Consider the following 72,089-nt stretch of genomic DNA (forward strand, 5'->3'; position numbering starts at 1 on the left):
AAAAGTCAAATGATGCATTCAGATAGAATTTTTTCTCTAACGCTTCAAGGATATTGAACGCAGTTAAGTGAGCTGGTACCAGCTGTCCGAACTAAACTGGACACTAGATGACCTGCGGACAATTTTAGCTACAGAGTATTCTGTGCTCTCTTGTGTTCCACTGATGTGATATTCTTCAAGGCTGAGTATCTTGAAGAGCAGCTACTAACACTTCCAGTTATTTAGTCAGTTTTTTTTTGGATGTCTAGAATTGAACAGCAGGTGTAATTGGCTTGGATAAGGGACTAATGAGCTGAAAGTTATATATGAAAGTGGTGATGAGATGAGATAGTAATAGGGAAATATTGATTTGCATATACATTAAAAGCTGCCATAAATAATACAATTCAGCAAATGGATCACTATCATTTGATATCTGAAAATGTTTTTCACTCTGCATAAGTGAAGAAAGCAGCTGAAAAGAAAGTGTTAGAACAGTGTTTGATACTTGTAACAGTGATTGAACTCCAGCTGCTTTGTGAAAGCAGATAGTGATAGGTGTATCCATTTCTGTTTTGAAATCCTCTTATTTTTCTCCCACTCATTAACCACATGTATCCATGTTATCCTGTTCAGGTATTTGCAATGCCTTTGCTTGAAGGGATCGTCAGTCAGCAAATTTCTCTTCTTCCCTCATTTGAGAACATAAGGGCCGTTCAGCCTCTTGAGCATATTCTGCATTTTTTAGCATTCGGAAATGCAAGAGTGTGAACTGTCAAAGCAGGAATTTGAACACTCATCTCCTTCTCAACTTGCACTGCTACCACTGGGACATTTTGATTGCCAGTGCTGGAAATGGATGCCACTGTTAGAGATGCTGTGCCACAACTGATCTCCATTCAGGTATTTGTTCTCAATTACAGTTGAACTAATCAAAGCCTATTTTAACCAACTGTGAGTTGTTAAATTGCTTACAGTCAATAGCAAAAGTAAGTACCTGACGCTAATGAAATCATTTTCAGTTTTTGATATGTTTTCCAGTTCCTGTGCACAGTCAGTTGCAATGGTTTTTAGCAGTCAGGAAGCAAAATATGCAGGTCTTAAAGAAGGCAGTGTTCAAAGATATGGGATGTGCACATCCTTCCTCATGCAAGTGAGCTTCAGTACAATACAGATGCAAAGTCTGATGGCAAATCTGTTATCTATGTGTTGTACCTGTAAATGGGGAGTGGGGGGTGGAGAGTGGAGCGCAGAGATAGAACCTATTGGTTAGAACCTATTTTGGGGTGCATAATGGACAATGCAAATAAAGCTTGTGCCTCAACCAAGAGGTCGGAGCATCACCCAAATTTGAGACTCGGGCCTCAGTTGAATAACTTGGGCAAGCTACCAGTGTCTGGCATACCTCTAGAGGCAGCTTGGCCATTAGTGGTGTTCTAAGTTGGGCCACCTTCCTTGTTGGGAGAGACTCTAAGTTAAGTTAATGGACAAGGGGTAACGAGAACTGGTGACCACCAATCATGCATTGGCAGCGGCCCTCAAGCTGGCTGTAAAGCTGGGTCAATTATTTCAACTCATTAGAACTTTAAACAAGAAATTATTGGAGTCTGCAACAAAGAAAATGTAATAATTGTGGGAACTTTAATCTTCGTATAGGCTGGGACAATCAAATTGCCAAGAATGGTCTAACAGATGAATTTGTAGAATGCTTTTGTGGCAGTTCTTGGAGCAGTACATAGTGGAAGTGACTAGGAATAAAACTATCTTAGATCTAGTATTGCGTAATGAAGCAGGGTTAATAAGCAACGTCATAGTAAAAGATCCACGGAAATAGTGATCATAATAACACTGAATTCCATGTTACATTTGAAAGTGACTTATTCCAATTGCAAACAAAAATCTTAAACTTAAAGTAAATTACATAAGTATGAGGGGAGAACTGGCTAAGGTTAATTGGGTAAAAAGATTCAAAGATATGAAGGTAAATGAACAGTGGGAAATATTTAAAGAAACAATTCAAAATGTTCAACAAAAATACATTGCACTGAAGAACAAAACCAAAATCTCAGCAAGAAGGACACATTCATGGCTCATGGAAGGTGAGGGTAGTATTAGATTAAAAGAGGAGGTTTACAATGTTGCAAACAACAGTAGCAAGTCTGAGTGTATTAGAAACCAGCAAAGGGACACCAAAAAGTTGATCAAAAGGGAAAAATAGCCAGAAATATAAGAACAGATTGTACGAGCTTTTATAAGTATATAAAAATGAAGAGAATAGCTAAAGTAAACATTGGTCCCTTAGAAGCAGAGACATGAGAAATTATCATGGGGAATGAGGAACTGGCAGAGGCACTAAAAAATATTTTCTGTCTTCACAGTAGAAGGCACAAGTTTCATAACAGAAATAGACAATGACACTGGGGCTAAAAAGTGAGGATATTAGGGAAATTAATATCAGCAGAAATAAAGTATTGGAGAAACTTAAGGGACTAAAACCCCCAGGACTTGAATGTCTACACCATAGGGTTCTAAAAGAGATTGCTGCAGAGATAGTGGATGTGCTAGCTATGATTTTCCAAAATTCCTTAGATTCAGGAACAGTCCCAGTAGATTGGAAGTTGGCAAATGTTACACCGCTTTTCAAGGATGGAGGACGAGAGAAAGCAGTGAACTACAGGCCAGTTAGCCTAACATCAGTTGTTGGGAAAATGCTGGACTCTATTGTTAAGGAAATATTAACAATGCACTTAGAAAAGCATAGTATGATTAAAACAAGTCAACATGGTTTTACTAAAGGGAAATCCTGTTTGTCAAATTTATTAGAGCTTTTTGTGGATGTGATTAGTAGGATAGATAAAGAGGAACCAGTAGATGTAGTATACCTGGATTTCCAAAACGCATTCGATAAGGTGCCGCGTAAAAGATTAATAGGCAAAATAAGGGCTCATGGAGTTGGGGACAATATATAAGCTTGGATAGAGGATTGTTAACAGATAGAAAACAGGTGGGCATAAATGCCACTTTTTCAAGTTGGTAGACAGTGAATAGTGGAGTTTTGCAAGCATCAGTGTTGGGATCTCAGCTTTTTACAATCTATATTAATTACTTAGATGAAGAGACAGGGAGTAATGTATCTGACTTGGCTGATGATATCAAACTAGGTTGAAAGGTAAGCTGTGGGGAGGACACAGAGAGGCTGCAAAGAGATAGACAAGTTAGGTGAGTGGACAACAAGGTAGCCGATGGAATATAATATAGGGAAATGTGAGGCTATTCACTTTGGTTGTAAGAATAAAAAAAAGAATATTTTTTAAAAGGTGAGAAACTTATAAGAATTGATGTTCAAAGAGATTTGGGTGTGCTGGTACAAGGAATGCAGAAAGTTAGCATGCAGGTATAGCAAGCAATTAGGAAGGCAAATGGCATTTTGGCCTTTATTGCAAAGGGTTTGGAGTACAAAAATAAAGAAGTCTTGCCACAGAGGGAACTGAGAATTTAACTATCAATGGTGAATGTTTGCTAACATTGGACACCTTGACCTTTAACCATCCCAATAAAATGCCACATAATCTCATCTCTATTTCCCTGGTGGCTTTCCTGACCCCAGGAAGCTGTAGCTACTCAAATTAATTTCAATTCAGGCTCCCAATTGCATTATAGGAGCTTGAATTAATTACCATAATAAGTGTCCTGCCTTTCCATAGCGGGACACTTTGACACCTGACTATCGGTTACCATAACGATAGGTAAAGGGTCAGGTTCCCTGAATTTCACATTTTAAGCGTCCCCACCCAATCATGAGGCAAAGGGAGGGAAGCTAATATCAATTCCATTAACTCTCTTCCTTTCTCAATAGATGCTGACTGACTCTACTGATACCTTCCAGTTTTCTATTTTTAATTTCAGATTTCCAGTATCTGCAGTATTTTGCTTTTGTTTCAATTATTCAATATTTCTGCAAATTTACTATCAGTAGTTGTTCATCCCTTCTTGGCTCTATTTTTTTCCTTTATTGATTTTCCTTTTTTATTTATGCATTTGTTTAACAACTCTATTTCTCTTTATGTTGCTTGATAACTTGATTTTGTAGTTTCTTTTTGCCTTCCTAATTTTGACTTCTTTCTCAAACTTTCCCTTTTGTTATCCTCCCCTTTATTGACTATATACTTATTGTATGCATTTTTGTTTCGTTTTAATTTTATCTCTTATCTTTATCTCTTTATTCATCCATGATGCTTTATATTGGCCAGTCTGTTCTTTTTTTTAACCAGAATTTATTTCTCCTGAACTCTTGGTCTTCTTGTAAAATGTTGAACTGACATTCTATCGCGTTATGTGTCATTTTTTTCTAGTTTATCTTTCTTAGTTCAATTCTCATCCCCTCAAAATTAGATTTTTCCTATCTATTACTTTTGTCTGTCTTACTTATGTCTTGCACAACCAATCTTGAACCTTATTATCTTGTGCTCATGACTACCCGGATATTCCCCAAGGCTCAATTTTTTTTTATCACCAGCGATGATCACTCTCTTGTTGGTTTGCTTGCATGCTGGGAAGCTGTTGATTGGTGACCAATGACCTTAGTTATATTTTTAGGGCCCCACTGAACACCAGCAATGGATTTCAAAGAATGTGCAGGAAGATATGTGAGGAGGCAGTGGCATAGTGGTATTGTCAATGGACTAGTATTCCAGATAGCTGGGGTAATTCTCTGGGGACCTGGGTTTGAATCTCACCATGGTAGATGGTGAAATTTGAATTTGATAAAAATTTGGAATTAAAAGTCTAATGATGACCACAAAACCATTGTTGATTGTTGTAAAAACCCATCTGCTTCACTAATGTCCTTACCTGGTCTGGTCTACATGTGACTCCAGACCCACAGCAATGTGGTTGACTCTTAACTGCCCTCTGAACAAGGGCAGTTAGGCAATAAATGCTGGCTTAGCTAGTGATGCTCACATCCCATGAACAAATAATAAAAAAAGTCTCTTCACACCATACCTACACTACATGGACTGCAGTGGTTCAAGAAGGCAGCTCACCACCACCTTCTCAAGGGCAATTAGGGCTGGGCATTAAATGCTGGCCCGCCAGTGAAGCCCACACCCCATGAATGAATAAAAAAAGCAGTGATTGAAAAGTTTTTGCAACTCTAGTGCAAAATGGAGTGGTGGGGGTTGAAATAAACCACCTGGGTGTGGCTCAAAGCAAGGAATGAAACTGATGTATTTGGGACAACATTCCCCAATGAAACCTTCCCCTCCCCAACATGAACTAGCATTAGTTTCATTCTACACTTCATATTGTCCCTTTGACAATATCCTTAACGGCAAACAACCTATCTATCATTTGACTACCCAAAATAACATCATGGCCTGAATTTTTCCCGTGTTGGGCAGGCTTGGTGGGAGAGGGCGGGCGTGGTTGGGAACCCGACCGCCGCCCGTGATCGGGTCTGCACCGCCATTTTATGCGGGCAGGCCAATTAAGGCCCGCCCAGCATAATGTGAGTCTCCGGCATCAGTGTGAAGGGGTGGGCAGGGGCAGGAGCTCAATGTCCGCCAGGTCCAATGGCGACCCGGTGGCCAATTCAAAAACGGTGCAGGCAGCCATGCGAAGGCTGCCATTGGCTTGGAGTACTGTTGCCATGCAGAACAGGGCAGGCGGGAGGGCAGTTCAGCGGGGCAGTCGGCCCCGAGGTTCTCTGATGAGTGCCTCGCTGCTCTCCTGGAAGAGGTGGCAGCACACTGGGAAATCCTTGTCCCCAGGGACAGGAGGAGGAGGCCCCCCCCCACTACCTCACCAAAAATGCCTGGGAGGAGGTGGCATCCAGGTCAGTTCCCATGATGTGGTGAGGCGCACATGGGTGCAGTGCCGCAAGCGCTTCAATTAACTCCTGCGATCGGGAAGGGTGAGTACCGTGTTGGATTGGGTCACTTGGCACAGTAGTTAGGTGCAGCCCCCACCCCCCCCAGACCTCAGAGTTCTTAGAGTGTGAGTGGCAAATGTCAGTGAGGCAGCATCTGGGCAAGGGGGTGAGCCCTGGCTGCTTGGAATGAGTGTCTTGTGACTCCAGGGTCATGAATCGGATGAGCCCTGTGAAGTGTTCCTCAGGCGGGGTTGGCCAGGCTGCAATGGCAATGCAGGTACAGGGTGGACTAATCAATGCTTCTCACTCCTTTCAGGAGAAGACATCCCACAATAATGCTGAATGGTTGCAGACTGATAGGGGACTGCCCCACCTTCTAATCCTGTCCAAATACGAGCAGGAGGCCCTGGAGCTGGAGAGGCGCCATGCGCCCAGGTCAACTGGCCGCGGTGAGGCTGGGGTGCCACAGGGAGGTAAGACTGCAGTGCACTGAGGTCAGAATGTCTGTTGTAGCAACCATTCCACTTTTGTCCCTATATGGATGTGAGCCTCCAACATGGAATCCCCATTGATAATGGAAAGATGAGGGCACCCTGATCCGGGTGTCAGGCATGCACAGTAATAACTTCAACTAATGACATATCCTTGTTCTTCCTTTCAGGCTCACCAGGAGACCCTCGGGGTCAGGAACCTGAAGGCCCGCCACTCATCCCAGAGGACACAGATGATAGAAACGCACCAGCATCACACCCTCACCGCCAGGCAGGCACCAGCGCAGATACCAGCACCTCGGTGGGCATTAGATAGTATCTCGATACACAGTGGTGAGGCCACTTTACACTCGCTTGAAATGCAGGCGGAAGCAGAGAGTGCCCAGGGCGCCGGCAGTCGGAGGAATGCTGGGGACCAGGAACATGCTCAGTCGGTGGCTGATGATGGGTCTCTGGAGTTGTCCCTGAGGCAGCAGATGCTGGAGGATCTGGCGGAGATACATGAGGGAATGCGTGCCATGATCTCCGTTGTGGAGGAGTCCATGTGGAGCATGAGCAATGCAATAACCCTCATTGCCGAGCGCACCGCCTCCTCCATGGAGAGAGTGGCGATTCCCATGGAGAGGCTGCTCCGGTAGCTGAATCAGGGGTTCCTGGGGATGTGCTTGGACCTGCAAGCCCTCACAGCGGCAATTACCTCAGGTGGTCAGGGTCAGTGTGGGAGATGGATTGGGCATCCAGTATTCCAGCTAGGTGCCCATCCATCAATGGCGAGCAGGGAGGTCCAAAGTGACCTGGCATTGGCGCACGAGCTGCTTGATGTCTCTGCGGGCTCTTCTTAGGGCGCTCCGGATGAGGGCAGCAGCTCCTCTGCCCCTCTGCCTGTGACCATGGCATCTGATGAGGTTGCGGTGATTGGGGAGATGTCAGCCGTGCCACTGGCAAGCACTCCCAGGTGGGGCCAGAACAGGCTCCATGGGCCAGAGGACACCCGCCAAGGTCATCAAGGCCAATAGGACAGCAGAGTGAGCAGGCTGTCTCCAATGCCGGTGCCAGGGAGGGGGGAGCATCTAGACGTAGCACCCACAAACGCAAACTTAAAACACCTTAGGCACACCATGGGCTTACCACTGGTGTTTTTTTTGCCCTACTTTTATGTTATTTATAAGTAGGTGTGATGGAGAAAACCTTTCCATTTAATTTGCTTTATGTATGCCAGACACCACACCAGTAAATGTGTTTGTGTTCAACAAGCCTCTGGGCGTTTCATTAGTTCTGCAGGTGCAGGGTAACCCATGATGTTATGAGTGACTTGTTTATCATTGAGCTTTATTGAAATGGAACAAAGTGCATGTTGTTCACCAAGCAAATGTTCCTGTCAGGTATTGAGTGTGGAGCCTGCAGCCCTGGCATTTGGTGGTGGTTCATCTTTGGTAAGCTAGCTGAGGAACATTGGATCAAAGCCTCCCTATGTCCCTGCCTCCCTGGAGGTTGTGCAGGTTGGCGTCTATCCCTTCAGCGTTCTCCTGTGCATGCTCGTCCTCGGACTCACTACCGGACTCACCGTCTGCTGCCACAGCAGCTGATTCAACATTTTCTTCCTCCATTGCGTCCCCATTTCCAGCGCCAGATTGTGGAGAGCGCAGCATGCAATCACCATCAGTGACACACGATCTGGGGGGATTAGAGCGCCCCCTGAACGGTCCAGGGAGAGGAAGCGCATCTTGAGAAGACCGATGGTTCTCTTTACCACCGCCCTTGTGGAGGCATGGCTCCTATTGTACTGCCGCTCAGCCTCTGTTCTTGGATGACGGAGAGATGTCATGAGCCACCTCCTGAGGGGATAGCCCTTGTCACCCAGCAGCCATCCATCAAGCTGGGCTGGAGCACTGAAGAGACCCGGCACCTGGGAATGTTTCAGGATGTAGGCGTCATGGGAGCTGCCTAGGTACCTTGCACAGACTTGTAGAATCAGCATCCTATGGTCACACACTATCTGCACCTTCATGGAGTGGAAGCCCTTCCTGTTGACGAAGGCACTGGGCTCACCTGCTGGTGCCTTGATGGCCACATGTGTGCAGTCTATTGCACCCTGGATGCGGGGGAAGCCAGCAGTCGCTGCAAAGCCTCTGGCTCGCTCTGCCTGGTTGGCCTTGTCCTTGCGGTAGTGAATGAAAGTCAATGCACGCCTGACTAGAGCATCTGTCACCTGTGGACGGCTGACTGGGAGACTCCACAAAGATCACCCACCGACCCCTGGAAAGAGCCGGAAGCATAGAAGTTGAGGGCCACTGTGACCTTCAGCACCACTGGCATGGGGTGTCCACCCACACAGTTGGAGCTGATCTCAGGGCCGATCATCTGACAGATGGAGGTCACTGTCTCCCTTGAGAGACGGAGCCTCCTTTGGCACTGCACCTCAGACATATTGAGGTAGCTGCATCGCTGCCTGTAAACCCTGGCAGCAGGATAGTGACATCTTCTGTGGCCCCTTCCACCTTGGACTTCCTGTTGGCCCTGCGCCCCTTGTGCCTGCGCCTGTCCTCCCACAGGTCCCTCCCCTGGAAGCTGCATAGGGACACCTGGCCCCCTCTCCCTTCTGCCCCTCTCTTCCTCCTCAGAGGAGGTCCCTCCAGTGGAGACCACAATCCCCATTCCCAGGGTAAGGGAAGGCTGTCTGATACCTGGAAGGCTCCAAGTGTTATGGCTCCTCCGGAGTCCTGAACTGAAGACTATTATTTCTGTCAAAGCAGCTCTGAAGTGAAATGAAATTGTCCTGTTCACACAAGCAAGCAGCAGCAACTTATAAACTAAAGTTCTAACAACTCACATTAGCAAGCCCACTCATTCTTATCCTGCCCGTGGTTGAGGTTTTTGAAAATGTGACCTACCCACCTGCCCGTTGCACTGGTGTGATGGCCTGAAAATCGCACGGGCTGCGCAAAATCAAATTCAATTGGTACCTCAAGGGCCTTAACAGGCCCGTTAATTAATGGTGGGCACGCCTCCGTCCTCATAGCGCCCACCTACTGAAATATTGCAGTGGTGTGCGGTGACTTTGGGACGCACGTTCAACGTCATCGCGCGTCATTTTATGTTCCGGCGTGTCGGGCCCGCCCCCACATGCCGAATGTAAAATTCTGCCCCATCTTACAGGCAAGCACACAATTGCTCTTTTCTCCATATCAGATTTAAAGGTTGTCAGGAATATGCAAAAGACTAAAGATAGATTAATGGATACTTCAGAATGGGATATGAAAAGCACTTTATGCCTGAGTAACCTGGCTAACTCATAAGATTTTGTCGCTAATGAATTATAAATAAAGCATTTTCTGCACCCAGTCCTCAAGTATGTACAACCTCTTATTATGCAGTGCTGTAACTGTTGAGAACATCTGTAGTCTTATGAGTGTTCAGTAAGTCAGATGGTGCCATTTATCTCTGCAGATCACTTTTTTGACCTCTGTGGATGACCAATTCATTATAGAGACATTTAATTCTTCTAACTTAGCATCTCATTCTACATTCTGCTAGGAAGCTAGATAAACACAGAAGGGAAAAAGGAAGAGAAGGATATGGAGTGAGATAAAGAAGGGTGGGCAGAAGTTGGTGTAGGCCATAAGAACTGGCATGGAGCTAACAGTTGGAATGGAAGCAGAAGAGTACACTAAATAGCAATAATAGTTAGGAATGACATTGCTTCTCATATAGGTGAGTAAATTAACTGCTTGTTGTTGGTTGAAAGCCAGAAAATGAATTGGATGACCAAATGTCATTCCTTTGAATAAGATAATATGAAATAAGATGGTTTTGTGCTAAACCTTGAGCAAACTCCAGTTTACTTCAATACAATAGCTTACCGCCACATCCATCATACACCTGGTCAATATTATCAGCTTTCAGAAATAAAACTCTCTGAATGGAGTCATGAGGCCTAAATTGCCTAAACCCTGAAAAAAGGCGTTGGGAATGTGGAACATAATTAACCCATGCCAGCTCATTACGATGCACAATTCCTTTCTCTTGCAGCATAAGGTGATGAATAAAATGAAGTAGCAGGAACTAACTGAAGGAGGACAAATGCACTTTCATGTTTTACCCTCATGAAGGAGACAGTGCTGGCCAAGATGGGAATGGACATAGTTGAGATCATGGCCACTGACAGAGCTTTAGGGATTGATACTGCGAGCATCTACAAACTTCATCCTCCTTCTCTCATTCCTCTTCTTCCTTATCCCACAATTGCTTCTGAATGACAAACTGGAGATGGCAGAAGTATACACTTCTCTCCCGCAATCACAACCCAACCATTGTCTCTTTGTCGTTTTAGATAATCAAGAATTGAACCTTCCCTGTCACTGGGGGAAAAGGATGACAGTGAAGATGAACACAGTCATTTGATCTTAACACTCAAAGCTTCAGCCTAAGAGACTGAAGCTGTTCCCAATTCAGAGGCTGTGATCAAGGATGAAACTTCAGGTGGTGAGACATTGGGTAAAGTGCAAAGGAACTAGGGTGGGGAAAAAGGAATCTGTATCTGTCAGCTCACCAGGAGGCAAGATTAGGCACTACTGCTGCTATCAAAATGAGAAGAAGGTTGATAGGTGTAATTAATCAAATGCTTGGTGCATTGAGAAGCCTGCGGGAAAACCTACATGCACTGTCAAGGTGCACGGAGGAATCTAGCATCAACTTGAGACAGGGCTTTGTGCAAACCTTGGAGCTCATATTTTCTACCTCCATTAGCACATCCTTGAAAATCACCATGGTGCAGCATCTGATGGTTGATACCACAGTTAGCATTATAATACAAACAGGAGATACCTGGCATCTGAGTGCTGCATTGGAAGCAGAGTCTGCACCCATCATGCTTCTGATATCACTCTTGAAGGAGCTTCCAGAGTGTCACAGCAGTCAACCAATCACCTCATCAAGATTGCTGAGGTGTCTGTCAGACAGCCAGCCATTCCCAGACTGCTGCAGCCCAGACTGAGATGGAACAGCCTGAAGCCAGGCCTTCTAGGTCCACAGCTGCTTGAGGCTGCCATCCAAATGAAATGAATTGAAGGTCATCAGCCTTCCACCAGCCATGCTGCAGACATAAGGGAAGCATCTTATAGAAAGGCTAGGACAGTGTTATGGACAGGAGGGGGTTAAATTTAAAATACTACCATCCGTAAACAGAAAGGTGTTTTTGATTTTTAATTTCCCCCTTTTCCCCAACCCTTCAGATTTGGAGAGGTCCAATCCTCTATTTATAACCCTACAGCAATGGGGAACCTCAACGTCCCTCCAAGTGCTCCTTCCCCTCAAGGAGTCAGGCCGGGGCCCTCGGTCATCTGAGGGAGGAGGAGAGACACAGGACACCTCTGGGTCATCCAATCAGTAATCTCAGAGGCTGTCCTCTCCCTCCAAGTCCCCATTGCCTGTGACCCCCTCAATCTCATCCTCTGTCACTGCAGAGGGAGCAGCAACCCACGGGTGATTCTGGGGGGAAAAGTGTGTGTGTGTGGCAGGGCCTTTTGGAGCCTCGTGCGATCACTCTCCCATGCATGCAAATCCTTCATGTTTCACGCTCATCTCAATGTCCTGAGCAGATTCAATGCTGCCTGCTGGGGTTCACTTTCAGTTGTGCATCTGACCCTTCTCCCTTTGCACCCCTTCCTCCCCTAGAATCCCTTCTCCCGGCAACTTCTTTCCCCCCAGAACCCCACCGCCACCCCGTCCTTCCACCCACCCCCAGACTCCCCCTTGCCCCACTTAGTCCCTCCCCCTTCCTACAGCCTTATCTCTTCTATCACCCCTCCCCCCTCCCAGCTACTTCCTCCAGCCTTACCTCTTCCTCCAGTTTCACTTCCTTCCTCCAGCTTTACTCCTCCCCCCCCTTCCTGACTCCTTTCTCCACTCTTACTTCTTCCTCCACCCTTACTCCCTCCCCTCTCTGCGTCCCTTCCTCCCCCAGACACCCTCCACTCTCTGCACTCCCTCCCTTCTCCGCACTTCTTCCCTTACACCTACCTCCCCAGTTGCCATCTTCACAGAATCACAGTGCAGATGAGGCCCTTCAGCTCATCGAGTCTGCACCGACATGTGAGAAACACCTGACCTACCTACCTAATCCCATTTACCAGCGCTTGGCCCACCACCTTCCCAGGCAGTGCATTCCAGGCCGTCACCACCCTCTGGGTAAAAAGGTTTTTCCTCACATCCCCCCTTAACCTCCTGCCCCTCACCTTGAACTTGTATCCCCTCGTGAATGACCCTTCAACTAAGGGGAACAGCTGCTCCCTATCCACCCTGTCCAAGCCCCTCATAATCTTGTACACCTCGATCGGGTCACCCCTCAGTCTTCTCTGCTCCAACGAAAACAACCCAAGAAAAATAATTTTATAAAGTAGCCAGGGTGACGTAGATTTATATGTATGTTTTCTTTCATGTCTTCTGATCATGACAATAGGCACATGGAAGACAAGAACTAAGGAAATATACATTCAAAATACTGCAGGTGATGGAAATTTGAAAGAAAAACAGAAATGCTGGAAAAACTCAGTCTGGCAGTGTGGAGCGAGAAACAGGGCTAACATTTCACTTCATTTGATGTAAGGTCATAGATCTGAAACTTATGTTTGTGTTTGTTATGTAATGAGTGAATATATAAAATTGGATTGGAATGTGGTGGTTTTTATTTTTGTACAATCAGAAAATGGACAATGTGTTCAGTGATTGAGGAAAGATAAGGAGTATGGAATTGTTGGTGAATGGGGAGATGTGGTTGAGTTTACTGTGATTACTCATGAATAATGTGATCACACAGAGTCTGGGTAGAAAGGGCTGTCCTTTCTCTTCCTCCAGTTCCTTTTGCACTTACTCCTCCTCCTCAGCTTCTTGCCTGATTGGTGGCGGCAAGGATTGTTCACTCATAATGGCCAGTTTGTGCAACATGCTGCATTCTACCACAAATCTTTATTTAATTCCTTCATGGGATATGGGCATTGCTAGCAAGGCCAGTATTTTTGGCCCACCCCTAATTGCCCTTTTACTGAGTGGCTTTCTAGACCATAAAACACAGTTAAGAGTCAACCGCATTACTGTGAATCTGGAGTCATATGTAAGCCAGACCAGGTAAAGATTCCCTAAAGGGATTAATGAACCATGTGGGGTTTTTTTTTACAGCAATTGATAGTTTCATGGTCACCATTATTGAGCCTAGTTTTCAATTCCAGATTTTATTGATTGAATTTAAATTCCACCAGATGCCATGATGGGATTTGAACCCATATGCCACCTGGGCCTCTATTTCACTAGTCCAGTGACATTGTATGTCTGCTGTATACAAGTGCATGAATTGGTCCAGAGTCATCAGGCATGTCATGAGTGAATAATCCTTGTCACCTAGTGACCAGCCTTTGACTCGCCATGGTGGGCCAAATACTGTAGCATAGATGACTGCTGCAGAATGACGAAATTGTGACTGCTGCCAGTATAACGAGAATTTGTCTGCATGACATGCCGCCTGTGCTCACACACCTGTGGCATACTGATGGAGTGAAATCCCTTTTGATTCATGAAAATATCTGAGTTCACATGAGACACAACCAAGGCAATAGCACACTGCAACATGGGGAAGTCTGCAATCGGCACAAACTCTTGGGCTTGTTTCACCTGCTTATTACTGGAAAGTGAGAATGAGATTAAACTGATTCTCTGGGCTGGATTTAAAACTCCCCCACTCACAGGTTTGAAGGCTTGAGGGACACATTAAATGCAGAGGGTGGTTTGCCTGCCCCCAATCCACCCACCCCAGCCCCCCACTGCAATTATACCAGCATCAGGGTTGGTCTCGGTGGTCTGCCAGTGGGCCAATTAAGGCAATTGATGCCCACTTAAGGACTTCATCCTGTCACTGCTGGCATTTAACCAGTTGCAGTGGTGGGAGAGGGCCACGCCAGGCAGTTAGCCTGGCATGTTTTCATGTGTGGGTTGAAGGTGGGCGGTGGATCTCTCCCTAATTGGTCCCATGGGCCCATTGGAGGCCCCCTCCAAGTGAAACCACCCTCCCCTCTGCCCAGGTTGCCCTTCCCCATGGTCTTTCAAGCTCTGGCCCCCCCTTCCTTGCTGATCCCTAGCCCACTTCCGAATATTTACAAAGTGCCGATCCATCGCAGCTCACCTCCTCATCACCCGAGTGCAGTACTGGCAGTGGCCACAACTCCCACACTTCCATTGGTGCTACTGGTACATCATGAACTGCTGGCCTTTGATTGGCTGGCAGCTCTTTGATGCTGGACTTTCTAGCCCTGAGGGGTAGAAATCCCACCTCCAGATTTTTTACAGCCAACTGGCTGCTAAATGACTGTGGGACAGCTGTTCTTCCGCTGGCAGGCTCCCCATATAATTCAGCCCTCAGTGTATGGAGAAATTCAATTGCCTCCTTTATACAGCACTGCACTCCAAACTGCCTTAAACTTCAGCAGCAGCATGAATGGAGCCATGCAAATGAAAGCCATGGTCACCTTGTCAGCCACAGGCTTTGAACTCTGAGTTGTGGCTGCAGCATCTGGTAGATTTCAGTCAAGACCTCTTTCCTGAAGATGTCTCATACATTAATCCTCACTGAAGTTGAGATAAGAGAATTAAAGGGTGAGATGTGATTGCTTAATACCATTTCTAGTGGCTCTATGTGGAATACGTTGATTCCCTAAGGACAGGCCGTGGTGACGGTCACTACCTGCAGGTCCTGTTTGGTTACATGAATGGATTTCTACCTTTTGCTCCCTAAAGACCCTCGACGGATATAACCTTCTGTTGACAGCCCTTCTGCCTCTCTGCTTCCTCCCTCTTCTAGTAGTTTGTCCTGCACTGTGTGGACTCTTTTCATTCTGCCAATCACGCTCAATTCCAATAGGAGTGTCTAATAGACCATTCCTGTCTGGAAGCAGCCTGTTTCAACACAAGCTGTTAAATGAACAACAACTTACTCCAACAGCAGGCAAACCACTCCCTGTAGGTTATTGGAACTTTAGGCAATACAGAAAAATCCATAAGCACATAAAATTGCTCCAAAAGCCAAAATAAATAATCCAGCAACTAACTTGCAAGCAGTTCATGATCCCTTTAAACAACGCTGCTGAGGGTTACATTATTTCATTGAATGTCGTGTTCTGCTATTTGAGGATAAGACAAAGCATTGGCTAGAGTATAGAGATGGAAATGGCAGAACTGGCATCAAATCAGCATTGCACACTGTTTCACGTCATGATCCACCTGCTCCCAGAGGTGTTAAGTGCGCACAGGCAAGCTCCTTTAATAAAGATAAAAACAAAAAGCTAAAAGCTACTGCGGATGCTGGAAATCCAAAACAAAAACAGAATTACCTGGAAAAACTCAGCAGGTCTGGCAGCATCGGCGGAGAAGAAATCAGTTAACGTTTCGAGCCTTCATGGCCCTTCGGCAGAACTGAAGCATAGTTAGAAGGGAGAAATATAAATTGGTTTAAGGTGGGTGGGGGGGGAGAGACACATTGAGGGTGTGGTGATTGTGGAGATGAGCAGATAATCAAAAGATGTCACAGACAAAAGGGTCAAAGAGGTGTTGAAGGTGGTGATATTTGTCTGAGAAAAGTGCTAATTAAGAATGGAAGACAGGATATTCAAAGTACAGCTCTAGTGGGGGTGGGGTGGAAAGACTAACAAGGTTTTAGTTTAGATTTAAAAATAATGGGTGGGGAAAGAAGAATCTATATAAATTATTGAAGAAAAAGCGGGGGGGGGGGGTGAAGAAACGGGGTGGGGATGGGGAGTTTAAGATCTAAAGTTGTTGAATTCAATATTCAGCCCGGAAGGCTGTAAAGTGCCTAGTTGGAAGATGAGGTGCTGTTCCTCCAGTTTGCGTTGGGCTTCACTGGAACAATGCAGCAAGCCAAGGACAGACATGTGGGCAAGAGAACAGGGTGGAGTGTTAAAATGGCAAGCGACAGGGAGGTTTGGGTCTTTCTTGCAGACAGACCGCAGGTGTTCCGCAAAATGGTCGCCCAGTTTGCGTTTGGTCTCTCCAATGTAGAGAAGACCGCATTGGGAGCAACGAATGCAGTAGACTAAGTTAGGGGAAATGCAAGTGAAATGCTGCTTCACTTGAAAGGAGTGTTTGGGCCCTTGGACGGTGAGGAGAGAGGAAGTGAAGGGGCAGGTGTTGCATCTTCTGCGTGGGCATGGGGAGGTGCCATAAGTGGGGGTTGAGGAGTAGGGGGTGATGGAGGAGTGGACCAGGGTGTCCCGGAGGGAACGATCCCTACGGAATGCCGCCAGGGGGGGTGAAGGGAAGATGTGTTTGGTGGTGGCATCATGCTGGAGTTGGCGGAAATGGCGGAGGATGATCCTTTGAATGCGGAGGCTGGTGGGGTGATAAGTGAGGACAAGGGGGACCCTATCATGTTTCTGGGAAGGAGGAGAAGGCGTGAGGGAGGATGCGCGGGATATGGGCTGGACACGGTTGAGGGCCCTGTCAACGACCGTGGATGGAAAAGCTCGGTTAAGGAAGAAGGAGGACATGTCAGAGGAACCGTTTTTGAAGGTAGCATCATCAGAACGGAGGCGAAGGAACTGAGAGAATGGGATGGAGTCTTTACAAGAAGCGGGGTGTGAGGAGCTGTAGTCGAGGTAGCTGTGGGAGTCGGTAGGCTTGTAATTATATTGGTGGACAGTCTATCATCAGAAATTGAGACAGAGAGGTCAAGGAAGGGAAGAGAAGTGTCAGAGATGGACCATGTGAAGATGATGGAGGGGTGGAGATTGGAAGCAAAATTAATAAATTTTTCGTCGGGACCTGGAAAAATTTATTAATTTTGCTTCCAATCTCCACCCCTCCATCATCTTCAATTTATATTTCTCCCTTCTTCTAACTATGCTTCAGTTCTGCCGAAGGGCCATGAAGGCTCGAAACGTTAACTGATTTCTTCTCCGCCGATGCTGCCAGACCTGCTGAGTTTTTCCAGGTAATTCTGTTTTTGTTCTCCTTTAATAAAGCAGCATCCTGTGCACTTCCTGTTGGAAGCATGCAAGCATTGTGGGCCTTATGTTTGAGGGCTAGGTGGCTGTGTAGCATCTAATTAATGGGCACATGTCCTCCAAGTTAATATATGTTTTAGTACTTTAGTAGAATTGTTATTTCGATATCATTCAACCTTTCATTTTTCATTACCATTTAAACAAAGACATAAAGTATGTCTGGGCTTATTCCTAATGGCAGAAAAGACTTTGCAACTGCCCCAGATCAAGGTCTTTGCCCCCTTTTCCAATGACTGGCATGACTCCAATATGTTGCAGTGATAGTTTATTAAATTTTACATAAAGGTCAGTACCAGTATGTGCCTCAGCAGTAGATTACTGCACGGGATGAGAATTGTATCATCTATGCTGTGCTGTGTAGTTTCCATGCCCACCTCTTGGTATGGGTCTTAAAGAAGGCTCCCACCCTGCCTGGAGAGTCTTCTGTTTGTTGACAACCCCACCTGGGACATCTTCTATCCATTGTTCCTTGACCACCCTACCCTGACTGATGTTGCCTCTACTTGGATTGGATCCTCTTCTTGTGTGATCACTGCTACCTGGTTGCTGGTGCTTTACAGCCTAACTCTGCAACTGGTCTCTCTTTTTTGCTACTTTTGAGGGCAGCTATAGAGGGTGATATTGACATAGCTGTTTCCCTTTTCAAATGATGGAATGGTCAATGAGGCATTGATTGTTTTCTAGATAAAGGAAGAAAATTTAGCCCACCTCATATCTTCAACCTTTCAGGGCAAAGTAGGTGTGGAGTAGGTGGTGTGACAGTGTTTGAGTGGTCTTTGAGATGTCATAACCCTTTGGTTAAGTAATCATCAGCCTACAGCACTGAGAAAGGATTATTCCCCATCTTGTCATTGTTTCTTCCAAGGCTGAAGGCAGCAGTTATAGGCCTGCTATCTTACATTCCTTGTCTGCTTTCAGGCCCATTATCTCCTACTTTGGTCCAATCTCAGACTAAAGGTTCTGAGGAACCTGCTGTGAGTAGAAACAGTTCCTTATATCTTGACCACAGCCTGGCTGACTTGTTAGTGTGGCTGTACTTCTGTGTCAGCAATTACACATTTTTAAAAACTATATTGCAGGCAGAATACTTCTTTTACCAAACAGTTTTAAAGTTATATCCTGCCAAACACCCTTGTGTGGTTTAATTACTGTATACTTTTTTGGTTAATACAGAAAGTTAATAGTAAAAGAAACATCTTCATAATGCATCAAGATACATATGCGGTCACAATAATACATTAATGTTCAAGAATTTTATCTTGATGTTTCCCCTTATGGGAAAGACTAGAACTAGGGACACTGTTTAAAAATAAGGGGTCTGCCATCAAAGACAGAGATGAGGAGAATTTTTTTCTCTCAGAGTGTTGGGAGTCTTTGGAACTCTCTGCCCCAGAGAATGGAGGCAGGACCATTGAATATTTTTAAAGCAGATGTAGATAAATTCTTGACTAAGAAGCGAGTCAAAGGGTATCGGAAGTAGGCGGGGGTTGAGGCCACAATCAGATCAGCCATGATCTTATTAAATGGGTTCGAAGGGGCTGAATAGCCTACTCCTGCTCCTAATTTGTATGTTCGTATGTTCCATTTGTTTATAGTCATTGAGTGTATTTTTTCTCAAAATAAAAGTGATTATACAAAATACATATTTGATATAGATTCAAAAGGTGGTGGAATAGTCTTTCATAGAGTCATGTTACAGAACAAGGATAATCTTTTGTGTCACTGGTAATTTTATTTAAGTCACACCAGAGAGGTAACAGAAAGAGAAGACAAAATGAAGAGTCATATCCTTTTAACCTAAGAGCAAGTCTGTGTTGCTTTTACCTCAGCACAGATGCTCTCAGAGATATGTCATCAGTTTTTCATAGTCCTAGTCATTTTCTGTGATTCCAGTTGCATTACCTGTGGTTGTGAAGGTCACTGCTGTCAAGAACTTTTATGGCGTGATTATGGAGATATCTCATGAGAAACTATGTTAAAGTGGCTGTGGAAAATTACTGATGCATAGCTAATAAGAGTTTCTCAATTACTACATTTTTTTAAAAGAAGGGGGCAGCAGGAAGTCAATTAACATAGTATTGTAGCATAGTCAGCTTTCTGAGGGTGCTTGGTTTTGTTGAATGTTCGCAGTATCTATCCAGAATCTCTCCCTATATATTAACGCTCATGACATTAGTAAATGTGTCCTTGCCAGTTTTCCAGGTTCAGCGTATCTTTTTCATTCTACCTCAATCTGTTCTGTCTGAAATGCTTGAATAAGGAGCTATGGGATGACTGTGGCAGTGCCATCAAGTCACAGCTGATAGCTCCACCACATAGTGCAAACTCCTGCAGAATGCAACTCCAATAACCACAGAATTCCATGTTTCTGTGATTCAGTTTTGTAATATTGGGTGTAGTCTTCTTTTGTCTAGACAGTCTGGCAGGCATTCTTCACTAAGGGCCAGGGATATTTGCAATAAGGTATTCTAATGTAAAATATGTAATTAGAATAAAGAATTGCCTTTTACCATGTAGGATTTTAAAATTCATTTAGGGATGTGGGTGTCGTTGGCTAGGCCAGCATTTATTGTCCATCCCTAATTGCCTTTGAGAAGGTGGTGGTGAGCTGCCTTCTTGAACCACTGCAGTCCCTGTGGTGTAGTTACACCCACAGTGTTGTTAGGGAGGGAGTTCCAGGATTTTGACCCAGTGATAGTGAAGGAACAGCGATATATTTCCAAGTCAGGATGGTGAGTGGCTTGGAGGGGAACTTTCAGGTGGAGATGTTCCCATCTATCTGCTGCCCTTGTCCTTCTAGATGGTAATGGTCGTGGGTTTAGAAGGTGCTGCCTAAGCAGCCTTGGTGAGTTTCTGCAGTGCATGTTATGGATGGTACACACTGCTGCCAGGTGGTGGAGTGAAGGTTTGTGGGAGAGGTGCCTATCAAGTGGGCTGCTTTGTCTTGGATGGTGTCAAACTTCTTGTGTGTTGTTGGAGCTGACTCATCCAGGCAAGTGAAGAGTATTCCACCACACTCCTGACTTGTAGATGGTGGACAGGCTCTGGGGAGTCAGGAGATGAGTTACTCACTGCAGGATTCCTAATCTCTGACCTGCTCTTGCAGCCACAGTATTTATATGGCTAGTCCAGTCAGTTTCTGGTCAGTGGTAACCCCTAGGATGTTGATAGTGAGGGATTCAGTGATGAAGGGGTAATGGTTAGATTCTCTCTTGTTGGAGATGATCGTTGCCTGGCACTTGTGTGGCACGAATGTTACTTGCCACTTGTTAGCCCAGGTCTTTCTGCATTTGGACATGGACTGCTTCAGTATCTGAGGAGTCGCAAATGGTGCTGAACATTGTGCAATCATCGGTGAACATCCCCACTTCTGACCTTATGATGGAAGGAAGGTCATTGAGCAAGCAGCTGAAGTTGTTTGTGCCTACCCTGAGGAACTCCTGCAATGATGTCCTGTGTAGTAATTATTGTTTTGTTTGGTGTGCAATATACCTTTAATGAATAATACCTGTTAAGGAAGATCACACGACCTGTAGTAACCAATAGGAGAGTTGCGCGGGCTACCTCAGCAGTTAGGGTCGAGATAGAGTTGGAGTTGAAAGCACACATGTAGTTGCTGCTGAGTACATTGTAATGTTTCCATCCAAGAAATTTCTGCAGATCAACTCTATCACTCAACTCGGCCACCATTACAAAAACTGGCGATGAGGATAAAACACAATTGAATGGAATAAATCAAGTTGGAATGAAGTTGGCACTGTACCTCATCCAGCGATTGTAAGTAGCAAGCTCTGCTAGAACTGAAGAAGTTATCCCTCTCAAAATGCCACAATTTGGGAGACTTGATCCTTTTGAACCAGCCAAAGGCGATTGGTCTCATTACATAGAATGCCTTACATTCTTTATTCAAGTGAGGGAAGAGAAGAGGCGAGCAATCCTCGAGTACTTGTGGGAGCAAAACCTAGTCTGATTCGAAGTTTGTCAGTACCCAGTGCCCCAGATTCAAAATATTTTGGTGAATTGGTGGACCTCATGAAGGGCCATTTTCAACCAAAGCCCTCAGTCACGATGCAGAGGTTCAGGTTTAATTTGCGAAATAGAGCCCCAGGTGAGACAATTACATGTTGCGTGGCAAATTTGAAGCAGCTCACAGAACATTGAGAGTTTGGTACGACTCTGAATGACATGCTCAGAGATTGTTTAGTGTGGGGTGTGAATGAGGACTCTATTCATAAAAGATTATTGTCCAAAGTGAATCTGGATTTCAAGAAGGTGCTGGAGATAGTGGTGGCCATGGAAGGTGCAGTAAGAGATTAAAAAGCAATACAGGCCATAATTTTCCCGTCGGTGATTTGGGGGCGGGGCCCGCTTGCCGATGGGAAAATAACGCGGGATGACGTTGGGAGGAACCTCCGATGTCATCCCGGTCCATTTAAATTTTTAGGAAAAACAAAAACAGAAATACCTGGAAAAACTCAGCAGGTCTGGCAGCATCGACGGAGAAGAGCAAAGTTGACGTTTCGAGTCCTCATGACCCTTCAACAGAACTAAGTAGAAAAAAATTCAGGCCATTGGCAGGATCATTAAGCTCATTGAAAGACCTGCCCATCCAACCTTAAGGCTGACAGGCAGGCCAGGAGCCCCAGCGGGCTTCTGATAAAAGATAAAACCTCATCCACTGGCAGGATGAGGTTTCATCTCAGTTTTTAAAAAGTTTATTAAAGTTCCACTCATATTTATTAACATGTCCCATCTCGTGTGACAATGTCACATGAGGAGTACATGTTAATAATGTTTTTCTTGCTCTATTTTTAAAGTTTTTTAAACATTCAGCACTATCCCTGAGACAGCACTTAGTCTCAGGGAGCAGTGCGCTCTTTCGGGCGCATGTGCGAAAGAGCGCACTTTGACAGATGGGGAATCCCTCCACCCCCTGCACAGGAAACGCATAGTGCATGTAAAATGGCGGCCGGCCCCGTTTCGGCAACGGAATTCGGCTGCCTGCCCACCGCTGAGCTGGTGGGGCCCGCCCGCCCGTCAAGGTCAAAATTCTGGCCACAGTGTGCACAAAATTGTGCCATCCTCCACATCGGATGGGAGACCCCAGCCGAAAGGGGTGCAAAAATGCAAGACTCTGCCGAATAGCGGGAAACAGCCCCCGTTAGCTGAAGAATAAAAAAAATAACTTAGCAACAAAATCGAAAAATAATTTTAATAGAGGTAGAAACAATCAGTCTTTTGGCGAGTAGCAGTTTAAAAAATTGAATGTTACCATTGTCATAGAAATGGACATATGATGAGGCAATGAAAGGAAAGATTCAAGCAGGCTTGTAAACAAAAGAAGCAAACCAATGTAACCTACAATGTAAAAGAGCCTGAAACAGCAAACTCATTGTTTAATCTGAAAGTCGGAAAGACAGAATCAATATTTGTCACAGTGAAAGTAAATGGCAAACCTGTTAGAATTTAAGTAGACACGGGAGCTTCCACTACAGAATTGGGGAACATACTTTCAGATATTTGATTAATGCTGAATATCAATTGAGCTTAGAAGAAACAGCCGCCAACTCAAAACATATGGGCGAAGACATTCAAGTAAAAGGCATAAGCAGAGTAATTGTCCATTATGGAAGCCAATCGGCAAAGCTACTCTTGATGGGGGTAGCAGGTGAAGGGCCAAGCCCCCTGGGGTGAATTTGGTTAAAGGAGATTAAGTTAGAATGGGCTGAAATTTTCCAGTTACGAGCAAGCGGGCTACCAGAGCCATTTTGAAAGCATGCCACCATCTTCAAGAACGAATTAGGGAAAATCCATGTGGATCTGGAACCATCTGCTTGCTTCATGAAGGTGAGACCGGTACCATACGCCCTGCGAGAAAAAGTTGACACTGAACTGAACAGACTAGAGAAACTGGGCATTATACAACCTGTTTAGTTCTCAGAGTGGGCAACACCCATAGCTCCCATCCTTAAACCTGACCAAAGCGTCGGAATTTGTGGAGACTACAAATTGACGGTTAATAAAGTAGCTAAGCTAGACAGGCACACCATTCCAAAAATCAAAGACCTGTATGCCAAGCTGGCAGGGGGAAAATCATACACAAAGTTTGACATGAGTCATACTTATGAACAACTAGAGTTAGATGATGCCTCCCAGGAATTTGTTACAATTAAGACCCACAAAGGGTTGTACCAACATACACGACTGCCTCTCAGCCTCCGCTTTTGCCATCTTTCAGCGAACAATGGAAGGTTTACTGCAGGGACTGCCACAGGTTGTAGTCTATTTAGATGCTGTATTGGTGACAGGATTCACTGAAAAAAGGCATTTGGTAAACTTAGAAGAAGGTTTCTTGCAAGCTGGAGTGCATTTAAAAAAAAAAGTGCACATTCCAAGCGAAAGGAGGTAATCTATTTGGGTCACCGGGTAGATTCACAGGGCCTCCACCTGGTTGAGGAGAAAGTGAGCCATAAGAGAGGCACCTGCACCAAAGAACACCTCAGAACTCAAATCATTCCTAAGAATGATCAACTATTATGGGCGGTTCTTACCCAATTTGGCCCCCCTGCATTCTCTACTCAAAAAAAACCAATGTTGGTCTTTGGAAGCGCTCCAGAAAGAAGCTTTCATAAAGGTGAAACAATTTTGCACTCGTCCAATCTATTAGTCCATTACAGCCAGACGAAAGATTTGGTGCTGACATGTGACGCATCTCCCTACGGAGTGAGAACAGTGCTCTTTCATCGGATGGATGAATAATATTTGGAATATGGGCTTTGAAAGGCCAGCATTTATTGTTCATCATTGGTTTCCTGTACAACTGAACAGCTTGCTTCAGGGGGCAGTAAATGTTGGTATGGGACTGAAGTCACATGGTGGCCATACTGGATATGGACAGCAGGTTTCCTTCCCTAAAGGACATTAGTGAATCAGTTTTTACAATATTCCAACAGCTTTATGGTTACTTGTAATTATATCAGCTGGAAGAACAGATCATCCAATGGTACAGCACTCCCTTAGTGTTGTTGGATAGTCAGGATCAGATGCTCAATTTCCAGAGTAAGATTTGAATCCTTACTCAGAAGTGAGAGTGCTAAAAACTGAAATAGTAAATTTAATGCAGATATGTCAGCATGTGAAGCAGTTCAGAGAGGGTTCATATGATTGATACCTGGGATGGTTGTGGGGGCGGTGGGGGGTTATAAAGGTTGGGCAGGCTGGGTCTGTATCCATTGGAGTTTAGAAGATTGAGAGCTGATCTTATTGAAAAATATAAGATCCTGAGAGGACTTGACAGAGTGGATGCTGAAAGGATGTTTCCCTTTGTGGGAGAGACTAGAATTTGGGGACGCAGTTTTAAAATAAGGGGTCTCCCATTTAAGATGGAGATGAGGAGAATTTTTTTCTCTCAAAGGGTCATAAGTCTTTGGAACTTTTTCTTTGAGAGTGGTGGAGGCAGGGTCATTGAATATTTTTAAGGCAGAGGTGGGTAAGATTCTTGACTAACAAGGGGGTCAATGTTTATCAGGGGTAGGCGAAATGTGGAGTTGAGGCCACAATCAGATCAGCCATGATCCTATTGAATGGCGGAGCAGACTTGAGGGGCTGAATGGCCTACTCCTGCTTCTAATTCGTACGTTCGTATGTTCAGCCAAGTGTGACAGAATAGTGTAAAGTAACCTTTCTGTAAGCTCAGGAATTGTGCTAACTGTAAACCTTTTAATATATTTACCATAGATAGATGTGTGTACCAATCAGTTCGTGGCCCCGCTCCCTCCTTACCTCCAGAAATATAACGCAACTTTCACATTCACACCTCTGTGTGTCTGTGGCTAAATGTACATTGTGGTGTGGGACTGAGGTCAGAATGGTTTTTTCTTTGCTCCTTGGTTGGTGCTGAACTCACTGAACTCAGCCTGGGCAGGAATGGAAATACTGCAATGAGCTACAGTGTCTTTGGGTTGGGTTTGGAAACTCTGGCAGGGGCTCCCACTCCAGATTGTCTATCCAGTGACCCCTGTAGCATGGTGCACTTGTGTGGATATCAGATCATGATCAAGTTTGGCTGTGATGTTCACCCATGGTATGCAAACCTGGGAACACTCAGTTTTGGTTCAGATATAATGAATTGCCTCTTGGGAGGAGACAGCCGGTACCTTACGAACTCGACCCCAACATAAGTGAGTACCTTGAAGAGATAAGTGAAGAAAATGAAGGCACAGGCAGTCATTTACCTGTGTGTCTGCAGAAGCAGAGCTAGACACATCTTCCTCTGATCTCTTCCAGGCCTTTGCCATTGAGTGGACCCAATGAGCTGTTGGTTGATGACTCAGCTTTCATCTGTATTCGTGATTGAAATAAGATGTCAGAGCCAGCGTTCTATACATAAATTAACAGTATTCTATCTGCCATGTAACTGTCACATCATTCCTTCCAAAGGCATTGTATCTGAAAGTGACACGTCTCAAGGCAACATACATCAACAGGGCAACAACTGGTGATAAGCTGCTCATGAGGTTGATGGAAGTGGAGACGATCAATGCTTTCAGAAGGAAATTGGATGGGTACCTGCAGGAAATAAACATGCAGGACTACAGGGGGAATGGGACTGACTGGATTGCTCCATGTAGAGCTGGCAGAGACTTGATGGGCCAAATGGCCTCCTTCTTTGCTGTAAATGATTCCATGAGTCTAAAGCCTGAATTGTTCCAGAATTGTACTAAGTGCAGTAACGGGCGTGACAAACATCCGCTCGCTGCAATGGCAGGTTTTCATGCCCTATTGTTCCCTTTCCGCCTCATAGGTTATGCAGTTACAAGAAACACGCCGTCTTGCTAGAATCCAATTTGCCCGCCCCACTTCCTCATTCCAGGTGCCATATTTAAACTGTAGCCGTGTGCACAGTTCTCAATGCTTGCAGCCCAGGACTGCTCCAGTGAAGACATAGCCCTGAATGTCAAGAGGAGTGCAGCACCCCGCTTTAGTGACACATCCCTGAGATGTCTTTTGGACACCGTGGAGGCTCACTGTGATGTCCTCTACCCCCACTCTGGCTGCAGGAGGCCCATCAGTCTCACCACTGGCTTTGGAGGAGGTGGCAGAGGTGGTCAGTGCCAACTCTGCACACAAGAGATCCGCCATCCAATGCAGAAAACAGATGAATGGTCTCAACTGTGCTGCTAGGGCAAGTCAACCATCTCATCAATCTCAACTCACCCACTCACAAGCCCATCACACTGGCATCTCACTCATGGCCATCTCAAGGGATATCACCACTCACTCTCTCACGCACACCCTCACATCTCCATCTAGCCTCATCTCCTCTGGAAATCGCCTCTTCATCCTGTTCATGGCTCCACCCAGCACGCACATACGTCTGGCATCCTTCTCATTTGGCCTGGCATGTGCCTTGCTCACACTTTCTCCATCTGTCTTTATGCAGGACAAGATCACACACAATCAATAGGAGAGGTCCCAGACCGGGGATGGAGTGCCGGACATCAAGGTCCTCACTCCGTTCGAGAGTCACGTATTGGAGCTGGCCGGAGAGGACATGGAGATTTCCTGTGGCGATGGTGAAGTCAGTGGCAAGAATCCACGTGAGGATCCTGCAGTAGATTATCCCTCTGTCAACGCTACTCTGAGTCCATATTTCTGTGTGTAATGCGGTTGCAAAGCACTAATAATCTCCACTTTCTCTCCTAGACACATCTTCCACGTCACCCTCAGGCAACCTTGACCCAGACTCCAGCGCTGGGAACACCTCAGATGAGGACCCTGAGGGCAGCACCATTGAAGACCCATCACGGCGCTCACCCACACCCTCCACCAGTGCAGCGACACACACCTTGGTGGGTCCTAGATGTAGAGCAGTCTTGGGATCACAATCTGGTGAGCACAGCACATAGTCTGTTCCACAGCCGGTGGAGGCATGGACATCCTTGTTTGCCAACAACTGGAGGATTGCTGGAGCTAAGGAATCTGCTGAGTCCAAGTCAGATGAGAAGCCTCTGGACTCAGACCTCAATCAGCTGTTGGAGCTACAAAGACATTCATGGGAGCATCAGGAAGGGATGTCTGGTGCACTCCTCAGATAGCCAGGGACAATAGAGGAGTCCGTCCACTTTAAGTCCGAGGCATCCGCGCCGTCATGCCATCATACCGAGGTGAACATTTGGCAGGATGGCAGCCACCATAGACACCATGGTCCAGGACATTGGTCCTGCACTGTTTCACGGGCTCAACTCCATCACTGATGCCATAGTTGGCCTCCAACAGTGTCAACACGAGAATGGTGCGAGGCAGCTCTATCTCACTCCAGCTCCCCCTTCTGCTCAAGGTGTCAGCCAGGGGCACCCATAGGGAGGAGGATTAGCAGCTCGGCCGGGGACAACCACTCAGGTGACTTTGGGAATGTCTGGCCGATCCAAATCCCTTCTTCCTGTCATCCCCCCAGCTCCAGCTCCACAGGTCGAGGAGGGTGCACCTGGCCCACAGCAGGAGACCCAAAGCAGGCCAGTGCCCTCCAGGTCTTGGCCTTCCAGAGGATGCCCACCCAGGTCATCACAGACAGGGTGTAACAGTCAGCAGGCTGCCTTGGCCTCTGCTGTGGATGTCGGTAGAGCACCAAGACGTAGCGGCAGGGTTAGGAAGGTTAAGAAAGTGTAGTTGCAACGTGTGGGCACAGATGTTAATCACTTGTACATAATGTTCACTATTGTCAATAAACTCCCAAGAATGTCTCCTTGTCTATGGCTCTGTGTTATGATGAGCAGTGTTCGTGTTATTCAGATGTGAAACCTTGGTTCCTGCACAAAATAAAGGCAGGTGTCTCAGTCCAGGGCTTCTTCCCTGTGCAGTGTGTAACTGTCATGAAGAGATATTAATGTCTATAATGTTATTGGAAATTATTTTTAAATTGGAATTGTAATAGGGTCTGTATCCGTGTGTGTGTCTGTGTGTGGATTAATTGGATGAAAGCCAGCTAGTCTGGGTGCTTTGATGTATAGTAGTTTGAGTTGTTAATTAGATAAACGTAAGGAGTAGAAGGTAAAGTGCAATTTGCATTTGTTGAATAAACCATTCAAAAGAATGGGTAAAATCTTGCACTAGCTGGGAGACGCTAAGCAATGTGTTTTTATTACTAATAAAATTGGTGGAATGAAAGGATTATTGTTAGGAGGGATAAAACTAGAAGCCTAGAATGGAAAATTTACATTCAAAGGGGAAGCTAGGTATAAACAGAAAGGAGTTGTGTGTGTGCAGGTCAGAGGCATTTAAGATCTAACCAGCCTGTAAGCCTACAGCCGCGCTTGCAAATTGAAAGGAACCTCATTTGGAACTCGTAAGGTCAAATGTGATTTGCCTGGTGTCTGTTTAAAGTCTATGGGTTATTGTTGCCTTGGTGAAGATTTGCCTGGGCATGATTAATTTGGGGATTTGTTTAAAAGTTATTATGGTAGTAATTTGTAGACATGTGTGTGTGTTTAATTTGTTGTTAAATTAATAAATGTTTAACTTAGCTTTATATAAAAAACCTCTTGAGGCTTGGTTTATTCCTGAATTCAGAGCTGCATCTCAAACATGCCAATTGAAAATATAGGTTTTGACAGTTGTTCAAGTTTCCCTCTAGGATTTAAACAACTCAGCCTTTACCAACTGCTGTGTCATAACAGTAACCTTCAGACCAAAGTGATGGTCCGACTTCATGCTCAAAGGATGCATCAGTGATGCCTGCACCTCGATGGTGCTTGTCACTGGGGCCAGAATGTCATGGGCAGGCATCACAGAGTTCCATCATTCTCTCTGTGTGCTCTCAGCACCTTTGAGGTGGGGCTGGCAGACAGGAAACTGAGAGTAGGAATAAATGAGTCTTTTTCAGAGTGGCAGGAGGTGACTAGTGGGGTACCTCAGGGACCAGTGCTTGGGCAGCAGCCATTCACGATATATATCAATGATTTGGATGAGGGAACCAAATGTAATAGTTCCAAGTTTGCTGACGACATGAAACTTGGTGGGAATGTGAGTGGTGAGGAGGGTGTTAAGAGGCTTCAGGACGATTTGGACAGGTTGAGTGAGTGGGCAAATACATGGCAGATGCAGTATAACGTGGATAAGTGTGAAGTTATCCACTTTAGTAGGAAAAACAGAATGGCAGAGTGTTATTTAAATGGTGATAGATTGGGAAATGTTAATGTACAAAGGGATCTTGGTCTCTGCACTGAAAGCAGGTACAGCAAGTAATTAAGAAGGCAAATGGTATGTTGGCCTTCACTGTGAGAGGACTTGAGTACAGGAGCAAGGATGTCTTACTGCAGCAGTACAGGGCCTTGGTGAGACCACACCTGGAGTATTGTGTGTAGTTTTGGTCTCCTTACCTAAGAAAGGATATACATGCCATAGAGGGAGTGAAGCGAAGGTTCACCAGACTGATTCTGGGAATGGCAGGATTGTCGTCTGAGGAGAGATTGGGCCGACTAGGCCTGTATTCACTGGAGTTTGGAAGAATGAGAGGAGATCTCATTGAAACATATAAAATTCTGACAGGGCTGGACAGACTGGACGCAGGGATGTTGTTCCCTCTGGCTGGGGGGATCTAGAACAAAGGGTCACAGTCTCAGGATACGGGGTAGACCATTTAGGACTGAGATAAGGAAAAATTCTTCACTCAGAAGGTGGTGAACCTGTGGAATTCTCTACCGTAGAAGGCTGTGGAGGCCAAGTCACTGAATATATTTAAGAAGGAAATGGATTTCCAGACTCTAAAGGCGTCATGGGATATGGGGAGAGAGCGGAAGTATGGCGTTGAAATAGAGGATCAGCCGTGATCCTATTGAATGGTGGAGCAGGCTGGAAGGGCCAAATTACCTCGTCCTGCTCCTATTTTCAATGTTTTGATCTCTTCAGCATCTGTGGCCGGTGACGCTGTGCTCCTGAAGGGGACAGGTGATGAAGGCTGCCAAAGGGTCAGGTGTATTTAAAATTTCACAGCTGTGCTTCCATGATATGACCCTGATCACAGAGTGCAAGCGAGCTGCCCTCAGCCACACAGAAGTCAGACATTCACAGAGGAAATGTAAAGATCTATGGAGTGTCCTCACTGCATGTCGTCTTTATCCTCCTGGAATCTTGTACCTTTTGGGGCCTCTGCTGCGTCTCCATGACATGAGTCTGAGCACTGAGCGTGTGTGCGCTGCCATCAGCCATATAGGTGTCAAATGTTCGCAGATGCAAGGCGATGATGTCAGGACTGTCCTCACTGCATCTTGTCATCATCCTCCATGAATCTAGCAGCAGGTGAGTGCACCTGCCTCATCCGGCCAGTGTGGTGGCCTCATTGCTGGCATCCTCACCTTCGAGGACATCATCCTTATCCCCTTCGACGTCCTCCTCATTGGAAGAGATGGGCAGCTCTTCCATCTCCTCCTCAGCCAGGTCCTCCCCCGTTGCAGCACCAGGTTGTGTTGTGCGCAGCAAGTTATGATGATGCGCGGCACCCTCAGTGGACTGTTTTGCAGTGCCCAACCAGACCTGTTGAGGCACCAGAACCTCATTTTCAATATGCCAATTGCTTGCTTCACTGGGTCATGGCATGAGCCTCGTTACACTGTTGCTTTGCTGCAGTCTGAGGTGGCCATCAGCCTCATCCTCTGTGGGTAGCCTTTGTCCCCGAGGAGCCAACCCTGCCACCACTGCGGACCTGTTAGGGATCTGAGACCTGAGACCTGCTGAGGATGTAGGAGTCACGGGCGGTCCGTGGGAATTGCATGCAGACCTGATGAACTTTCAGCGAGTAAAAGCTCTTGTGGTTCACATACTGGACTGCTTGTTGCCATGGAGATTCAAGTAGCACCTGAGTGCAGTCGATGGCACCCTGCACCTGTGCAAAACGAGAGATCTGCGCAAATCCCAACGCTCTTGCTTCCTGGTCCCAAGTGAAATGCACAAGGTTGTGTGCCTTCGTGAAGATGACATCCGTGACCTCCTGGATGCACCTGTGTGTGGAGGCTTGCGATATCTTGCACAGGTTATTGGTGGAGCTCTGGATGGAGCCACTGGCATAAAAATTGAGCACCACGGTCACTTCCATGGCCACTGGCAGTGGATGCCCTCCATGTCCCCGTGGCACCAAATCCTGCATCAGGTGGCATATATGACCGACCAGTTCCTAGACATGCAGTCTTCGGCGACACTGGTTCTCAGTCATCTGCAGGAATGACAGGCACCGTCTATGGAGCCTAGGTCTAGCAAGGTGCCTACAAGCAACAGCTCACTCTGAATCTTCAGCTGTGTATGCAGGAGGCCCTACTGCACCTTCATCTTGAGAGTGGTGCTCCTCTCTTTAGTGAGCCAGGTGCCTCTGTTGTACTCTTCTCCTTCTTCTTTGCTCTCTGTTAGCATGAGGCATACAGCTCGATCACCAGGCTCCATGATCCTGATGTTCTCCTCCTGCAGGATCAAAGAGAGACACGTGGGTTAGCATGTGTGCCCTAAGGACCTCTTTTGGTTAAGACTCTAGCTCTGGCTGCGTCTTAAAGCCCCTTCACACATGACAGAGTGTGCTGGACTTCAGGGCTGTCCGAAACCCCACCCACCTCCACCCATTCCGCTTGATCGATTGGCGGCAGCTTTGGCAACTATGTCTCAGCTCAGACGTAGGCACTATCCAAACCTGCGCCAATTGTTCTGCTGTCCCCTAAAATGCACATTAATTTGTAATCTGCACCAGAGGGATGAAAGGTTCTGGAGCATTTGGTGGCACTTACATGCTTTTGTGTTGCTTGAGCGGGAAGAAAATTTTCAGAGGCCCGACTCCAAACATGTCAATGGAGCTGCTGCTGAACGGCCTCAGCTGCGGAAGAATGCTCACTTTCGACAAGCTTTTCCAAGTGTGTGGACGCTTCCCTCACCCTACCCCCAGCCCCTCCCACCCCCAACCCCCAGCACGTGCTTGTGGACTTCCATCAGTCTGTGCTGCCTTGCACATACCCCCGCAACTCCTCTCCTCCACCACCCCTCGGCCCCACCCACTCTGGAGCCCTTGCCCCAGCACCTCACTGAAAGCCAGCCAGGAAATAGTGACTGTACCTCCCCGCCCCCCCCACCGAATGCGCGGTGCCTTTTCCTTGATGTCTTATGGGTGATCCTCGCGAACAGTGTGCAAAATTGTGTGCATGTGTGCACTCAGCTCCGAATTCGCCCCGAAGTTCAGCTCACTGGGTAGATGCCTTTTGAAGGCAGTCATGAAGCACGCCGTTCTGAAGTCACGCCGGCTTGGGTGGTTAATTTGATGTGGGGGGATGATTCTGGCAGGCAGGCACAATGATGAAATGCAAATACATTCAACTTAAGTTCCTGGTGTTGGATGGTGGGAAACACGGTCCGGCATTGACGGGCAGAGTAGATGATCACAAACTGGTTTCAGAACAGTGTAAAACTGATTTTTGGCCTTCTCGCCATATTGTCCGCTTGCACTGCCAAGCATGCTCGCCACCAACAGGAGCAGAAAATTACGGCCTATAACTCTACCTGAAGGAGAAGAAAGGTTAAAATTTTGGGTTGAAGCTCTTCACCATAATATAATAATTTAAAATTATTTGCCATTTGTGTTATGTGAACATAGCTTGGTCAAAGAATCAGATAGAATGCATTTTACATGAAACCATTGTGTTTTTTAAGAACATTTTAATTTGGAATCCCGCATGAAGGAGGTTGGAATATAAATCCAATTTATGAAAGCAGTTGAGAGATTAAGTACAAGACCAGAGAAAACTGCAGTCCATCTGGCCACTTCCCAGTCCATTAATTCTTGAGTGCATGCTGAATTCTGAAGGCTGCTCTGACAGAAAAGCTGTAAGAGAGAGTGCCTCACATACATTATATAAAATTCCTTACCTGAGGGGTGTGATTTGAGACAGCATTCTGCTTGAAACTTGAGTTATTAACATTTTCTGTGCAGTGCTAAGGATTTTGTTTTGTGCCTAGAGGCTGCTCTCACTGTTAAAAAAAAATGACTATTTGTCTTGTAGCTTTAGTGTAATCCATTGCATTTTATACTCAATGGAGGTATTTTTGACTTTTAGTGAGAGTGTAAAATGGGAACAATCAGAGTGATTGCCCAATTCTCACTTTTATTGAATCAAAAGAACCAAAAATCAGGAGTGGTGTTTAACGAGCAGCAGATCTTATTTGACATTTTCATTGTGGGCAAATGTTAAAATGATCCTGTTGGTTTTGTAAATAAAATCATTGTTTCACCCTTTCAAAGCTGCTTCATGTTTCATATTCTCCATCAATCCAAAGTGAGTGTGGAAGTGTTACATCAGCGCAAAATGAATCCATTGGCAGTGATGCAATTGGATTAATTAGTGATGTCTGTGCATTTTAAATGAGAAAATGGTGCAAAAGAACCTAAAATTGTAACACATGCTGGGAGGTAAGAGATAATTTTACAAACTCATGCTTACACTGGTATATCTATTCTCAATATGTACTCCTGATGGGCAAGGTTTCCCATTGGGAGTGTGATTTCATTTAAAAAAACTAACTCATTACTGGGAAAAGGAGCACACAACTCAGAGGACCTTTCTAAATGAGGAACACAGCATGAAGAGATGATGCTGAAGACAGGAGATCATGGCTGGTCAACACAAGTAAAGTGGGTCAAAATCCTGGAACTACCTCCCTAACAGCACTGTGGGTGTACCCACACCACATGGACTGTAGCAGTTCAAGATGGCTACTCACCACCACCTTCTCAAGGGCAACTAGGGATGGGGAATAAATGCTGGCCTAGCCAGCAAAGCCTGCATCCCATGAATGAATAAAAGAAAAAGCAACAGAAACATAAATATTATAGCCACAGCTTTCTTGTTTAGCTGTGAGAACTAGAGTTTAGAAAAAAAGATTGAATTTATATAGCAACTTTCACAGGCTGTCTCACAGCACTTTTAACAAATGAAGCATTTTTGAAATATAGTTACTGTTGCAATGTAGGAATTATGGCAACCAATTTGTACACAGCAAGCTCCCACAAACAGCAATGTAAGAAGAACCAGATAAACTGTTTTCGTGATCTTGATTGAGGGGTAAGTATTGACTAGGACACTGGGGCTGACTTCCCTGCTCTTCATCAAAATAGTGCTATGGGTCAGACTGAGAGGGCAGAGAGGACCTCAGTTTAACATCTCATCCAAAGCACAGCACCTCCAACTTTGCAACACTCCTTCAGTACTGTAATGCAAGGCTTGATTTTTGTGCTCAAGTCCTAGAAGTGAGACTGCTACCAACTAAGCAACAGCTGAGACACCTAGGCAGAGCTTTCTTGAAAAGCACTCCTACTAATGCGATCTCTGCCAATATAAGCCTAAATCAACTCAAACCACTGTTGTCCAACTGTCGTAACCAGGGAATCATTTGCAATGCCTTCCCTTCCTGCCCTTCTCAAAAGGACAAATTAATATTAAGTGGGTGAACACTTACAATTCGAGTTACAAGGCCTAAAACCTGTGCATGACTGGCTCCATCCATCTCTCTGACAACTGTCTGAGGCTGAACCCAAATCTTATGGATCTGGCAGATGAAGACACGGTCACCAGTGGTAGAGCAATGAAAATCAGGAATATTCAAAAGACCAGAACTGGAGAAGCACGGATATCTTAGAGGGTTGTGATGCTGGAGAAGATTAGAGTGATTTGAAAACAAGGATGAAAACTTTAAAATCGAGGTGTTGCTTAATGTAACAAGCGCATCGGTGAAGAATGAACTGAACTTGGTGCTAGTTTGGGCATGGGAGGCAGAGTTTTTAATACCTCAAGTTTATGGGCGATAAAATGTGGAGGCCAATCAGGATGCACTGGGATATTCCTGGTGTCCTAGGCCCATCTTCAGCTGCTTCATCAATTACCTTCCCTTCATTATCAGGTCAGAAGTGGCTATGTTTGCTGACGATTACACAGTGTTCTGTACTATTTGAAACTCCTCAGATGATGAAGCAGTCCATGTCCCCATGCAGCAAGAGCTGAGCAACATTAGGCTGATAAGTGGCATGTAAGATTTGCACCACACAAGTGTCAAGCAATAATTCTCCAACAAGAGAGAATCACCTTGAGGTTCAAATGGCGTTACTATTGCTGAATCCTCCACTATCAATATCCTGGAATTTACCATTGAAACTGAACTGTTGCAATCATATAAATAGTGTGATACAAGAGCAGGTCAGGGGCAGCAAATTCTATAACATTTAACTCACCTCCTGACTCCCCAGAGCCTGTCCACCAGCTAGGAGGCACAAGTCAGGAGTGTGATGGAACACTCTCCGCTTGCCTGAGTGAGTGCAGCTCCAACAACACTCCAGAAGCTCAACAACATTCAGTACAAGGCAACCTGCTTGATTGACACCCCATTTACTGCCTTACACATTCACTCCCTCCACCACCAGTGCACAGTGGCAGCAGTTTGTCTCATCTACAAGATGTTCTGCAGCAAATCACAAGGCTCCTTCGACAGCACCTTTCAAATCTGCGATCTCTGCCACCTAGAAAGACAAGGACAGTAGATGCACAGGAACACCACAACCTGCAAATTTCCCTCCAAGTCACTCACCATCCTGACTTGGAAATATATCACTGTTCCTTCACTGTCACTGTGTTAAAATCCTGGAACTCCCTTCCTAACAGCACTGAGAGTGTATCTACACCACATGGACTGCAGTGGTTCAAGAAGGCATCTCAACACCACCTTCTCAAGGGCAATTAGGAATGGGCAATAAATGCTGGCCCAGCTGGTGACGCTAACATTCCAAGGACCAATTAAAAAAAATCTAATTTTTAGTTTGTTGTAATTTTTTATCCCTTTTTCTAAAATTAACTTGTTCGAAGCAGTGGACAAAAATTTTAAATACTTATTGCTTCACTTCGACTATAAGCATTGGAGGGAAAAAAGCAGCTCCTTCCTCCTCTGCACCAAATTTCCGACTTCAGCACTCTGTTAACGTTTACTTTTTTCACAATCCCTCTGGTACCCACACATTTAATTGGAGGAAGTCTCTGCTCACTATATCATGGCAACTAAGGCACTTACAATAGCAATGGTTAATCGTATAATGGCTTTTTTTCATGTTTCTCGATAAGAACAATTCTTTTGTTTTTTTTGCTATCCTGAGTTTTCAATATAATACAGTTTATGTTTTGCCAGAATGTGACCCTTTGGGTGTGGCTGTACTCAAAGAATCAGAATTATCTTGAAATAGTTGAACGCACAACATTAATATCTTGTATCTGTGTAATGCATTTATATATTTGAGATGAGGAGAAAAATATCATTGTACTCTTTTTAACATATTGCAAACTTGATGTGAAAATGTATACTGACACATCAAAACATTTTTGCTTTGCACACTCACTCCTACAGTTCCCAGTTCAAATAATCATTGAAGCAGCAAATTGTCAACTGGCTCCACTTAATTCCAACTGGTTCCAGTTTGCTGTCAACTTGTTATGGCAGGACTCAACTGGATCAAGTATGATTCAAATGGTTACAGTTGAAGTCAACTGGGTCAAGCGGAATCACAAGTTGTATACAAGTTGAACCAGTAAACAAGTCAACTGATTCCAGTGAGATTCAAATGGTCCCAGTTAAAGTCAACTGGACAAATGGGGATGCCAATGAGTTTCCAGTTATAATAATTAGTTCCTCCAGTTGCATTCAGTTAAAACTGGTTGTGACCTGTTATTTCCAATAGAAATCAGTTATGACCAGTTGATATTCCCAATGGTTTGATTTTTCCTCAAATGCAGTGCATTTGTCAGGCAGGCAATCTGAAAACTTATAGATGGTGGAGGATTCAAGAAAGCTGGTGGTGTAGCTGGTAGAGCTGGGTTCATCAGTGTACATGTGGAAACTAACACTGTGTTTACCAAGAGGCAGCATATAGATAAGAAACAGGTGGGGGCCAAGGATAGATCCTTGGGGGATGCCAGAGGTGCAGCAGCAGGAAGAGAAACCATTGCAGGTGATTCTCTAGCTACAATTATATAGTTAAGAATGGAATCAAGTGCGTACAGCCCCACCCAGCTGGACAACAGTGTAAAGACATTGGAGGAAAATGGTGTGACCAACCATGTCAAAGGTTGCAGACAGGTCGAGAAGGATGAGAAGGGATTGTTTACCTTTGTCACAGTCACATGGGAATGGAGGAATTAGAAGCGGCCTCCAATGTCTGTAAATCAGCACAGAAAGCTTCAGCTTTCTCATGGGATAATTTTACAAATTTGCATTCTCACTGTAGAGCTTTAACTTTTGTTGGTGAAAATTCCTTTGAGACACGTTAGCAGAAATTTGTAAACATGTCTTCAATAGGTTTTTGGAGGGATAAAGAATGAATGCAATTAAACAGCTGCCATACCTGCTGAGTCTTTCCAGCATTTTCTGCAATTGTCATTGGCTATTGAGAAGAGTTAGGAAGAGGTTCAGACATTTCATGATTGAAAATGAAGCCCTGGGATAAGACAATATACAATGGTACAAAGGAGATTAGGTTAAACGTTAAACAGTAAGGCTGTGCCCTCATAAATGACTGAATTTCAATCTATCATGTCACACCGTCTTAATGTGGAGATAAAGGACATATTTGTAGATAAAGCTAAACCATTGATGTTATATTATAATTCAATGGAGACTAGACTATAGTCATGAATTATTTTCAATGGGACAAATTACCCTATCTTAATTTAGACCTCTCATGCTTGCAATATAATAGAACAAGCAGTGGAACAGATGGTGAACCCTCTCAGGCAAACATGTTAACATCAGGGGAAATGAGGATTCTGCAATTAATAGGGAGGGAGGCTCTCAAAAGTGCTGGCCTTGATGAAGTTGGGTGGTTGCAAAATCCAACTGGAACGTTCTATATTAATCATATATTCCATATTTTGCACCATATGCTCCATTTCCATACATATCATTATGAAAGTACTTCAGTTGATGACAATGCATTAAAAAAATGAATACGTGCAATGACCTACTCCTAATCTTCCATCTGCTCCCCTCGCAAAACAAAGAAAATCCAACCCACCTAGCAGCACCACTGAAAACAAGGACCAGCAAAGTTACAGATAGCTTGGATGCTTGGATAGCTAATGTGGCGTTGCTGAGGAAGCACTGAGTGATGATGAAGACTAAGCAATAATGGAAGTCGATGAGGGGTGAGTTGGAGCAGAGGAAAGATTTTATGGGGTAGGTTTTTAACTTGTCACTTGGGGGTAAAACAGTGATACAGATTAACCATTGCAACAATGAACATTAAATTCAGGCAGTTTATGTAATGGGTAGCTGATATGTTTTGTCTGTTTTATGTTGGGCAAGTTGAAAATCTGCCCCTTGTTCTTTTCTGAATTCCACAAATTTCTCACCAATTTCTGGTATAACATACAACTGAAGTCTGTACTGCAAAGGTCAGGAAATCAACTAAGAAGGGATACAAAAAACATAAGACTCTATGTGCCAAATTTTCATCTGGCTGCAGAGGTGCATTTAGGCACGCGAATGGACACACTTTGTTTTTTTTGGGGAGGAAATCCGATTTTCCTCTGCATTCCCAACCCCGCAGCATTTTTCTCTGGCATGTTGGGGATGCCTAGTGTGCAAAATACACACTCGCCCCCTCACGTCAGGTTCTCCAGTTTAAATGGCGGATGAAAATCAGATTTCTTCCCCCACACCATTTTTGACTAATGGTGCAGGGTTTTGGAAGCCCATTAAAAGCAGATTTGAGAATTCATGAAGAAAGTGGAAAGCCTGCTGTGGAGTTTGGAGCATTCTGAAAGGTAAGTGTAAAGTGTTTTCACACCTTCAGATGTCACTATTGGGTGATGTATCTTAATGTAGATTTGTTTTGATGCAGTGATTCATGATAGAGATCTGCTGCAGGGAGGTGGTGTCATAGTGGTATTGTCACTGGACTAGTATTCCAGAGACCCAGGGTAACTCTCTGGGGACCTGGGTTTGATCCCACCATGGCAGATAGTGAAGTTTGAAATCAATAAAAAAAATTGGAATTAAAAGTCTGATGATGACCATGAAACCATTGTCGATTGTCATAAAAACCCATCTGGTTCACTAATGTCCTTTAGGGAACGAAATCTGCTGTCCTTACCTGGTATGGCCTACATGTGGCTCCAGACCAACAGTCATGTGGTTGACTCTTAAAATGCCCTCTGAGCAAGGGCAATTGGAAATGGGTAATAAATACTGGCCTAGCCAGTGATGCCCACATCCCATGAATGAAACAAAAAAAAATCTGTCCTTTAAAGGTAAGTTGTCCCTTACATTGACTAGTCTTTTGTATTTGTTCATTTGCATTACTGTGCTTTTCAATGGAGAGAGCATCATAATACTGTGAAAAATACAAAATGTCCTTTCAGCCAGTGTTGTCATCTTTTCTGCTGTGATTTAAATGGCTCTGGCTAATTAAAAACACCTGGTTTGACACTTGATAAAATCTATCACCTGTTCCCTTACATTGATTGACAGGCATTTTGAAATTGAAATCAGCATTTGCTGTTCTTTCTTTCCCAGAGAGTAGACTATTGTTTGGATAGCAGTGGCTGATTACGCTTGGCCGACTTTCAAGAGCTAATGGATTCAGCACAGTAGGTGTTCCATTCAGCTGAGAACAAATGACAGTTTCAGGATATTGTAATAACAAATTGTCCCTTTGATGTGGTCTGGGTGATCTGAGGGGACATGGGGAAAAAGAGGTTGCATGGGATGGCATTGGTGACCCAAGCAGTCATGCTGGGTACATGGGGACATAGAGGTGGCATGGAGTGGCATGGGTGATCTGAGGGAGCATAGGTTATGGATGAAGGGGAGAGTGAGGGGTGAGGTTTAGGGGACCATTAAACACTGTTGGGAGCTGCATTACTGTGTTCAAGAACTGAGGAGGGCCTTCTAACTGATCTACCTCACCACGTGCTCTCGTCACACACTCCAGCACAGCTGGCAAACTGCACTGCAAACCTGACACTAGTGTGAAAAGAAAAAAATGGTGTGTGAAGCTACACATGGGTCGGGTGTGCAGTTTGAGAACCATGAACGTGCACAGGTCGGGTTTCCCCAATTCCAGAGGAAGATACGGCTCATATTTCCTTGTTCTGGAGAACAACAACCCCAGTTTCTCAGCTCTGCAGTTAACTGTAGCTTTTTAGAGAAGAAAACATGAGTAGCAGATCATTCATTGTGCTGTTTCACTTGCTTTTAGACTCCTGACTGCTGTTGGAACAGAATGACAAACTGGAAGCTTAATGGCAGTTCTAGGAACATAGGAACATAGGACTTAAGAACAGGACTAGGCCATTCAGCCCTTCAAGCCTGCTCCACATTTCAACGTGATCATGGCTGATCCAGTTGTGGTATCAGCTCCACTTTCCTGTCTGCCCCCCCAAAACCTTCGACTCCCTTGCCTATCAAAAATCTATTGAACTCAGCCTTAAATAAATATAAAGACCCATGTTCAGCACCATTTGCGACTCCTCAGATACTGAAGTAGTCAATGTCCAAATGCAGCAAGATCTGGACAATATCCAGGCTTGGGCTGACAAGTGGCAAGTAACATTTGTGCCACAGAAGTGTCAGGCAATGACTATCTCCGACAAGTGAGAATCCAACCATTGACGTTCAATGACATTACCGTCACTGTATCCCCCACTATCAACATCCTGGGGGTTACCATTGACCAGAAACTAAACTGGACTAGCCATATGAATATTGTGGCTACAAGAGCAGGTCAGAGGCTAGGAATTGTGCAGCGAGTAACTCACCTCCTGACTCCCCAAAGCCTGTCCACCATCTACAAGGCACAAGTCAGGCGTGTGATGGAATACTCCCCATTTGCAGCTCCCACAACACTGAAGAAGCTGGACACCGCCCAGGACAAAGCAGCCCGCTTAATTGGCACCGCATCCACACACATTCACTCCCTCCACCACCGACACACAGCAGTAGTAGATGCACTGCAGGAGTTCACCAAGGCTCCTTTCTCCGCACCTTCCAAACCCACGGCCACTACCACCTAGAAGGACAAGGGCAGCAGACTCCACCACCTGGAAGTTCCCCTCCAAGTGACTCACCATCCTGACTTCGAAATATATCACCGTTCCTTTACTGTCACTGGGCCAAAATCCTGGAACTCCCTTCCTAACAGCACTGTGGGTGTACCTACACCACGTGGATTGCAGCGGTTCAAGAAGGCAGCTCACCACCACCTTCTCAAGGGCAACTAGGGATGGGCAATAAATGCTGGCTTAACCAGTGAAGCTCACATCGTGTGAATGAATAAAAAAAGACCTTCACTGCTCTCTGGGGAAGAGAATTCCACACTCTAGTTTCCCTCTGAGAGAAAAAAAATTCTCCTTGGGCAGAATTTTCCGTCTGGTGGGGGGGGTGGGGAGGTGGCAGAGCAGGAGTGGGCACGGGCAGGCGCCACTGGTGATTGGGTCCGTGCCGCCATTTTACGCGGGTGGGCCAATTAAGGCCCGCCCAGCGTGTTTCGTGGCTCCCAGGGACAGCGGGTGTGGGCGGGCGGCAGAGTATCGGCAATCGCTGCCGGGTCGAATGGAGACCTGGCGACCTGTTTAAAGGGCAAGCTGCAGCCACTCCAAGGCTGCTGTACATTGCCAGAGGTTGGGGCCATCGCAGATCCAGGCTGGCCATGCAGGAGGGTAGGGCGAGCGGTCAAAGTGCCCCCCCGGATTTCGGACGAGTGCCTTGCTGCCCTCCTCGAGGAGATGGCAGCACGGTGGGAGGTGCTCGTCTCCCAGGACAGGAGGAGGAGGCCACCCCACTTGACCAAACATGCCTGGGAGGAGGTAGTGGAGGGTGTGAGCTCCCACAACATGGTGCGGCGCATATGGATCCAGTGCCACAAGCGCTTCAACGACCTGCTGACAGGAAGGGTGAGTAGCATCTTGGCATCATTCACTTCACCATTTTGTAAGCTTCTCTCCCCTCCCCGCCCCCCTCCCCCCCCAACCCCCCCCGCCCACCCACGCCGGCCCCCCCACCCATGCCTGAGTGGCCTGAGCGCATTGACGACATGTGTCCTTAGCTGGGCGACTCAGCAGATATTCCCTATGCGTTGGTCAGCCTGAGAGGGTGGTGATGAGATGGGCTCTGCACCCGCAGCATGTGGTGGACTGACACCCACATGACTGTGGTGGGGGCAACCTGGAGAATCTGCACCCAGGCGCAGTGCTCGAACTCCAGGATATGTCGAAGTCAGGGTGATGACATGGTGGGACGGGGTCTTCAAGGTGGCATGGCACAGATAGATCTGCTGCCCTCTGCGATCCATGTCATTGTGCCTCCTTGCTATGGCAGGTTAAACTGCGTGCTCCCAAGTGTGATGAAGTCAGCATGTGGCCAAACGGGTTGCGGCGGTAGGAAGGACACACCTGGCATGTTTGTGTGAGTGTTCGGCAGCAGCGGGGTAAGGATGCATTAGATCCCTGCAATGGCCAACTGGGCTTAGGGTAGGCCGGCCGCGAGGAGATTCACGGTACAAGTATCACTTATGAATGCTGTTTTCTCATTTCCAGAAGAATTCTCACAAACTGCCGAGCGGGTGAGGACTGACGGTGGGCCAGCCCAGGTAGTGCTGCATAGTCGCGTCAAGCAGGAGGCCTTCGACCTGGAGAGGCGCCACGCGCCCAGGTCCACTGGAGTTGGAGAAGCTGGGGTTCCACAGGTCTCCCACCTCGGTGCCCATCATTCTACGGTGAGCAGGGAATGCCGAATGGACCTTACGTTGGCGGAGCAGCTGCCTGTCATCTCTGCTGGCGCCTCTCAGGGCGCTCTGGATGAGGCCAGCAGCTCCTCTGCCTCTCTGCCAGTGACGACGGCATCCAATGAGGCTGCGCTGACTGGGGAGATGCCAGCTGCGGAGCTGGCAGCTCCATCCCAGGCGGGGCCAGCACAGGCTCGATAGGCCAGAGGATGTCCGCCAAGGTTATCGAAGGCAACAGGACAGCAGAGACAGCAGGCTGTCTCAGATGCCAGTGCCAGCAAGGGGGCACCACAAAGACGTAGCACCCATAAATAAAAAATTAAGGCACCTTAGGCACACCCTAGGTTCATTACTGGTGGTTTTTTGTTGGCACCCCTATGAGTTCTTTCTGATCGTGCTTGCAGTGCAATGCCATTTTATTTGTGATATGTTAAGAGACTTTTGTGAAAACATTAAATTAAGATCGTCTAACATGTCTGGGGGTGCCTCTTTTCTTGGGCAGGTGGATGGATTCCTGCGATGTTATGAGTGATTTGTGTGTCATTGACATTAATTGACTGGGCCCATCGTCAATGCTCCTATTCTGACAGATTTGGCCCTAATGTCTCCAGTATGGAGGCTGCAGCCCAGGCTTGTTTTGGAGGTCTATATGTGCTGTGCTAGCTGAAGGTTCCTTGGATTAGAGCCTCCAGGGTGTCCCTGCCTCCCTGGAGTATGCCCGGGTCAGCGTCTGCCCCCTCAGGATTTCCCTGTGCGTGCTCATCCTCAGACTCATTGTTGGACTCATCATGTTCAACCGCAGCCACTCCATCTACATCTTCTTCGTCCGCAGGTCCGCCCTTTGCAGTGCAAGATTGTGGAGGGTGCAGCATGCAACCACTATCAGGGACATTCGGTCTGGGTGTACTACAGTCCGCCCCCGGAACAGTCCAGGATTCGGAAGTACATTTTGAGAAGACCGATGGTTCTCTCCACCACAGCCCTTGTGGAGGCGTGACTTCTATTGTACCGCTGCTCAGCTTCTGTTGTTGGATGGCGGAGAAGCGTCATGAGCCACCTTCTGAGGGGATAGCCCTTGTCACCCAGCAGCCATCCATCAAGCTGGGCTGGAGCACTGAAGAGACCCAACACCTGGGAGTGTCTGAGGATGTAGGCGCCGTGGGAGCTGCCTGGGTACCTGGCACAGACTTGTAGAATCAGCATCCTGTGATCACACACTATCTGCATGTTCATGGAGTGGAAGCCCTTCCTGTTGACGAAGGCACCGGGCTCACTTGCTGGTTCCTTGATGTCCACATGTGTGCAGTCTATTGCACCCTGGACGAGGGGGAAGCCAGCCATTGCCGCGAAGCCTCTGACTCACTCTGTCTGGCTAGCCTTGTCCCAGCAGTAGTGGATGAAGGTCAATGCACGCCTGAACAGAGCGTCTGTAATCTGCTTGACACAAGTGTGGACAGCTGATTGGGAGACACCGCAAAGATCACCCACTGACCCCTGGAAAGAGCCGGAGGCATAGAAGTTGAAGGCAGCTGTGACCTTTAGAGCCATTGGCATGGGGTGTCCACCCACACAGTTTGCAGAGATCTCAGGGCCAATCATCTGACAGATAGTTTTGACTGTCTCCCTTGACAGACAGAGCCTCCTTCAGCATTGCACCTCAGACATATTGAGGTAGCTGCTTCACTGCCTGTAAACCCTGGCAGCAGGATAGTGGCATCTTCTGCAGCCCCCTCCGCCTTGGTCCACCTCTTGGTCCTGCACCCCTTGAGCCTGCGCCTGTCCTCCCAAAGGTGGCTCCGCTGGGGGCTGAATGTGCACTCCTGGCCTCCTCCTAGTCCTCCCTTCCTTCTCAGAGGAGGTGCCTCCAGTGGAGAGATCACCTCCCATTCCCAGGCTCAGGGAGGCTTCCTGAAACCTACAGGCCCCAAAACAAATCCTCACTGCGAAGTGCTGAACTGAAGGTTATGAGTCCAGTCCAAGCAGCTGGTATGTATTTTGAACTTTTCCAGCTCACACAGGCAAGTTTCAGTAACTTTTGTACAATAAGTTTTAAATCTGTAGAATCACGACCCCACTGAGCCCTCTTCTCCTGCTCGTGGATGAGGTTCATACACATTTCTGCTACCTGCCTGCCCATTGAGCCTGTGCGACGAGCCGGAGATCACACAGATCACAAAACCCCTGTCAAGGGCCTTAAGTGGCCCATTAAGTAATGGCGGGCGTGCAATGGAGATTGTCGCGCGCCCGCCCACCGAAATATTGCAATGGCGCGTGGTGACGTCGGGATGCTCGCCCGACGTCACTGCGCATCATTTTACATATTGGCGTACGGGGCCCGCTCCCCGCACGTCAATAAGAAAATTCTGCCCCTTATCTCGGTCTTAAAAGATGGACCTCTTACTCTTAAACTAAGGAAAAGTAAACTAAGAAAATAGATAGATTTCTAAAAAGGAAATAGATTTCTGGACTCTAGAGGCATCAAGGGGTATGGGGAGAGAGTGGGAGTACGGTGTTGAGATAGAGGATTAGCCATGATCGTATTGAATGGCGGAGCAGGCTCGAAGGGCTGAATGATCTATTCCTGCCTCTATTTTCTATGTTTCTATGTCCCTTCATTTTAATCTGCCTCACAAGAGGAAACATCCTCTGGGTATCCACCCTATCAAGTCCCCTCAGGATTTTATATATTTGAATAAGATCACCTCTCATAATACTTACTGATTACGGCAGATTAAAACACCTTGATACAGTCTATGATAACAAATCTAATTGGTAACAGACAATGAGTTAACCCCATTTATATTCTGTAATTTCTCAATATTCACAGTGAAGAGTTATTGCTGAGTGAGAGTCAATAGCACAAACAAAAGGATTGATGTTCTCTCAATCGCTTACCTTTACTTTGTTGGAAGATTCATGGAAGCTCTGAAGCAATGGTATAAACTCTGTTCCCTCTGCTGAGGGATCACTTTTGTGGCTCTTCTCTGCACCTCTATTGGGGCTTGAATGTTTTCTTTGTACCTTCGTGACCAGATCTGTATGTTTTAACTCAAAGTGCAAATCTGATCAGTGTGTTCTTTACAGCAACAGGATGAGATCAGATTTATATCCTACTAATTTGTCAAAAAGGATTAATCATTTCTGGGCTTGAACTTCTATTAGTTCTGAATTTCTGTAGCTCTTATGATGATGTTATGATCAAAACAAGCTTGGAAATAGTGTGGGCAAAGCCACAAAAGGCTGATCCCTCTGGTCAGAGGGCAAAGTTAGGAGGAAAGCTTGAAAAATGTATGCTCTTCAGCCTTGAGAGGAGATAGATGTGAAGGAGCATCATAGAGACATACAAAGTACTCCATGGAACAGTAAATCTTAATCAAGGTCAATCACAACTGCAAGTGTCAAGAAAACAAGACATTGTAATATTTTTCTTCTGTTAATAACCTTGTCATATTTCTTATGTAGTGAAAGACAGGCTGCTGGGGGGAGGGGGGTTGTAAATATAATAATTAGATTACAGAGTGATTGCAAGAGTCAAAAGCCAACAGTAAGAAGTGGTTTTGATGTGTTAATGAACCAAAAGGGACTTCAATCAGAGTTTTACATAAAACAATAACAGGAGTAGTTTTGAATTGCATTGTTTTAGTTCAAAGGGGGATATATGCAGGTGTAAAAAGATGCAAGTAAATAAGGTAAAGTTTGGGTAAGTTTACTTTTTTTTTATAAACCTAAGAGCTAAAGTAAAGAAGAGTCTAATCAAGCCTGGGAAGAAAGCTTTCCTAAAGAGACTGGTTGAGACAATGATCAAAGGGAAGGAACCCATTTAAGGAAATACTGAAGCCTATGTGAAAGGGTAGTTGTTTAGATCTCCCAGAAGACAGCAGGATAGCTGGTCCGAACTCCCAGAAGACAGCAGGATAGCTGGTCCGAACTCCCAGAAGACAGCAGGATAGCTGGTCCGAACTCCCAGAAGACAGCAGGATAGCTGGTCCGAACTCCCAGAAGACAGCAGGATAGCTGGTCCGAACTCCCAGAAGACAGCAGGATAGCTGGTCCGAACTCCCAGAAGACAGAGCGAACAAGACTAGACCTGAAGACCCAGTTTCTGTCAGCCTCAGAGGACGCCCCAGGGAAAAAAGGCACAGTGTGGTAAACATTACAGGAATTCTATAGATTTTGAAAATCTATAAGGATAGTTGCTGAGCAGAAAAGGGGAAGATTAGCTCTGAGGGTAAAGTTAAGATGTTGTGGAACTGTTTTAAAGTACTGTTTACTGCGTGAAGCCATTCTTGTGTTTGTGTGATTGTTTTTTTTTGCTTTATTCTTTTGATAAACGTTTACTCTACTATAAAATCATCACAAGTAGTCGGGAACATAATTGCCTGATTTCAGAACCTCTCCTCATACTATACAAATTGCAAAAACCATTTTGGCAGCTGTTTCAAGCAAGAGTTTCCCTCTCGGATTTGGGCAGCTTGGCATTTACCAGCAGCTGTGCCATAACACATGACAAGAGATTAAAGTCAAAAATTGTGACCAGAAAGTTCAAGACCGATGCCAAAAAGCATTTCTTCATGGAAAACATGAATGCCCAATGATCTTCTGATTAAAGTCATGGAGGCAACATATCTGCGACAGGTGGATACTATTGAAAAGCATAGGTTTTTATGGAAACGAGCTAGATAGATAAAATAGCCTCCTTCGTTTGCACTTTTGTGATCTGGTAAAAAACAAATAATTCTCATTTTTATTAGAGGAGCCCTTGAAGAGTTAAATATTTGTGATTGTATGCACTTCTTCCAATTACTGCAGATCAAACACAGAAAAGAACTTACAAAGAGTCACCATCTGTGATACTATTAGGTGACAAAAGAGAGAAAAGTGAGCGGATCTCACATATAAGCTGAAGCTGTTAAGAATCAGACAGGAGCTAATTGGGAGAATAAAAGAAAAGCTATTAAGCATGAAAAATCACAGGCACAGCCACAGGAGCAGATACCATCAGATACCTCACTTCTGTCATCACTGTTTACAGCAGCTGCTGCTTTACCATACCCATCCTATCCCAGGAGATTAATTGTGACCTTTTGCGGAATGAGTGAACTAATTAGAAAAACATAATCGAATGCTTGTTATGTTAGTTAATTTTAGATGATGTTACAAGTGACATTTACACAGTCAATTTTCTGTGCCTGTTTCCCAGACAGCATTTTGTATAAGATTCTGGAGTAAATGGAACACTAGCCTAAGCTTTATCTACCTCAGAAATAATATAACTAACAAATGTTACAGCAGCTTGGAGATGTATCGCATAACACAAAAATAAAACAATAACCTCATGCATAATTTTTAATATGTGCTTTAAGATAATTATTGTTTTTAATTTTTGTTTTATGCTTCCAGAATGAACCATGATGCCATGCTAAAACTAGCCTTAAGACTCTGGAAGTAACGATGTACTGCAGTTGATGCTGAGATCTTTTTCCTCTGAACTTAGGACCATTTATATAACTAAAGATTAAGTAAATTCAGTAAGCCTGAGTTTCCAGAGACAAACCACAGTTGAAGGAAGCATGGATCAGAAAAATGGAGATACAGCATATTTTTCAACACGTGTTATATTTTAATATTGGTACGGTCGATAACTTTTTAAAGACTAATCTGTACTCACAGAGGCGTAGAGGTGATTGAACATTGCAGCTCTCATTTATTCTGCTGCAGCAACAAAACATGGATTCTGTGATCCCATAATGCAATGGCTTGCAAAGTACGGCAAGCTAAACAAGACAGTCAATACATAACATATTCCTCCCCCTTATTGGAAATGCCAGCTTAATAAAACATTTTCTGAATTTGGGAGGGTAGACAGCCTCTATTTTCACTGAACCCATCTCAAGTTTCTGACTTTATAAATTCAGACGCTCAGAAGGTTGTCTCTCCTTGTGTGGGTTACAGCGGACTTCTGGTGCTTTTACAGGGTAATGTTCATTGGAGACTGATGGCAATTTATGACTTGTAGCAGAATCTGAAGTTCTGTCTAATGTAGGTGAATGTGAGGTGATTTCACTGCAGTCGAGCTATACTGAGGAGGTGATACTGGAGTCTGCATTCCTTGACTTGGAGATGGCTCTTTCATAAGGGTGTATCCTTAGATGGTGCTTGACTTGGCAACTGTTGGTCAACATATCTCCGCCAGGTGAGATCATTCGCCGTTTGGACTGTGTGAAACAGGTCCTGTCTGAGCAATCACTGTAGCAGGAAACCATTTCGCTCCGGTAGCATAATTACGAGCTAGAACTTCCTGTCCAGAACAAGAAATTCTTGGCTTTAGTCTTTATGCTCTTCTTTCCACTTGATCGTGCTGTTGATCTTGCACAGCTTGTGTTTTTGTTGGGCTCAGTAGATCAAAGCAAGTGTGCAGTTGCCATCCCATTAGTAGGAATGCTGGAGATGTTTTAGTCATGGCATGTGGCATGTTCCGGTATGTCATCAGAAATGTGTCCAGATGCTTTTGAATGGAAGGATATCCTTGTGCCGAGCTTAAAGCGTGTTTCATGGTTTGAGCAAATCTCTCAGCTAACCCATTGGTGAAGGGTGGTATGGTGCTGAGGTGATGTGATGAATTCCATTACTTCTCAAAAAATTCTCAAACTCCTGTGAGGCAAACAGGTCCATTGTTGGTCACAATTTGTTCTGGTAACCCGTAATGACTGAACATTTCTCTTAGCCATTGATTTGTACTCTCAGCTGTTGTAGAGGATATCACTGAAACTTCTGGCCATTTGGAATGAGCATCCACAACCAGCGAAATCGACATGGATGTGCTGCCACATGTTTTACGGCCAATCCCATGGAGGGGTGCATGGTTCTCACAGTCTGACATGAAGAACGTGATCTTGCCTTGGCTTCAATGTCTTGGTCCAGGCCAGGCCACCAGAAGTAGCTTCTTGCAATCTCTTTCATTTGAACTATTCCACAGTGTCCTGAATGTAGTTGGTCCAACACTGGTTTCCTTAATGTTGGTGGAATAATAACTCACATGCCCCAAAACAAACATCCTGAAGTGACTCACAACTCCATCCTCCTGGAAACGTAAGGATGAAGGTCAGGTGAGTCTCGGAAGTCAGGGAAGAGTTGCCATGCATCACAAGGTCCGTGACTTTGGACAACGTTGGGTTCACTAGAGTGGCCGTCTTGATTTGGACTGAAGTGATGGGTGTGTTCTCCACGTTTGCAAAGTAGAAGATGTCTTTATGTGCAGATCCACAAGGCTGACTGATAGTGACAGCCTTGAAAGGCCATCCACATTGCCATGCAAGGTAGGTTATTGATATTTAATGTAATATGTGTGAGCACCCAACATCAATGTCCAGTGCTTCAGGTAAAGAGGGGATGCCTGTGTGTGGACGGAATGTTGAGGTTCTGTCCAAACAGGCACTGGTGAAAGTTCCGGATTCCGATAATGATTCCCAGTGCTTCGCGTTTGATTTGAGCATATTCGCTCTCTGCTTTGCTTAAAGTCCATGAAGCAAATGCTATGGGCCTCTCCACACCTGAGGGCATTGTGTGTGAAACAATGGCCTCAACTCCATAAGGCGATGCATCACATGCAAGTTGTGAAGGTAAGGAGGGGTCAAAATTCGTCAGTACCTTGGAATCTGTCAGCGCGGCTTTAGCCTTCTTGAATGCAGTGTCACAGGCTTCTGTCCATTTCCAGGCTTTGTTCTGACCCAGAAGCCCATGCAGGGGTTTCAGCAGGGTTGCCAGCTGTGGAATAAATCTCCCATAATAATTCAGCAACCCTATGAGTGAGTGAAGCTGGCTGGTATTCCGAGGAGCTGGAGCATCCACAATAGCCTTGACCTTGGAGGTGCTTTGTGAAGCCGAGCAGCATCAATGGCATGCACCAAATATCCCACAGAGGGCTGAATAAACTCGCATTTGTCTTTGTGAACCCATAGGCCATATTCCTCTAGCCTTGTAGGGTGGCAACGAAGTTCTTAAGATGATCCTCATCAGTCTTGCCCGTTACCAAGATGTCGTCAAGGTAGCACTAAACTCCAGACAAGCCACTCAGGATCTGGTCCATGGCCCTCTGAAACAAGGCTGGAGCTGTTATTCCAAAAGGCAACCAGCAATATCGGTCCAGACCCTTGTGTGTTGTGATGGTAAGATATTCTTGAGTCTTCTCGTCAATGTGCATTTGTAAGTAGGCCTGGAATAGATCTATTTTGCTGAATTTCTGTCCACCAGCCAGGCCAGCAAAAAGATCCTCAATATGGGAAAATGGATCTTGCTCAGCACATAACATGTGGTTAACAGTAACCTTGAAATCTCCACAGATGCGTATGGCGCTGTCTTTCTTGAGCACTGGAATGATGGGTGTTGCCCATTCGCTATGGGAAACAGGTACCGAGACTCCTATCTTGACCAGATGCTCCAGGTCAGCTTCGACTTTTGGTCGTATGGCATAAGGCACGGTTCTGGCCTTCCGAAATTTTGGTTGAGAGTCAGCTTTGATATTCAATTTGGCGGTAATTCCCTTCATGCTTCCCAAATCTCCTTTGAAAACAACAGCATGTTTTCTTATAACAGCTGTAAGACCAGTTTCTTCTTTTGCAGTGCTGTGTACTTCTGTCCAGTTTAACCGGAGCTTCTCAAGCCATGACCGTCCAACGAAAGCTGGGTAGTTGCCTTTCACCACAAACAGTGGTAGCTTAGCAGTCTGTCCATTTAGTTCCACTTTAACTCCCGTTCTGCCCATCATAGGTACAGCTTCCCCTGTATATGTTTTCAGAATGATTTTTGCAGGCATCAAGTGAAAATGTTTAAGCTTTTCCTTATACAAAGCATCTGGGACCAAAGAAATTGCTGCCACTGTATCCAGTTCCATACATATTGGTTGGCCCTCCAGCAGCAGTGTTACCCAGTAGTCCTGTGAACCATCTGACACTGACTAGATGTGGAAGGGCCCTTCTTCTTCGGACTCGGTGTCACTCTGGTCCACCCGTTCCTGCTGTATGATATGCAGATTTTTCTTCTTGTTACGCCAGATGGCAGGTTCCTTTTCCCCTGGTTTGCCTTTCTGATTCACTGCTACTTTTTTGTTTTCACCGGCATACTCAATTTGTCCCTTCTTGCTACACGGCATTCAAGGTCTCTGCACCAACATTCAGATGGATGGTGTCCGGGCTTTCCAGAACACTAACAATCTCGGCTGCTTGCTACCTTGTGTACACACTCAGCTGTCACATTATGCACTCGAGTTGATGCACTGAGCTGCTGTGCTTCTTTTGCATCCAGCTCCGTGGAGACTGCAATCTGTATGGCTTTCTGCAAAGTGGGTTAGCCTCTGTCAGCGGGTGTTTCTGGATTGCTTCAGTACGAAGGCCATAGACCAGCCTGTCATTGTTCAGTATTTCCTTGAATTCACATTGTTCAGTGAGCTTTTTAAGTACCGCAGCATACTGCGCAATTGTTTCCCCTGCTACTTGGTTTCATTTGTGAAACCTAAATCTCTCTGGTTTAGGGGGAAAATGCGACTCCAGGACTTTTACAATATCCTCATATGATTTTGAGCCAGGTTTGTCAGGCTGCACCAAGCTTCTTAATATGCCAAAGGTTTTTAGCTCCCATCACGCTTAAGAAAGTTGCCACCTTTCTATCATTTTCAATTCCATTTGCAAGGACAAAAAACTCAAAGCATTCAGTGTAGGAGCTGCACTGTTCCACAGTCTCATCAAAATGTCCCATAGGTCCAGTAAGTATAGTCATTCACTGCCTTTTTGTTTTCTCTTTTTCTTCAGTTACTTTCTTATTTACTGTTATTTCCTTTTTTTGTAGTTACTACTTTAAATGCTGTTACTACTTTAAGACAGTAACTTTTTTTTTAACTCAGGCTGCCAGCAACTGCTGGTTATGTCTCTGTGGTTTTTCCCATGCTTTTCGGGTTTTTGGTAAGCTCTGCAGCGATCGTGGACTTACCCTTTCTGTAAGCTTTTAAAAACTGCAGCATGTTCTTCTCTCTGTGTCTTCTTTTTGAACCCTGCATGTCCTGTATATTTGGAACTTTGGAGGCTGTCTGCAGCTGGCAGCCCTGTCACTGTATTTTCCCACACTTTTCGGGATCCCCACGATCGTGGGTCTCTATTTTTACTGCAACTATGGCTGCTTTGCTTTTTTTTTTCCTGTAAGCTTTCTTTTTATAAACTTCTTTCCTGTTCAGAAAAGCGCAACATTTCTTCCCTTTTTATCTTCACCTTGCAGATCCCTTTTGTCTGAACTTCAGGAGCACTCCGAGAGAGTATGCATGCTTTTTTTTTACTAGTAATTTCCTTTTACTAGATGTTTAACTTTTCGAGTGGCCTTACTGCGGAGGTCCGTCGTTCTCATCGCTAATTTGTTATGTTTTAATATTGGTACGGCCCATAACCTTTTAAAGACTAATCAATACTCATGGAGGCATGGAGGTGATTGAACATTGCAACAAGGCATTCAATTCATTACAAATGAGTGTGATTTCTCCATTGGGAACATGGGGTTTAGTTCTCTACTCAATAGCTGCTGCCTGAAAATTGTAGACAGTATTTACTTTATACATTTTAGCGAAAGACATCTAACAGTTCCTTGGATATCCATTGAGCTGGAATTTCCTTTGAAACACTGTTCATTTTGGAGTGGCTTTAAGGCACAGAAAGGAGTCAAATCAGGTGTTGTGGAACAACATTGCAATCATTCCCTAAAAATTTTCAGCCAAAATTCTCTGCCCTGTCAACCACCCAGCAGAAAGTACATCATCCCACCACCCTGCCACCCCCATGCACCCCTGCCCCAGATTTGGCCAAGCATCCTTACAATTTCCCTCAGTCAGTACTTCAATCTGACATGAACAAATATTGTCCCTAGATAAGTGGCAGAATGAGAAACACAATGACATTTCTGAGGCATAGGGGATTTGCTGAAATTACTGTAGCTTTCCAAAACTTATACCTGCTCTGCAATTTTTTTGACCGAATTCTGGAACTGCACAAAACATGGACTAACCTGGAGGAACTCTGCAGTACAACCCAGCAATAGAGGCCAGAATTGCAGTAATATGTATTTGTAGTGCTGTATATGTTGCAACATAGAGAGGATTACTTCTTTCTGAAGATGATGTGTGAAGGAGAATAACATAGTCCTTCATCTCCAAAGCAACTTGCATTTACAAGTGCTTTTATTGTAGTAGAAGGTACTTCACAGACAGGTAATCAGACAAAAATTGACATCAACTGAAGTAGGAGACATTAAGGCTGGCGATCAAAAGCTTGGCCAACAGGCAGGTTTTAAGGAGAAGAGACAAAGAAATGGAGAGGTTTAGTGCAGGAATGCAGAAGCTGTATGCAGGGCTGATTATGGTAAGGTAGTGAAACTAGGAGATGCAAAAGAGGCTATAGTTGGAAGAATGCAGAGTTTGATGGTTTTAGGGCTGGAGGGGTTTACAAAGATAGGGAGGGCCAAGGGCATGGAGGGATTTGGACAGGAAAATGAGAATGTTAAAAGAGGTGGTTGTGTAGTTAATGTGGATCAGTTAGCACAAGGGTGATGGGAGAATCGGACTTGGCATGAGTTAAGATATGGGCAGTAGACTTTTAAATGATAAAATCAAAAAACTGCAGATGCTGGAAATCCAAAACAAAAACAGAATTACCTGGAAAAACTCAGCAGGTCTGGCAGCATCGGCAGAGAAGAAAAGAGTTGACGTTTCGAGTCATCATGACCCTTCAACAGAAGGACTATGTTATTCTCCTTCACACATCATCTTCAGAAAGAAGTAATCCTCTCTATGTTGCAACATATACAGCACTACAAATACATATTACTGCAATTCTGGCCTCTATTGCTGGGTTGTACTGCAGAGTTCCTCCAGGTTAGTCCATGTTTTGTTGAGTGGTCATGAGGACTCGAAACGCCAACTCTTTTCTTCTCTGCCGATGCTGCCAGACCTGCTGAGTTTTTCCAGGTAATTCTGTTAGAGTTTTAAATGAGCTTAATATGAAGGCTGGAAGTTGGGAGGCTGGTCAAGAGGGGATTTGAATAGTCAAGGTTGGAGGTAACAAAAGCATGAATGAGAATTTAGCAGCAGTGGCTGAGGCAGGGGATGACATAGCCAATATTATGGAGAAGGAACTAGACTGTCTTAGTGCTCGAGAGGATACGTAATCTCCTTTACTGGTTCAATCACCTGAGAGGATTGGAGTGGTCTTGTACACTGTACATACCCTGGCTAAGTTAAACAGGAGGAGCAATTTACTTTTTAAAAAATTCATTCACAAGATGTGGGCTTCGCTGGCTGGGCCAGCATTTATTGCCCATCCCTAGTTGCACTTGAGAAGGTGGTGGTGAGCTGCCTTCTTGAACCACTGCAGTTCATGTGGTGTAGGTACACCCACAGTGCTGTTAGGAAGGGAATTCCAGGGTTTTGACCCAGTGACAGTGAAGGAACGGCGATATATTTCCAAGTCAGGATGGTGAGTGGCTTGGAGGGGGGGGGGGGGGATCTTTCAGGTGGTGGTGCTCACATCTATCTGCTGCCCTTGTCCTTCCAGGTGGTAGTGGTTGAGGGTTTGATAGGTGCTGTCGAAGGAGTCTTGGTGAATAGGAATAGTGCACTGCTGCTACTGTGCAGTGGTGGTGGAGAGGGTGAATGTTTGTGGATGTGGTGCCAATCAAGCGGAGTGCTTTGTCCTAGACGGTGCACTCATCCACGTAAGTGGGGAGTATTCCATCACATTTCTGACATGTGCCTTGTAAATGGTGGACAGGCTTTGGGGAGTCAGGCGGTGAGTTACTTGTCGCACGATTCCTAGCCTTTGACCTGCTCTTGTAGCTACAGTATTTATATGGCTAGTCTAGTTCAGTTTCTGGTCAATGGTAATCCCCCGGATGTTGATAGCGGGGGATTCAGTGATGGTAATGCCATTGAACGTCAAGGGGCGATGGCTGGATTCTCTCTTGTTGGGGACGATCATTGCCTGGCACTTGTGTGGCGTGAATGTTATTTGCCACTTGTCAGCCCAAGCCTGGATGTTGTCCAGATCTTGCTGCATTTGGACATTGACTGCTTCAGTATCTGAGGAGTTGCGAATGGTGCTGAACATTGTGCAATCATCAGCAAACATCCCCACTTCTGGCCTTATGATGGAAGGAAGGTCATTGATGAAGCAGCTGAAGATGGTTGGGTCTAGGGCATACCCTGAGGAACTCCTGCAGTGATGTCCTGGAGCTGAGATGACTGACCTCCAACAACCGCAACCATCTTCCTTTGTGCTAGGTATGACTCCAAAAGGCGGAGAGTTTTCCCCCTTATTCCCATTGACTCCAGTTTTGCTTGGGCTCCTTGATGCCACACTCGGCCAAATGCTGCCTTGATGTCAAGGGCAGTCACTCTCAGCTGACCTCGGGAGTTCAGCTCTTTTGTCCATGTTTGAACCAAGGCTGTAATGAGATCAGGAGCTGAGTGGCCCTGGTGGAACCCAAACTGGGCATCAGTGAGCAGGTTATTGCTAAGCAAGTGCCATTTGATAGCACTGTTGATGACCCCTTCCATTACTTTACTGATGATTGAGAGTAGACTGATAGGGCGGTAATTGGCCGGGTTGGATTGGCCTGCTTTTTGTGCACATGACTACTTGGGCAATTTTCCACAGATGCCAGTGTTGTAGCTGGACTGGAACAGCTTGGCTCGCCCCGCAGCAAATTCTATAGCACAAGTCTCCAGTACTATTGCTAGGATATTGTCAAGGCCCATAGCTGTTGCAGTATCCAGTGCCTTCAGCCATTTCTTGATATCACATGGAGCGAATCGAATTGGCTGAAGACTGGCATCTGTGACACTGGAGACCTCCAGAGGAGGCCGAGATGGATCATCCACTCGGCACTTCTGGCTGAAGATTGTTGCGAATGCTTCAGCCCTACTTTTTGCATTGCTGTGCTGGGCTCCTCCATTATTGAGGATGGGGATATTTGTGGAGCCTCCTCCTCCAGTGAGTTGTTTAATTGTCCACCACCATTCACAACTGGATGTGGCAGGACAGCAGAGCTTAGATCTGATTCGTTGGTTGTGGGATTGCTTAGCTCTGTCTATCACTCGTTGCTTATGCTGTTTGGCATACAAGTAGCCCTGTGTTATAGCTTCACCAGGTTGACACCTCATTTTTAGGTATGCCTGGTGCTGCTCCTGGCATGCCCTCCTGCGCTCTTCATTGAACCAGGGTTGATCCCCTGGCTTGATGGTAATGGTGGAGTGGGTGATATGCTGGGCCATGAAGTTACAGATTGTGTTCGAGTACAATTCTGCTGCTGCTGATGGCCCACAGCACCTCATGGATGCCCAGTCTTGAGTTGCTAGATCTGTTCGAAATCTATCCTATTTAGCACGATGGTAGTACCACACAACACGATGGAGGATATCCTCAATGTGAAGGCAGGACTTTGTCTCTGCAATGACTATGCGGTGGTCACTCCTACCAATACCGTCATGGACAGATGCATCTGCAACAGGCAGGTTGGTGAGGATGAGGTCAAATATGTTTTTCCCTCACCACCTGCTGCAGAGCCAGTCTAGCAGCTATGTCATTTAGGACTTGGCCAGCTCAGTCAGTAGTGGTGCTACTGAGGCACTCTTGGTTGTGGAGTTTGAAGTCCCCCACCCAGAGTACATTCTGCACCCTTTCCATCCTCAGTGCTTCCTCCAAGTGATGTCCAACAAGGAGGAGCACTGATTTATCAGCTGAGGGAGGGTGGTACGTGGTAATCAGCAGGAGGTTTTGCCCATGTTTGACCTGATGCCATGAGATTTCATGGGGTCCGGTGAGGATGTTGAGAACTCCCAGGGCAATTCCCTCCCAACTGTATCCCACTGTGCCACCACCTCTGCTGGGTCTGTCCTGCTGGTGGGACAGGACATAGCCAGGGATGGTGATGGTGGAGTCTGGGACATTATCTGTAAGGTATTATTCCTTGAGGATGACTATGTCAGGCTGTTGCTTGACTAGTCTGTGAGACAGCTCTCCCAATTTTGGCACTAGTCCCCAGATGTTAATAAGGAGGACTTTGCAGGGTCAACAGGGCTGTGATTGTGCTTAGGTCAATGCCGGTGGTCTGTTTTAGTTTCATTCCTTTTTCTAGGCTTTGTGGTGGTGTTTACAATTTCAGAGGGCATTGCTGGGGTTTGGAGTCACATGTTGTCCAGGCTAGGTAAGGATGACAGATTTCCTAAAAGGGCATTAGTGAACCAGGGATTTTACAACAATGGTTTTTACTGAATTTAAATTCCGCCATCTGCCATGATGGGATTCGAACCCAGGTCCCTGGAGAATTGCCTGGGGCTTTTGGATTATCAGTTCAGCTGCAATACCACTACACCATCGCCTCCCCTACCACACCAGTTAACTCATTCTGGACAAATGCATGTGGTAGCATTTCAATGGGCGGAGGAGGGGGGTCATCTGATTTCCTGACATGAGTTCGGTGCAAGATCATCAGATACACCAGATTACCAGCATGAATGGCCATTCATGCTATTTCTTTGTGTATTTGGCACAAGATTGGAGGATTACTGTAGGAATTACTGGAGAATCACTTTCAGTCTCAGCTTACAGTTCAGTTTCTGGTCAAATACTGATACTATGGTAATAATCTTGGCAATTTTTGCTTGAATATCCTTCATGCTTTCTCATTGGAGTTTTGCATCTGTTCAGTTCTCCTTGATAATGCATGAGGGATAATTTTGTCAGATGGGAGGTCATGCCTGACAAATCTGTTCGAATTCTTTGAGGAGGTAACGAGTAGGTTAGACAAAGGAGAGCCAATGGATGTTATCTACTTGGACTTCCAGAAGGCCTTTGACAAGGTGCCGCACAGGAGGCTGCTCAGTAAGATAAGAGCCCATGGTGTTAGAGGCAAGGTACTAGCATGGATAGAAGATTGGCTGTCTGGCAGGAGGCAGAGAGTGGGGATAAGGGGGTCCTTCTCAGAATGGTGGCCGGTGACTAGTGGAGTTCCGCAGGGGTCAGTGTTGGGACCACAACTTCTCACTTTATACATTAATGATCTAGATGAAGGAACTGAGGGCATCCTGGCTAAGTTTGCAGATGATACAAAGATAGGTGGAGGGACAGGTAGTATTGAGGAGGCGGGGAGGCTGCAGAAGGATTTGGACAGGTTAGGAGAATGGGCAAAGAAGTGGCAGATGGAATACAACGTGGGGAAGTGTGAGGTCATGCACTTTGGTAGGAAGAAGAGGCATAGACTATTTTCTAAATGGGGAGAGAATTCAAAAATCTGGAGTGCAAAGGGACTTGGGAGTCCTAGTCCAGGATTCTCTTAAGGTTAACTTGCAGGTTGAGTCGGTAGTTAGGAAGGCAAATGCAGTGTTGGCATTTATTTTGAGAGGACTAGAATATAAAAGCAGGGATGTGCTGCTGAGGCTTTATAAGGCTCTGATCAGATCACATTTAGAATATTGTGAGCAATTTTGGGCCCCGTATCTCAGGAAGGGTGTGCTGGCCCGGGAGAGGGTCCAGAGGAGGTTCACGAGAATTATCCCAGGAATGAAAGGCTTAACATATGAGGAACGTTTGAGGACTCTGGGTCTATACTCGATGGAGTTTAGAAGGATGAGGGGGGGATCTGATTGAAACTTACAGAATACTGAAAGGCCTGGATAGAGTGGACGTGGGGAAGATGTTTCCATTAATAGGAGAGACTAGGATCCGAGGGCACAGCCTCAGAGTAAAGGGAAGACCTTTTAGAACAGATAAGAGGAGAAACTTCTTTAGCCAGAGAGTGGTGAATCTATGGAATTCATTGCCACAGAAGGCTGTGGAGGCCAGGTCATTGAGGGTATTTAAGACTGAGATAGATAGGTTCTTGATTGGTAAGGGGATCAAAGTTTACGGGGAGAAGGCGGGAGAATGGGGTTGAGAAACTTATCAGCCATGACTGAATGGCGGAGCAGACTCGATGGGCCGAATGGCCTAATTTCTGCTCCTATGTCTTATGGTCTCATGGTCTTATGGTATATGATACCCGCATGTCATAGTTTTGTAGCTTCATCATCATTCATAGGGTATTCACAAAGACAATCATTTAAACATTTCACAAATGGCAGCTAGCAGCTTGATGTCTACTTCACTACAGCCACATACAAACTGGCCGGCTTTTCAGGCATTTAACAGTCCCTTCTTGATCTGTGCATTTCATGTGAGGTCCAGGAGGATCAATAGAGGCAGGAATTGTGGCCTGGACTGGGAATGCTGGCTTCCCATTCAGAATCCCACCCACAGCTGCTTTACTCTGCACTCCTCTAATTCTGGCCTCTTGCTCTCCCCTGATTTTCATTACCCTAGCATTGGTGACTGTACCTTCAGGCCGTAAGCTCTGAAATTCCACCCCAAAGCCTCTCTGCATTTTTTTCAAGTTGATGCATAAAAACTATCTCTTTAACCAAGATTTTGGTCCTCTGCCCTTACTTGACTCAGTGTCAAAGTTTGTTTGATAATATTCCTGTGAAGTGCCTTGCAACACTTTACTATGTTAAAGGTGCTATATATAAATGTGAGCTGTTATTTTTGTTGCCCAGGGGCTTGGGGTGGTTAGAACCCAGGTTCACACCTAACATGGCCATTGATGAGGGGGCAGAACCAAGAGGAGCACATTCCCATGCTGGGAATTGGAAAAATCGGAGCCCCATAGAAATCTTTGCACTTGTGACTGGTAATTCCATTTCCTCCTTCTTTGAAGCTGCTCTTACACCCTGAATACATAGAGATGCTTCTAATGTTCCAGGCCGATCCCTGATCAGCAAGATGTTTGTCAGTGTGGTTCTACATATCGACTCAGCTTGGTTTTTAAATGGGGCCCGAGCATGAAAATAGCTCAGCCTTTGCATTGATTCTGTTGGACAGGTAATGGGTGCTTCTTTCATGCCTGATGAAATTAGAAACTGTGCCCCCATAATATTTGTCAAACAAAATTAGATGAAAATGTACACAATATCAATTTCTCTTAGAGATGGAATTGAGGAAATGTTCCAAAAGCACCCCGTAGAATATAATTATATCAAGCAATAACAACATATTTTTCATCCATTTTCCAGTGAATATAATATTTTGAAGACCAGTGCAAATATTTTGAAAATCGAAGGATAGAACTTCTTTTATTTGCTATGAGCCTTCAAAAATTAGATTCTCTGGAAGAATACATAAAAATACGTTGGTATCATTTGACATAGTTATATTTTGAGAAGAACATTGAATTTCTTTTTTAATTCATCCTCAGAAAGGAATCGATATTGTGTAAATTCTCATTTAATTGTGTGTCAGCAACCTAACATTCTGTGTGGTTCTGCATCATCAATAGCAGCAACAAAAAAATGGTGGAATCAGCAGAGATTATGAAAATTCCTTGTGATATAAAACAAATTGGATGAACAGCAGAAGACCAGAGGTTAAATATAATCTTGGGATTCAGATTAATTAACAATCTTGTAATTTGCTCTGCACTTTATACAATAAATCCTGAATGTGGAGCTCCACCTGACTCCACATTAAAAGAACCCAGGTCTCCACTTGCAATCACCTTGACCCCAGCCCCATCTTCTATTCCCAACTATCAACTTCCTCCCTTGAGCTCTGGCCTCTTAATCTTCCGTTACCTGTATCCTCCCTGACCCCCAAACCTTACCCTCTGGAGTACTGAGGAGTTGCAAACACTGTTGAATGCTGTACAATTATCATTGAACATCCCAATATTTGACCTTATGATGGAGGGAAGGTCATTGATGAAACAACTGAAAATAGTCAGGTCCAGGACACTGTCCTGAGGAACTCCTGCAGCAATGTCCTGGGGCTGAGATGATTTGCTTCTGACAGCCACAACCCTCTTCCTTTGTACTAGGTGTGACTCCAACCAGTGGTAAGTTTTCTCTGATTCCCATTGTATAGTCGGGTGCACTTAGTAACCATAGCCTTCTCCTAAATGTACCCCTTTACTCACATCCTGACATCAATTCAGGCCAGAAGAATCCCCGTCCTATGAAATTGCAAGTAACATGTCATAACACCCACTGGAAGTTATGTGCTAACATTTGAGTATTGCTACATGTCATCTTGGCAACTGAAAATTCTCCATTACAATTTCAAGTGAAGACAGCCTACAACAACACAGAAAGTATACTTTCAGGTGGAGGGCCCTCTAACATTTATATAGATCCATTTGCGATCCATATATGTTCCTGGAAAGGGTGGCCATAAATGGCAATGAAAATAGGGGAGTAGGAGGACTACCTCCATTTCAGGTTTCATGATAACCTTCTGCTAGAGTGGGAAGGCAGTGGTGTAGTGGTTTGTTGCTGGACTAATAATCCAGAAATCCAGGGTAATTCTCTGGAGACCCAGGTTCAAATCCCACCATGGCAGATGGTGAAATTTGAATTCAATAGAAAGTAAGATCTCTGGAGGCAGAGGGGCATGTTAGTGGGGTGGTGAAAAAGGCATATGGGACATTTGTCTTTATCAATCAAGATATAGATTACAAAAGTAGGGAGGTCATGTTGGAGTTGTATAGAACCTTGGTGAGCCACAGCTGGAGTACTGTGTGCAGTTCTAATCACCACATTAAAGAAAGGATGTGACCTCAGTGGAGGGGGTGCAGAGGAGATTCACTGGGATGAAACATTTAAGTTATGAAGAGAGGTTGGATAGACTTGGGTTGTTTTCATTGGAGCAGAGAAGATTGAGGGGCGACCTGATCGAGGTGTACAAGATTATGAGGGGCATGGACAGGGTGGATAGGGAGCAGCTGTTTCCCTTAGTTGAAGGGTCAGTCACAAGAGGGCATAAGTTCAAGGTGAGGGGCAGGAGGTTTAGGGGGCATGTGAGGGAAAAACTTTTTTACCTAGAGGGTGGTGACGGTCTGAAATGCGCTGCCTGGGAGGGTGGTGGAGGCGGGTCGCCTCACATCCTTTAAAAAGTACCTGGATGAACACTTGGCACGTCATAACATTCAAGGCTATGGGCCAAGTGCTGGTAAATAGGATTAAGTAGGTAGATCAGGTGTTTCTCACGTGTTGGTGCAGACTTGATGGGCCGAAGGGCCTCTTCTGCACTGTGATTCTTTTTTTTCACCTCATATTAGACTCATAGACATCTACGGCACAGAAGGAGGCCATTCAGCCCATCATGTCCGTGCTGGTCAACAAAGATCTGACTACACTAATTCCACTTTCCAGCGCTTGGCCCATAGTCCTGGAGGCTATGGCAATGCAAGTGAATATCTAAATACTTCTTAAATGTTACGAAAGTTTCTCACTCAACCCTTTCAAGCAGTGGGTTCCAGACTCCCACCATCCTCTGGGTGAAAAAATTTCTCCTCAACTCCCCTCTTAGCTTTCTACCTCTTACCTTAAATCTATGCCCCCTCTACTAATGGAAATGTGCCTTCTTATCCACCCTATCTATGCCCCTCATAATTTTATACACCTCTATCAGGTCCCCTCTCAACCTTCGTTGCTCCAAAGAAAACAACCCCAGCCTATCCAATCTTTCCTCATAGCTCAGCTCCTCCAGCCCAGGCAGCATCCTGGTAAATCTCCTCTGCACACAATGGTCCAGCTGTGGCCTAATCAGCGTTTTATACAGTTCCAACTTAACCTCCCTGCTCTTGTATTCTATGCCTCAGCTAATATTCTTTCTTTGACTTACTGGATGCAGAACAGGTATTGAAGCATTTCTTATGACACCTACTGAAAAATATATGTGAAAGCTGTTCATAAGGACACCTTACAACATGTCTTCTTGTTTTTCTCTTTCTCCAAATGTTCTGCAGTAACATATATTTTGCTCTCATTCTTCAGATGTTCCACAATAAGCAGCTGAGTCAAACCACATAGTCTGAACATTTGCAGGGAACCTAAGGTAAGCACAGGGTGGGTGGGATGGAGGAGCAGGGTGAGGGAAACCAATTGACAAGAGCTGTGGAATCAAAGGGGGCACTTCTGCTCTTTCTGGTCTCACAGGAATGTTTTTTTAATTAAAACTTTTGATGGTGGTCACTGCTTAGGCTGCAGTGATCACCAAAAGTTCCCAAGCAGAGTAGGCCCAGCTCCTGCTCCTCTCTATGATGTCCAATGTGACAGAGGAGGCCAAAACCAGATGTTAGGCCCTTCATTTACAGACAGCCAACCAGTCTGACATACAAAGACATGGAGGGGTCAACACAGGTGTTAGAGAAGGTGAACTATTGGAGGAGTATAGTGTGATCAACTGCATCAAAGACTTTAAAGAGGTGGAACAGGAAAAAGAGGGATGTTGCACTACAATTAATATCACAGAGGATGACATATGCAATTTTGAGTATGGCTGTTTCTTTTCTGGGGCAGGGACAGAAATCTAATTGGAGAAATTCAAAATTGACTTGCTGGAGAAATGGGCATGGATTTGGAAGGATTAAAGTTATCTCTGCATGCACGAATGTAGATTACTGTCAGGCTAAGTGCACTTTATTTAGATTTGAGTAAAATTTAGTACTAGAGAATGGATTAGCTTGTGTTACGATGGATATTTTCAGGCAGAATATTTGACATTTTCATTGCAGGCTGGTGAAGTGGAGATATATCTGTGCAAACATAGGCAGTCTAGGGAGGCAGCAGAAAGAAGCAGTTTACTGGAATGTGCTTGGGAAAGCAATTACAGTCAAAGATAACAGAATGCAGTGATTTTGATATCCTGTGTAGATGCTGAAGGCTCTTGCCCACAGTCTGTAAAGGATTATCATACAGACAGAGCAAGTTAAAGTCAATTATTGTTTCTTGGAAGAACAAAGATGCCAAGGAAAGGTTAAGATTGGCAGTAAAGCTTTAAGCATACTCTCTAGGAGTTAAAGTTATTTTGTTGGAGGACATGAAATAAAGCAGCAAGAATTAGAAGTTGCCCCACACACAATAAAGAAAAAGTTGCAGATGTGTGAGGAAAGAATGCGACTATTTGAATAGCTCTTTCACAGGCACAATGGGCAAAATGGCATCCTTCTGTGTTGTATGATTCACTGAACTGAAGAGATATTTAATTGTACATCAATTTCCTTGAGCGTATAATACTAAGCTTATAAAATAATAAGACATTTCACAAAGGATGAATGTATATTAATGATTCTGTGGTTTGTATTTGACTTGATTTAATTCATTAAAGTTTACTTTAGTGTGAGTTTAATTGCCTGAGTGATACATTTTATGAGAGTTATAAAGATGAATTATTGCTTGTACTCTTCACATAAAGGTCAAACAGGATTAGAGCCAATGTCATACACAGGAGTACAATGTGCAGTTACTCTGTGTCCTTTCCCGCTGAGGCAAGCAGCAGGCACACATTCTACTGCATTTGTATCTCCATGATTGCAGCTTGCAGTCCACCAGGAAATGTGCTGCTGACTTGCTTTACAATCATCAAGGGTCCCAGGTATGGCTAGCACGATACACAACTAGCCTGCACTTTTTAAAGGGGTCTACATTCATGTGACAGAAGCTGCTTTAACAGTTGCAGGAAGGCGTTGGTGGAAGGTTCAGGACTCTGCATCATGGGTGATGGTTGTCTCAGAGGCTCCAGGATCACCAAAACCCTTGAAGATGACAGCATGTTCCTATCTCTTCTCCTTAACTCCCACCTCACTTTCATCCTGTTATCTGGCATGAAGTGCAAGCTGCAGATTGTGTGACCATGGATCTCTTGCTTTCCACCCCATCCCCTTTCCCTCACCCAACCATCCCTTTCTGCTTTCAGATGCCCAAGATTTGCCACCCAGTCAACCTCAGAAGCAATATCAGGCCTCTGATGAAGAAGCACCATCACTTGGTCTGACTTTTAGCTTTCAGCTCAGATACTGATATTGCACTTACCTTAAAGCAGGCTTGTCCAACACACAGATTGTGGCCCCTGGAGCCACTGTTCAAAATTCCAGTAAGATAGGAAAGTGAAGTTGAAGATTCTGCAAGGGGCTGTTTCTCCAATCACGGGCCATTACTCTCTCACATTTGCTGCTGATAGGAGAGACTGAGTGAGTGTGTGCACCTGACTGTGAGAGAGTGAGTATGTGTGAGAGAGATGGAGAGAGTAAGTGAGTGTGTGTGAGAGTGTGTGTGCAAGAGAGAGTGTGTGTGTGTGTGTGTGTGTGTGTGTGTGTGTGGCGGGCAATATGATGGCGGGTGGGCTCTCGTTCACACCATCGTGTCACAGCTACATCACGCCGTGCACCATATTTAAAGTGGAGCCACGCGCACACCTCTCAGTGTTTACAACCCAGGACTGCTGCATGGAAGAAATGGCCCCGAAAGGCAAGACGACTGCAGCCCCCTGGTTCAATAACACGTCCCTCGAGCACCTTTTGGGCACAGTGGAGGCTCAGGCTCGCTGTGATGTCCTCTACCCCTACCCTGGCCCCAGGATGGGCAGCAACATCACCAATTCGGTTTGGGAGGCATTGGCAGCTGTGGTCAGCACCAATACCCTGCAAAAGAGGACAGCCACCCAGTGCCACAAGAGGATGAATGATTTCCTCCTTTCTGCCAGGGTTAGTCACTCTTCTCATTACTCTCAACTTACACACTCACAAACCCATCACACATCCATAGGGATCTCACTCACTGCTAGTTCAAGGGACATCACCATTCACTCTCTCACACACAGCTTCACTGTCCTCATCCCATCCATGGCACCATTCACCACCCACACATGCCAGGCATACTTATTATCTGGCCTGGCAGGAATCCTGCTTACACCCTTTCCATGTCAATTCATGCAGGACAAGCTGGCACATAAGAGGGAGAGGTCGCAGACTGGTGGAGGAATGCCTGAAATCAAGGTCCTCACGGACTTTGAAAGCAGAGCCATCCTGCTGGCCAGTGAAGATCTGGACCATTCCTGTGAGGTCGGCGGTGCTTTACCAAGTGAGGATCCAGCAGTGCAACATCCATCAGTAAACCATGCTGTGAGTGATGTGCCCTCTTTCACAGGCCACTGCCATGCAGTAATTATCTCTCCTTGTTTTCGTAGGCACATCTGGGAAACAACTAAGAGAGTCCATGACCCAGGACCTCCAATCAAGCCCCGAGGGAAGCTCAGAAGAGGAATCTGCTGAAACCCTCCCTGAAGACCCATCACAGCACTCACCCACACCCAGCACGAGCACAGAGACACACCTCGGTGGGACATAGCTTTAGAGTAGCCTTGGGATCACAATCTGGTGAGCACATTGCACTTTCTGATTGACAGCAGGTAGCGACAGGGACTTCCCAGGTGTCTGGCACTCGGAGGGCTCCTGGAGGCCAGAATGTTGCTGAGTACAAATCAGATGACGAGCCTCTGGACTCGGTCATATCACAGTTGCTGGAGCTGCAAAGGCAAGCTCGGGAACATCAGGAAGGGATGTCCGCTGCACTCCTCAGATTGCAAGGCACGATGGAGGAGTCTGTCCGTCTTCTGGCTGAGGTGATAGCGCCGGCATGCCAACGCAGTGAGGTCAACACCAGTAGGATGGTGGCCGCCATGGAGACCTTGGTCCAGGATGTTGCTCCTACACTGCTGCGCGGGTTGAATTCCATTGCCGATGCCTTAGTTGGCCTCCAACAGTGTGTATGCAAGAGGGGTGCGGGGCAGCCCGATCTCACTCCAGCTACCCCTTCCATTCACGGAGTCAGCCAGGGGCCTTCGGGCACCCATATGGAGGAGGATCAGCAAGTCACCATCCAGGCGACTCTGGGAGTGTCTGGCTCATCAAAATCCCCTCTTCCGGTGGCTCCAGCTCCACAGGCCGAGGACGGTGCTACCGTAACACAGCAGAACCCCAAAAGCAGGCTGGGAGCCTCCAGGTCTCGGCCTTCATGAAGACACCGGCCAAGGTCATCACAGACAACAGGGCGTCGCAGTCAGCAGACTGCCTCCGCCTCCTCTGTGGATGTCGGGGGGGAGCACCAAGATGCAGTGGCAGGATTAGCAAAGTTAAGAAGATTTAGTTTCACAGTCTGGGCATGGGTGTTAATCACTAGTACATAATGTTCACTATTGTAAATAAACTCCCAAGAATGTCTCCCTGCCTATGGCTCCTTGTTCTGATGAGCAGTGTTCGTGTCACTCTGATGTGAAACCTTTCTACACAAGATAAATGCAGGTGTCTCAGTCCAGGGTCCCTTCCCTGTGCTTTGTGCAGCCTTCAGACCAAAGTGATGGTCCGTCCTCACACTCCCTGGACACATTACTGATGCCTGCACCTCGACGGTGCTTGTCATTGCAGCCAGAATGTTGTGGGCAGGTGTCACAGAGTTCCATCATTCTCTCTGTGTGCTCTCAGCACCTGTAAAATGGGGTTGGCCCCCATCTCTTCAGCATCTGTGACCAGTGATGCTGTGCTCCTGAAGTTCTCAGGTGCTGAAGGCGGACAAAGGATCAGGTGCTTTTAAAGTTTCATGGCTGCATCTTCATGATATTACCCTGTTCACAGAGCGCAAGCAAGCTGCCCTCAACCAGACAGAAGTCAGACATTCACAGAGGCTATGTGAAGATCTATGGAGTGGCCTCACTGCATGTTGTCATCATCCTCCTGAAATCAAGCGACTATTGGGGCCTCCACTGCAATCTCCATGACAGGAACATCATCACAAAGGGTATGTGTGCTGCCGTAAGCCAGACTGGAGTCAAATGTTCATAGATATAATGTGAGGATCCATGGGGTCATCATCCTCCACAAATCTAGCAGCTATGTGGGCCTCCCGAGTGCATCTGCCTCATCTGACCAGTGCAAAGGCCTCATCGCCATCATCGTCGCCTTCGAGGACCTCCTCAACCTCATCACCATTGCCGTCTTCTAATTGGAGGAGACCTCCGGCTCCTCCGTCTCCTCCCCAGCCAGCTTCTCTCCCTGTTGCATTGCCAGGTTGTAAAGGGCGCAGCAGGCGACGACGATGCATGACACCCTCTGTGGACGATATTGCTCCACCAGACCAGTCCAGGTACCGGAACCTCATTTTCAGCATCCTGATGGTCTGCTCCACCAAGTTGGATGGAGTTGCAGTATGCGCCTCGTTATACCTTCCACAACAAAAACAGAAAATGCTGGAAAAACTCAGCAAGTCTGACAGCATCTGTGGCGAGAGAAACAGAGCTAATGTTTCAAGTCCATATGACCCTTCTTCAGAGCTTTTTGCTTTTATCTCATTATACCTTTGCTCTGCTGCAGTCTGAGGCTGCTGCACAGGTGTCATCAGCCACGACTTCTGCGGGTAGCCCTTGTGCCCTAGAAGCCAACCCTGCAGCCTCTGTGGATCCTGGAAGATGTCAGGGATCTGTGATTTACTGAGAATGTAGGAATCGTGGATGCTCCCTTGAAACTGTGCGCAGACTTACAGGATGCATTTGTGGTGGTTGCATACCAGCTGTACATTCAGCGAATGGAACCCCTTGCAGTTGACGTAGTTGACCATGTGTTGTGATGGAGATCTGAGTGCCACGTGAGTGCAGTCGATCACACCCTGCACCTGTGGAAAACCCGAGATCTGGGAAAATCCCAGTGCTCTTTGCATCTTGGCTCTCCTGTCCTGGGTGCCAGAATCTGACATGGTGATATGTAAGGTGGCAGCTAAATGCATGAACCCAGAACAGCATTCCAAAGTATGAAAAACTAAAAGCAACTGAAGCCCAACTAGAGAGACACACACCGAAGAAGAAAACTTGAAGAAAAAGTTGAAGAAGCTTCACTACAGACTTGGAAGTGAGTCCATTACAGAAAATTGCAAGAACCTGAGTGTCACAGTTCATGAGATAGTAAGCAAAAATACAAATAATTTTGCTGTACTTACATTTTAAAATAGGTGGTCCCAAGGGCTCAGCATACAGAGAGCAGCTGAAAGAGAGCTGTAAGTAAAAGACAAGGGTTTAAAAAAAAACAAACCTGTAAAAATTGTCTGGTAGAATCAAAAGCTTAAGCAGAGCCCGCAGAGTTAAAAAAAAAAGACCTGCAGATTTTAAGAACAAAGTGCTGTCACTTTAAGTTTAAAAAGAAACAGACCCTGATTGGACCACGAGCCCGCTAAAGCTCCCACAGCGCAAGATGTTCAAAAAGCTATTTAGGAGTTAAAAAAATAAAGAACTATCCAGGAAAGAAATGCTCCTACCTTAAAACAGTTTAAAAAAATAAGGCTCACGATTGCCGGGGAGCCCACCAAAATTAGGAAATGCGCAGGAAACATGCACAGAGATAGCTGCAGAAACAGCTTGAGAGGAAAAAAAACGTTTACTGCACTGACAGCCCTTAAAGCAGTAATGATATTTAAAACAGTAACTACTAAAGGAAACACAAGCCATGTACAGAAAATTAGAAGAGCCAGATGCATTTGTGCTATGGAAAGGGCTAAACCAGACCCAAGAGTGGGCGTCTTGGAGAAGATAGTTTTTAGTGTACAGGAGAAGTACAAGATTAAATAAGGAATCAGAAGAAGTACAAGTTGATACATTTTTAATCGTCTTTGGTTCCTTTGCTGGTGAAGTACTCCACAGCCAACGTGTAACTCAACTCTCAACAACATTTGATGAGATATTAAAAGGTTTTGGCAGATATTTTAAACTCCAAGTTTTAGAGGGTGTAAACCCCAGAAGAAGGTCTAGCACACCCCAATAAAGCACTGAGGGCAACAAGAGAGCCCAGAGAGAGGGCAACTCCCAATAAAGCACTGAGGGCAACAAAAGACCCCAGAGAGAAGTCAACTCCCAATAAAACACTGAAGACAATAAAAGACCCCAGAGAGAAGGCAAAAAAACCCCAGGGGGAGGGCAACAAAAGACCCCAGAGCGTTAGGTAACTCAAAAGAAGCAAAACATGTAAAAAGTAAATTAAGCTGTCCTTCAGGAAAATGTTCATATCGGAGCTGAACTGGAAGAGTTAAAGCACAAGATTCAAGCTGAGGATATACCTTTGAAAATGCATGATAAAATGAGCCATGCTGTTCAAGATCTGAGCAAACAAGTTTCAGAGATGATACAAAGATACCAGGAGGAAATAATGATCCTCAATTTTATAGTTGGCAAATCAAAGTAGGAGTTGGGGAAACTCAACCAGATGTACATCCAGGCAAAGCAGCAGGCAGAAAAGGCACGCAAAGATGTTGTGACCCTGAAGAACTCCTTGAAGGATCAATATGTAGCTATGCAAAAACATGAGGAGCTAAAAAGGACATTGAATATTACTTCAGAAAATGCTGCTTTAGAAATATCGGTACCAACAAAACAATGCACTGAAGCCCAGAATGAGTTGGCAAGAGGTCAACAAGAAAATAAACAGTTGAAAGAACAGTTGGTTGTCCTTCAAGATCACATGCAAAAGGAATACGTCACCATTCAGAAAATGAAGACTGTCTTAAACAGTAGCATGGAAGAACAGCTGAAGAAACTCAAAGAGACTGTACTGAATTATAGGAAAGTGCAAGGTAAACATGCGGGCTTTACAAAGAGAAGGAAAACCTGGTAAGAGACCTTCACATGTTACAAGAATCCTTCAGGAAAATGTTTATTCTTCTGGAAAATTCTGAAGAGAAGCAAAATTAAAGTAATTTTACTCTGAACAAACTGAAGAACCAGTTGGCAGAGAAGACTCAGCAATATTCTATATTCCAGGAGGAAGCTGAAAGCTACAGGAAACAGATTGAAGAGCTGAAGAAGCAGTTGAATGGAAAAGAGAAGGCATTGAGAGGAAAAGCCGTAGAACTTTCCAAACTGCAAGCAGATAATGAAGCCACGAGTAGCACAATTACGGAACTAAAATAAGTTAAGACTGCACCGGAGACAGACCTGGCCAACAGTGAATCCAAAATGCAGGACAAGGAC

The 72,089-nt window shown here is 45.5% G+C and overlaps 1 long non-coding RNA gene across 1 annotated transcript; it reads left to right on the forward strand.

The window, feature by feature from the left end:
• Nucleotides 1-20,017: 20,017 nt before the first annotated feature.
• LOC144683734 (uncharacterized) lies at nucleotides 20,018-48,426 on the forward strand. Its single transcript, XR_013577330.1, has 3 exons — nucleotides 20,018-20,250; nucleotides 21,066-21,182; nucleotides 47,998-48,426. It is a non-coding gene; the product is annotated as an uncharacterized LOC144683734 (long non-coding RNA).
• Nucleotides 48,427-72,089: the final 23,663 nt, after the last annotated feature.

This window comes from Cetorhinus maximus, chromosome 1 (assembly GCF_964194155.1).
Source record: "Cetorhinus maximus chromosome 1, sCetMax3.hap1.1, whole genome shotgun sequence".
Lineage (NCBI taxonomy): Eukaryota > Metazoa > Chordata > Chondrichthyes > Lamniformes > Cetorhinidae > Cetorhinus > Cetorhinus maximus.